The 72,089-nt window shown below is 41.1% G+C and overlaps 2 protein-coding genes and 1 pseudogene across 2 annotated transcripts; 2 read left to right on the top strand and 1 right to left on the bottom strand.

The window, feature by feature from the left end:
• Nucleotides 1-19,118: 19,118 nt before the first annotated feature.
• On the bottom strand, nt 19,119-37,055 carry LOC128453802 (intraflagellar transport protein 80 homolog; annotated as a pseudogene).
• A 7,672-nt stretch (nt 37,056-44,727) lies between these two features.
• Nucleotides 44,728-48,008, top strand: LOC128453754 (C-type lectin domain family 4 member E). The gene is made up of 7 exons (XM_053436830.1): nt 44,728-44,970; nt 45,264-45,329; nt 46,085-46,198; nt 46,424-46,483; nt 47,060-47,211; nt 47,288-47,410; nt 47,481-48,008. The coding sequence occupies exons 1-7, from the start codon at nt 44,910-44,912 to the stop codon at nt 47,664-47,666; spliced, it is 762 nt and encodes a 253-aa protein (XP_053292805.1). The 5' UTR covers nt 44,728-44,909; the 3' UTR covers nt 47,667-48,008.
• Nucleotides 48,009-61,592: 13,584 nt separating this feature from the next.
• Nucleotides 61,593-64,844, top strand: LOC128453755 (hepatic lectin). Its single transcript, XM_053436831.1, has 8 exons — nt 61,593-61,807; nt 62,098-62,163; nt 62,892-62,987; nt 63,218-63,277; nt 63,426-63,488; nt 64,074-64,225; nt 64,305-64,429; nt 64,507-64,844. Exons 1-8 carry the CDS (start codon nt 61,747-61,749, stop codon nt 64,670-64,672), a joined length of 789 nt encoding a protein of 262 aa, XP_053292806.1. The 5' UTR covers nt 61,593-61,746; the 3' UTR covers nt 64,673-64,844.
• Nucleotides 64,845-72,089: the final 7,245 nt, after the last annotated feature.

Consider the following 72,089-nt stretch of genomic DNA (forward strand, 5'->3'; position numbering starts at 1 on the left):
TTAAATGCCTATAAATCTTCTCAAGGAGACTGTCTTAGGAGAATGTGCAACTAAATTTACCAACAGCACCAGAGTTCTAGATTGTCCATATGCAGTTCCTCTCCTCTAGTGAGGACAGTCAGGCTTTGAACGTCTTAAGGGTCAAACTGCTGGAACACAAGCAGGTCTAGACCTATCCCTAAAACGGCTGTTGTGACCCAGATTGAGTCAGATATTTTTATCCTCATTCTGTGCCTATGCCACATTGTAGCCTAGTTACTGTTGCGGGTGGAAATCAAAGGAGAGGAGTCGTCGTTCTCAAGTTGAAATTAAGCAAGTTTATTCAGAGGTCACAGGTCAGGAAAACGCGGTGTCCAGCAATTGAACATGCATGGGTCTCTAGTTCTATGCAGAAGGCTACACAGGAAAAAAGACGCTTAAACAGAGTGCGCACATCCCAAGGTCTGCTCATTATCTGCTGTTGGTGTTCTACTTTGTGTGTGTGTGAATTGAAACAGGGAGCTGGGATGTGTGGTACAAAGTGTTGACTGTTCTGCAGAGTGTAATAAAGAGGTCAAAGGAATGTATGTGGTGTATTTCAATAAATGTTTATGTAATGTATCTGGTATATGTCAATAAATCCCTCTTTCCACACCTGATAGGTGTGGACAACACAGGGAAGGCAAAGGGCAGAAAAGGGCAAGGCAGATAAACAAACCCAACTAAAGCCATGAGCAAAAAACACAACACCACAAATAAAATCAAAAAGAAACCTATACTCACTAAAACCCAAAAATATAAACGTCAAAACATAGCTGTGATCAGAAGAATCACAGCCATCAAAACTTGTGTCGAGAAGAAGCTCCCTTTCCTCCTAAGTCCACAGTATCACTTGTAAGGGAAAATTCAACCGACCAGGTTTCCCACTACTCTGGCCTTGGCAAACAGGGAGTTTGCTACAGCGGACTGACCCAGAAGATAAGACACAGAGGAGGATTTCATATCTTTTTCTCACCACTTTAATGAAGCACCTCTCCTTTCTGTGGTCGTGCCCTGGGCCTGACCCTGTGTCTGAGTCAAAAAGAGGGGCTGTATACACTCAAAAAGGGCCAATTTGGGTCAAAACCGTGTCCAGAATAGGTTCATACATCACCATTTGGGACTATGTGACTAATCAGGGGTCAGAGCGACTGAGGGGACAGTCTGTAACGCAAGAGCAAAGGCATGGTCAATATCTGGTCAGTTGTCATCATCTGAGCAAAAATTATAAGAAACGCAGTCTCTTATGTCCCTTGTCTCCTCAGAGTGAGCTAGCAGAGGCAGTTGTAATGCACGTTCAGTGTCATTCTTTTGTATCGCAGAGTCTATGACACGGATGCAAAGGGCTGCGAACAGGGCTATGAACACTGCGACAGATAGTATGAAGGCCGCAACCAGTTTAGACCATTTGCCAAAGAATTTAGTCATAAAATCATCCCATGGTTCAAGCCAGAGTGTTCCTTCATTTCCACAGAGTGAGTGCAGTCTATGGAGTGGTTTAGATAATGTATCGTCTGGGGCTGTGCTGTTGGGGATGAATGTACAACATTGTGCACCTATCATAGCGCAAACATCTCCTTTCTTTTCGAACCATAGTAGATGAAATACAATCAGGAAAGCGATAAAGGTGGAAAACAGTACTGTCCCCCTAAACCCACATAACCCAGGGTGTCTGAAAGGATGCCAAGGTGTTTGCCTTGGTTCCATTTTTTTTTTCTTATTTTTTTATTAAAACACTTGCATGATACTGTGGATTTAGAGAGAAAATGTAACACAAGAGGCAAAATCAAACTCTAACACTGTGGACTCTGTTAAATGCTCAAAATGAATAGGAAAATAGAAAACATAAGGAAAAAATAAAACTCCGGTGTCGGTTCACAGGTTCCGCCGAGAGGATCTTTATCAGTGTGTGAGAGGGGGTGTGGTGTAGCTCTGAGAGGTTGCTAGCACTTCAGGCTGTATCAGTTATAGTGTGTCCCAAGTTCTGTGTGCTTGCTTGGGGAACTGGAGCGCTTAATGCCAAAACATAGCTGTGATTAAAAGAATCACAGCCAGCAAAACAAAATTAATAAAGTCAATAAAACAGCTTTTCAACAACCAAAGAGAAGAGCTTGATTTCCCTTCTCATCAAACCTGAGCAGTTCAATAACAGATCAGCTGTTATTGAACTTTCACTGGGCTCATTTCATCGGAGCAGCAACTTCACCAGACTAAAAACAAAAAACATTGTTATCTCATTCTCACAAGGCCACGGTCGCGGATGAAACTTTTGTATGGGTGTAAGTGGCTTAAATATAATACAAACAGAGAAAGAAAAGGAAAAACTTTGCACATAATCTGTACTTAGAGATGGGCTTTAAAAGGACACCTTAATGTGATGTAGTGAATCACTCATCCTTGAATTTATATTACGAATCCAATTAGTAACTTGTGGAGTATTAAAATGGTCTTTACTATTAGCCCTGCTGTGTCAGGTTAAAATAAAATAAGATATTAAATGATCTGATTTTATGTAGAAATTTGGAGGCCTAAACCGTTTCTCCTTTCCTCTAATGGATTGGATATATTTGAAAAATTTGAAACAACAAATTGCTACCAAACAGTGTAATTTTAACAATTTCTTTGGGAATTCTTTACTTCTGAATGAAGCAAATAAAAACAAACAGACATACAATCATACAACCACGTCTCTTTGTGATGTTTAACGTCAGTGGTAAGCTGTAAGGCTTCTGGCCCTCCCCCTTTTCATCCTGTGCTGTGCACGTCTTAATCTTGGGAGTAATTTTACGACCAGAAGAAGCACAGGACTCCATGGCAGTCCAGGAGTAACACAGGCACAACTTATACCCTCTCCATTTTTCAAATTAGTTCTTATTTCAGCCAATGGGCGGGAAGTTGAAGGTGCTGGGGTACAATGTGTCAGGTGGTGCCAAGGTGCGCCTGATTTACCTCTGACCTGGGCCGAGTGTGAAGTAATCTCCTTCACTTCGTACGGTCCAGTCCACCTGGGTTCTGGCCACTTTCTCTTGTGAACCTTAACTCTTACCCAGTCACCAACTTTTACCTTCGGTCCTGCAGCTTCCTCCGGATCAGTCGCCAGGGCCCTGGAGACCTGATTGGAGAGAGCTACAGTAACAGCAGTTAAAACCTTCATATAACTTGACATTTCAATGTACATCCAGGGGTGACACGTGACCTCCATCCCTGGGTGGACCACGCATAGTAACTCAGGTGTGTCTTACCGCCTGGGGATGACCTCATTGTCATCAACACCAATGGCAGGGCTTCAACCCATGTCATTTTAGTGTCTACACAAACCTTCGCAATTTTGAATTTCAACGTTTGATTGGCTCTTTCTACAAGGCCTTGTGACTGTGGATGATACACTGAGCCAAACTTGTGTTGTATGCCGAGGGCAGCCTCCACCTCTCTTAGGTGTGTGTTTTTTTTTTAAATGTGCGCCATTGTCTGAGCGAATGAACCGTGGAACCCCGTAACGGGGGATCAAGTCCTTCTGCAGCCACTTGATCACTGACTTTGCATCCTCCCGTCTGGGGGGGATGGCTTCAACCCATCTAGAAAACCTACTTACCATTACCAACATGTATCTCATTCCCTGCACTCTCCCGTCTGCACCCATGTCTGTATAGTCTATACTGATGTCTTGGAAACAGGCGGCAGGAACGGGATATGAACCTATGGGCGTTTGGAAAGGTCTTCTAGGATTGGGGTTCCCACAAATGGAACATTCGTCACAAAATAAATTGGAGATGCTCTCGAGATTAGGATGCCACCATAGGGCTGAAATTCTCTGGAAGGTTCTGAGTTTTCCTTCATGGGTGAGGCCATGTGCTTCCTTGAGCAAATGGCACAAAGTTCTGCCGAGGCAACGATGCGTCCATCATGGGACCTCCAGAGGCCTTCTTTAGACTTCAAGGCCCCCTTTTGTCTCCATGTGGACCATTCATACGGTCCAGCTTTTTCCTGACTTTGGATGAGCGTGTCTTCAGTGAGTTCAGGGAACTGAGCTGGGCTGGGGGATGCCATGACCATCTGAGGCGGCGTGTAACCGCCTGCCTCCTTGGCAGCTTGGTCCGCTGCATTATTTCCAGCACTGATTCTGGTTTGGTTGGTGTTGTGTCCTTTGCACTTCATGACAGCCAGGCGTCTGGGCAACAGAACTGCACTCAGGAGGCGTCTCATTGGAACTTGATGTCTGATCGGTTGATCACCGGTGGTCAGGAAGCCTCGTCTTATCCATGACGGGCCATCAAGCTGAACTGCACCATGTGCATATGCAGAGTCAGTGTAGACATTTACAATTTGTCCTTGCCCCAACTCTAGGGCTCTTGTGAGGGCTGTGACTTCAGCTAACTGAGCTGAAGCTGGCTGGGGAATGATTGCAGCTTCCAAGGTGGTGTGACTTCCATCTGGGTGTTGCTGCACTACAGCATAGGCGGCCACATTGCCATCTTCTCCTTTGTAGCAGCAACCGTCCTTGTACAGCCAGGCATCAGCATTCAGAATGGGGTCTGCACTCAGGTCTGGTCTGAGCTTGCTTTCCTTGATCGCAAGTTCTCCACACACATGGGGTGTCCCACTGGCAATGTTGGAGGCCATGTTGTTGATGCTTGGAAAAAAGGTTATGTGTGACTGAGTGCACTGGACCTGAAGTTTGGTCTTCCGGGCTGCACTGAAGGTGAACTCTTTGCTCTGGAGGAAAGCTGCAACTCCATGCGGGGTGTGAATCTGAGTTGGATGTCCCATGACGACATGGCTGGTTTTGTCAATGGCCTTCGCTACAGCTGCAACGTATCGGGCACACGAACTTTGTCCTGTCTCGACCGTGTCGAGTTTGGAGGAATGGTAAATGAGGACACATCGGTCTGTTGAACCCCTTTGGAATAGTACTGCATTCACAACACCACCCATCTCTGAAACATCAAGATGAAATGGCTTGGTGTAGTCTGGTGTGGCCAGTGCAGGACAAACCGTGATGTCTTGGTATGGGCAAGTGTTCTGGGAGTGTGGAGTACAGTCTCTCTTCTGCTTCTGTGACCCTCGGGTCTTCCATCCTGGACTCCTCTGGTTGTTTCCGCTCCAGTCATTGCAGCAATGTCCTCCTGTCAATTGCATGACTCCATGAAGCACTCCTCCCTCTACTACGCGCACTGGCGCCATCGTGTAGGCACTTGGTGGAAGTTCAGTTGGAGCCCTCTTTATCTCCCTCTTGTGGGGAGACAGAGGTATTACACCTGTGTTGACACCGTAAGGAGGGGGCATTTGGGGATATAGGGATGGCACAGCGGCCGGGGTTGGCACTGCAAGGGCGTTGGCTGTTTCCTGCAGTTGCTCCTTGTCCCCACTGGGAGTTTTGACATTCACTCCCAAGCCATCAGTCCCTTCTCCGAATTTCGGCATACCGAACACAACCCGCAAGCAAACATCCAGAGCCTGTGAGCCTATCTCCAATTCCAATTTAGCCATTTTAGTTGTAACATGGTGTTTGGTGAACAGAGTGCATTTAGCTGCTTTCTCTCCTGATTCCGCCTCGTCCACTGCTAAGAGCAGTGCGGCTCTCATATTTCCAATCACCTTCCGGGTTGGGGCTATGTTCCCTGGCAATATCCACCCTTTATTCCGCCACCCGATCAAAATCTTGCTCCACACTTCCTCCCTACCCTTCCACTCCTTAGGAGCGGTCATATTTCTCACTTGCGCTGTCACATATTCCCCAAAATCCTCAATTTTTTCAGTCAGTCCATGAAATTGTGTGTGTGTTGCTCCGTCAGTGAGAGGGAATGTGTGTGCGCTTTGCTATCAGTGTGTAGGAATGCTAACACACGGGCAGAGACCGCAAAAGGGCTGCTCCTCAGAAGTCTCCCCCACAGTCACTTTTTCTAATTTGATATCTCTTTCTACATATAATATTTGATAGTCCAATTGTTAGGCCCTTCCATTCCCTTTTTTGCGAGATTTGGAGGGCCTGTGAGTTAAATCCGTAGCGACATGCCCACACACAAACCCGTTGAGGCGCTGTGTTGTTTTTTTTCTTCAAAATATTTTTATTAGAAAGATACATTACAATACTTCCAATGAAAGAGATACAATTTCCTTTCCTTTTTTCTTTTAAACACATGGATATGCACACGGACACATAAACACATATGAATATAGAAGAAGATAATCAGATTGAATTAAATTAGTACAGAGTACCGTGTAAAAACAATGAACAACCCCCCCACCCACGTCCACACTCAGCACCTCATGATCAACTCACATATTACTTGTTATTGATGCAATAATAAAAGATACAACAGTAACAGGCACACATTCAGTTGGGAAGTACCCTCAAATTAGTGAAATAGGAAATAAAGGGTTGCCATTTGTGGAAAAATTTGACTGTACATCCTCTCAACGTATATTTAATTTTCTCAAGTTTTAAGAAAAACATTACGTCTTTGAGCCACTGGGAGATAGAAGGATATTTAGCAGATTTCCAGTGTAACAATAAGGAACGCCTTGCTAATAAGGATGTGAAAGCTATGATGTCCTTTTGTGTACGGTTAAGTACAAGTGAAGAGTCAGGAATCCCAAATATAGCAATCAGAGGACAAGGTTGGAGGTTTACTCCAAGAACAGTGGACATAATAGTAAAGTAACCCGCCCAGAAACCTTTCAGATCCGGACAAAGAAAAAACATGTGACTAAGGTGACAAGGAGAGCTATAACATTTATCACATTTGTCTTCCACTTCTGGATACAGTTCAGACAGTCTAGACTTAGAAAAGTGTGTCCTGTATAGGACCTTAAATTGAATAAGTCCAAGACGAGCACAAGAAGTGGTAGATCGTATCCTCTCTATGGCCTGCTCCCAGGACTCCTCATGTATTTGTATTCCCAGTCCCCTTTCCCATGTACACTTAAGTTTAGCATTAGAGTGGTCGCTAAAAGCTAAGATAATATCATACAGCTTTGAAATGATTCCTCTGTTATGAGGAACAAATGATAGCATGGTTTCCCACTGGTGTTCTGTAGGCAAAGAGGGGAAATTAGGAAAACACCTAGCCACAAAGTTGCGAGTTTGAAAATAGCGAAACAGGTGAGTAACAGGGAGGTCATAACGAGATGACAAATTTGCAAAACTATCAAAGACACCATTTACATATAAATATCTGAATTGTGTAATACCCTTGTTGTACCACACTGAAAATGTCGAGTCCAAAAGTGATGGAGGAAATAAATGGTTGTTATTTAAAGGACCTAGGGAAGACGCAGCTACAAATTTAAAGTACCGTCTAAATTGATACCAGATTTTGAGAGTGTTAAGAACCACTTGATTATCGGTATATAAAGACGGTCTTGTAGGTAAAGAGGAATAAAGTAGAGCAGGTATAGAAGACCCCCTACAGGATGATAATTCTAATTTACACCAAGAGGATCCAGGAGATTTTAACCAATAGCAAAGTTTATGAATGTGAGCAGCCCAATAGTAAGTTTGAAAATTAGGTAATGCAAGTCCTCCACTAAGTCTGCATCTCTGCAAAATAGATTTACGAACCCTAGGTGGTTTCCCACCCCAAATAAAAGAACGTATCATCTTATCCAGTGAGTCAAAAAAATGTTTTGGCAAAAAAAGAGGAAGCGACTGGAATAAAAATAGAAATTTTGGTAAAATATTCATTTTAACAACATTGATCTTGCCAATTAATGAAAGGGGGAGGTTACCCCATCTTTGAATATCTGATGAAATCTTTTCAGTGAGAGGAGTGAAATTAGCAGATGCAAGGCTGGATAAAGAGCAAGTTACATTAATACCTAGGTATTTAAACCCTGATGGACTAAGTTGAAAAGGTAAATCTGATTGTTGAATGTGACATGCTGCAGTATTAATGGGAAAACACTCACTTTTCCCCAGATTCAATTTATAACCTGAGAAGGTGCTGTAGTTCTCCAAAGTACTTAAAACAGCAGGGATAGAGTAGGATCAGTTATGTACAGTAACAAATCATCCGCATACAGTGATAATTTATGTTCGATTCCATTACGGATGATTCCTTTGAATAAAGGGGAAGATCTTAATGAAATAGACAGAGGCTCAATAGCGATGGCGAAAAGCAAAGGTGATAAAGGACAACCTTGGCGACATCCACGTTCGAGGGCAAAATAATCAGAATAAACATAATTGGTATGAACACTGGCCTTAGGGGATGAATAAAGAAGACGAATCCAAGAAATGAATTTATCACCAAATCCGAATTTCTTTAAAACTGCAAACAAGTACTCCCACTCTACCCTATCGAATGCCTTTTCAGCATCTAACGAAATCACAAGTTCAGGAAGTTTAGCAGAATGTGTTGAGTAAATTATGTTGAAAAGTGTACGGATATTAAAAAACAATTGACGTCCCTTTATAAAACCATTTTGCTCTTCGGATATAATATGAGGAAGCACATTCTCTAAGCGGGATGCAATTACTTTAGCCAACACCTTTACATCAGCATTAAGCAGAGATAATGGTCTGTAGGAACCACAGGAGGTTGGATCTTTGTCCTTTTTAAGAAGGAGCGCAATAGTGGCCTGAGTCAGGGTGGGTGGTAATGAACCGCTTTCTAAGGATTCATTGAATACGGATAAAAGTAAAGGTGCCAATTTACCAATAAATGTTTTGAAAAATTCAATCGGAAACCCGTCAGGGCCAGGGGCTTTGTTAGATTGCATAGCTTTAATTGCATTTAATACTTCCTCAAGGGAGAGTGGGGAGTCGAGATGCCTGGCAGTATTTGTATCAACGACGGGATTTGAAAGATTCTGAAGAAATTCATCCATTTTAGTATTGTCTGTAGGAAATTCAGATTTATATAATGAAGAATAAAATAATTTAAAATTAACATTAATTTCCAGGGGATCTGTAGTAATAGTGTCATCATTGTTTTTAATACTAGGTATCAAACGGGAGGTGGCCTGACGTCGTAACTGATGTGCCAGTAAACGACTTGCTTTGTCGCCATGTTCATAATATGAGCCACGACTGCATAGTAACAAACGCTCTGCCTCTTTAGTTGAAAGGAGTTCGAATTCTTCTTGCAAATCAACACGCTGCTTAAGCAGTTCTGGAGAAGGGTTCAGTGCATATCTTTGATCAAGATTACTAATCTCAGATGTAAGAACATTAAGCCTAGCATTTATCTTTTTATTAGAAAGAGCAGAGTAAGAAATAATTTGACCTCTCAGGTAACATTTAAGTGTCTCCCATAGCAATGAATATGAAGAGGAGTCATTTTGATTGAAAGATAAGAATTCATCAATAGAATTTGAAATGAGTTCGCAAAACTCTTTGTCTGCCAAAAGAAGAGAGTTAAATCTCCAAAGTGGAGGGCTACGTTTATAGTTATAGAATTGAATATCTAATAACAAAGGTGAATGGTCAGATATTACAATACCTAAATAGTCAGAAGAATTTACACATGAATTAAGCGTACTGTCAATAAAAAAATAATCAATCCTCGAATATGAATGGTGCACCTGGGAGAAGAAAGAGAATTTTTTAGTAGAGGGGTTACGAAATCTCCACGGATCAATAAGACCATTCTGTTTCATAAAATCAGAGAATGTTTTAGACATAGCGGATTGAGACAGATTACGAGGACTAGACCGATCCAAGCTTGGGTCAAAAACACAATTTAGATCCCCTCCGAAAATCAGCAGGTGTGTATTCAAATAGGGGATGTTACTCAACAATCTGTTAGCGAATTCGACATCATCGAAGTTTGGGGCATATACATTTACACAACAAAACCTTTCTCTGCATTAGGGTACCAGCAACCATGAGGTATCTGCCATTCCTATCAGCAATAACATCAGTGGATGAGAACTGAACTTTTTGTTTAATCAAAATCGCGACTCCTCTAGCTTTCGAATTAAAGTTTGAGTGGAAGACTTGACCCACCCAAGGGCAATGTAACCTATGGTGATCTTTGGTGCGAAGGTGAGTCTCCTGCAAAAATACTAAATCAGAATTTAAACGTTTTAAGTGTGCAAAAACCTTAGATCCCTTTACAGGATTACCCATACCTCTGATATTCCAACTGATAAATCTGAGAGGTGTGCCTGACCCAGCAATGCTGGGATCTATATTGCCATTAACCATTTAAAAAAAAAAAATGCAAATGTTCATTGAGAGCTGAGGTGGGACACCCTTTCCCCAACAAACCCCTTAACACAAACACACCCAAAGTCCCCATATAACTACAGAACAAAGGAGACAGCAGTGTTTCCCACAATAACCAAAAGCCGTACACCAATAGCGTTGCACAACTCGGAGACTACGCGAAACAAACCAAAATAAAAGAGAAAGAGAGAAGAAGTATCTCCCGCCGATTTCGACACTATTTAACAGTGTGTGCGCAATGATAACCCATTATATTGAAATTGGAGAAGCTCACTATACAACATATCGTTTCAGCTAAAGGTGAATGTTCCAAAAAACTCTGCACATAGATCAGATTGATACAACAAGGCACGTGAATATATAGATTAACAAATAACAGAAGGCCCTCAGCCCTGTACAGACAAATGCAGAAAGCATAAAACGAGGTATTGTTGATCTGATTTGAAGTACAAATATACCAAATACGGTGTAACCGTTATATAAAATAAAAATGCGTGCTATAAACAAACAATAGTGACACCAACCTAGTTAGTGCATATATCAGAGAACCACCTAATACTGCACAGGTGGCTTATTCAGTCTAGTGAGCACAAGCTTTGAACAATAAAAGGACACAGAACTGAAAAGGTATTAGAGCTCACTCAGAAATCAAGGTCTTGACATAGTTGCTGGCTACCGCCGCTGAAACGAAGTCCTTCTCAACCCCGTTTTATGTGATGCGAAGTCACACTGGATACATCAGACCATACCGAGCGCCGTCAATGCCACGGAGTTGGCGTCTGACCTCGTTGAATGCAGCCCGAGCCCGAGCTGTCTTGGCAGTGTGGTCAGGGAAGACCGAGATTGACAAGTCTCCGACTTTAATCTGTCGCAGCTCTCTAGCGCGGCGCAAAATGTCAACACAGTCACCGTGATAGTGAAGTCTGCACACAATGACTCGTGGACGATCTCCGGGCTTGGGTTTGGGTTGGAGGGTCCGGTGGGACCGGTCCAAAACTGGCTCCTTTGCCAGCCCGAACGCATCCTTCAGTAAGGCGGCTACAGCAGAGGTGATACAGGTGTCGGGACCCTCCGGTACACCCACTATTCTTATATTGTTACGCCGTGATCTGGACTCCAGGTCTTCACACTTATTCTCCAGCATGGCCACGTTAGCAGTGAGGGACTTGATAGTAGTTTTCATCTCGGCGATGTCATCGGAGCACTCAGTGAGCGCTAGCTCCATCCCCCCGACCGTACCTTTTAGCTCGGACATGGTAGCATCGGTAGCAGCTTTATCATTCGCCAGCTGTGTCTTCACTGCTTGCAGGTCGTGCTTGATAGTAGTCAACGCATCACCGAGAGCATCCTGGAGCTCCTTTTTAAAGATGTCAGCAATATCTTTCCTGAGCGAGGCCAGCAACTCGAGCCTGAGGGCCGTGGTGTCAAGGTCAGCGTGCGTCGAGGCAGCCACTGCAGGAGCCAACGGGTCACCCGAGGACGTGGTCGCGGCTTGTGGACCAGGCCGCAGTTGCGTTTGAATCGAATTGCGGGTTTTAGAGTTTTTTTCCGACATATTAGGAAGCTCAGAGTTAAACTTCCCAACAAAAAAGTACCGATGAGCAAAACAAGACCAAGTATGTGAACAAAAAGCGCAGATGAATTACATTTTTAAATCGAAATCGGCAGGAGCCTCCAAACTCACGTCCTACTCCATCAAAGCTCAGCAGCGCCCCCTCGCGCTGTGTTTTACAGTGTGTGTCGTCACGCCAACCCCCACATTAACCACCGTCGTGGAGCGATTTTACAACATGCGTCTGGCTGAATTTTAACTCCTTTTTTCTTCTTCAGCAACTCTTACACCAACTCATTTAGTCAGATTTTACAGTGTAAGCAGCCGGCACTTAATTCCTTCAGCAACTCTTACACCAACTCATTTAGTCAGATTTTACAGTGTAAGCAGCCGGTATCTCTTTTATTAAAATATAAAAAGACAATTTGCACAATACACAGCGTTTTCAGACCTTTGCAATTACTATTCTAAATTTAGCATAGGCAACTTGTACTCACCCTCAGTACTACTGATCAAAAATTTAGTTTTTTTCTATCACGACAATATGCAGATTTCAATTAAATAGGCTCTGCTTACCTTTTTAGTAGTACAGCTGTTTGATCAGGTTCCCGAGGAGAAACGAGCCACGCAGGGCGGTTCTTTCCCGTCCGAGAGACGACCTCCTCCCCGACTGGTTGTTTTTCCACTCCGCTCTTTCAATCGTCTAAAACCATCCTCTGCTACCATTTGTTGCGGGTGGAAATCAAAGGAGAGGAGTCGTCGTTCTCAAGTTGAAATTAAGCAAGTTTATTCAGAGGTCACAGGTCAGGAAAACGCGGTGTCCAGCAATTGAACATGCATGGGTCTCTAGTTCTATGCAGAAGGCTGCGCAGGAAGAAAGACGCTTAAACAGAGTGCGCACATAGATTATATATTGATATATTGGGCGTGACAGGGGTTCTTCTTGGATTGGTCGAAACTAGATGGAGGCTGCTGCATCTAGACGGGACAGTGCCTCATCCTCTTGGAATGTCGCGTGATGAAGATGTCGTACGTGCTCTCCGTTGTCGTGGTTACCAGAGGTGATAATGTTTCTGTGTCAGTGCAGTTGCGTTAGTGTGCTGTCTGGGAGAGATTGTGGGCCAAGGTCTACTCACTCTCTCTGTGCTAACTGAATCAGGGAGTTGGGATGTGTGCTATAAAGTGTTGACTATGCACCAACAGTGGAGTAAAAGGTATAAGGAATGTGTGCGAATATGTCAATATGTGTATGTGTTATGTACGTGGTGTATGTCAGACTCACTATCTCTGTGCGAACTGAAACAGGGAGTTGGGATGTGTATGTGTTCTGTATGTGGTGTATATCAATATTACAGAGTGGGACCATGCAGGCAGACAGCAAGCCATGGCCTTAAGGGTAACAGAGTAGGTATTGACAGATCACTCCGTAAACTTTAGCTATGACTTTGCTTGTATTGCAGCAACTAAATTGTCATTAAAAGATTGACAATAAAAAACATTGGATTATTCTAAACCTTCTGGAGTAGTGAGATACTTTCTGACTTTGATTTATATTTTAACACTTACGTTTCATTTACTTTATTTAAGTGTATAGTTATATGGAGACTTTAGGGTCTGATCATGTAAATTTGATGTTATTCAACAGCCTATGCTTAAGTGTAAGTGACACGCCTTTTAGATCGCTTTCACACCCTCACTGAATTCTGGATAATCTCAAGAGATATTCCCCGGATAGGCTGTATGTCCAATAGGTTCCAAGAAAGAGGCTCTGGACTCACTCAAGCCAGTCCCTTCAGAGAAATCAGCAGTTGGGAAAGTTCTCACAGGCAGAGGTTGGTAGAAAGATCTGGTCAAACACAATTAAATCAAATTGTATCAATATACCATAGATGTGTAAATTGTTATTATCTGTTATTCATCTGTTTGGATATCACATTCTACACTTATTATGGATGAATGGATAAATATGGGTCATTAAAGGTCTTTGAGGATATCCACATTGTAAAAATATCTATGAATATTGAGCAAACACTGTACAAAACATTCACATGTTTACTCTTTTCTGCAGTCCTTTAGAAGCGATGATCTTTTCTGGAGCTTGCACAGTTGTAACTCATGTTACGTCCACGTTGCCTAACATCTTGAGCCTCAAAACTTTGTTAATCATACAAATAATCCAAGTTCTTAAAAAAGTGCACACATTGTACTTGTTAAAGCTTGAGGATCAGGCCAGTCTCGTTGGTTGTTAATGCCTGATGGACAATGTGAGGTGTCTTTTTTTAGAAAAGATGTCATCCACTCCCTTCTTGCCATTTCAGGTTTATTGCACTTCAAATTGGAATGAAAGTTTTCTGAACAGAAAAACAAATATATCAGTCATATCTACTTTATGTATGAGTAAAACAGAGTAATGTATTATCTAAATACATATATATATATATATATATATATATACACAATATGGTTTAAAAAACCCAAGATGGAAATATATTGTGACGTATCGATGCATACGCTACTGTATTGATACATCATTGAATGATGTGACGGCAGTATGGAAAAAAGAAACATCACCTATGATGCAGTGGACAATAGGGCCAATAGGTGGATGCAAAGACATTAACAGCACACACTTTTCATTATTAAAAAATGCAGTTCCCCAGTTGTATGCAGATGTAAAGCAAAAAGTCACTGAAGCAATCTCTTCTGCAAACAGAGGGTGTTCTCCATCACTGGACACATATTTACACCTCAGAGAAGTGGAGGAAGATGTTTAGCATTAGACGCCAGCACAAGGCCACTTCTAAGTTTTTTAAAACATATTTAATAATTGTTTTTAATATTATTATTTTACGAAAGAACTGATATGTCAGGTGGACTTTCTAACAGCAAATATAAGTGCACTTCGATTAAAGTGAAACCAGTATATTATTGTTGCATCAAAAAACAAAAGCATAAGGGAGAAGCATTAGGACATAGTCATTATGCAAAGATCCTGCACCTGACAATCTTTTTTGACATTTTCTTTCTCCAAGTGAGACAGTGAAACACTGTGTAAGCCTAAGTAATTTTAGAAAGTAATGATTAATATTCTCATAGCAACAACATTTTTAGCATGAATGAACTGTGTATTCACAGCACCATATCCACTATGGTAGATACGCGAGTGACAGAGTTTTGGACTGTTCTGTCACTGCTTTGGGGTTTTCCCTCTCTTTTCACCTCTGTTTATGCACATGATCAAGTAAGATTGAACAGTTTTTCCATTTAGTGGGTTTTTGTTTGAACTTTTTCTGGAGATTGGACACCATCCTCCATTGATCTGGCAAGAGATCTGGATTGTTCCACCGTATAGTAGTTTCCTTTGAGGGGGTTACTGCTGGCTGTCGGGGAGTAGGTACATGACAGTCTTTCTTTTGAGTTGAGAATCAACAAGGGTGTGGTTGTGTTCCTAAAAAATGTAACGTATGTCCACAACCCGGTAGAGACCGGTACTTCATTTTCTGACAACAGTAGTGTGGATAAGAACAGTCTGGAGCTTTTTCTTATCAATATTCAAGAGCTAGGTCTTTCAGTTTTAGAGCAAGCCCTAACCCTAACCCTAACCCTAATTATTTTCAGATTGTTTATTAGTTCTCATCAAAACCCTGCCCTTGCGCTAAATTTTCCCTGTTTGGACATAAATAAGCCCTGCCTCTGCTCAAACTGTTTGCTCGCACTCAGATATATTGTTGCTCACCGGTATTTACTGCGCTCCAGCTTCAGCCCTTCTCCGCCCTCGGGAGTTCCCCAACCAATATAATGCCAGGTGTGGTGTTGACCAGTAGTCAACCAATGAATTGAACCCTGCCTCAGAGCATCCCTTGCGAGCTTTAACCGGGTTCATCCACTCCTCCACGGATTTATTATGGACTTCCCCTTGCTTCTGTGACTTTTGGAATAAAAAGACAGTTATTTTTTATACCAGCACACATACATTTTATTTTATAATAATAGCTACCACCCACTCCTTTTGAAAAAAAGTTTATTTATATTTTTGCTACAACGTTGTCCCTGGTATGCTAGAAGGGAAAACCTAAAATTTATGACTGAAGAGTCTAGCGGATCGCCAGCCAACATGGACCACCAAAGTCAAGGACCTCAAGTAAATTTTCTCTGTACCCCAGCTTCATCTCTGCCCTGTCAAAGGATATTTTCTAAAGCAGGCGAAATCAACCAAAAAGAAAAAGAAACTGCCTGAGGCACAGCAATGTGGAAAAGTTGTTATTTTTAAATAAAGATGAACAAAATGTCCCTATTTTACATGTTACATGTTGTCCCTAGTAACATAAGCAGTCACAAACCAAATAGCACATTCACATCACAACTCTGTCCCCAATTTGTTTCCACTTTACTTTTTGACCCTGCCATTGTATCATAAAGACAGACACCATATTAATAAGTTCATAATTTATGTATTGGCATCACAAACATCATTCATTCAATTCAAAGCTTCACACACCAAAGCCATGGTGTCATTTTAATCACTCTTCCTGTTTTCCATTTATTGTCCACTTGATGGCACAGTAGAGCCAATGAAGCACCATGAAGCTTCGCCCATGAGTGAACCAATTGGATGGAAAGCTTCAGTGCTTAATGAAGCTTCATCTCGCCATCACAAAAAAATACGTATTTGAAATTATGTCCCTAGTGGATACAAGGCTTTTCAGGATACATGTTTATTACTTAATGACCAAATCTATTTTCTTTTTAGATAACGCAGAAAAAACACATACAAGGGGACGTGGGGACTGGGAGCTTTGTATGTAATATAATGTCTGCAATGCTGATGGCTTGATGCATAGCAAGACATAATTGTTGTGATGATTTGTTGAGTAGTTATAGATATCTCTTAAGTGTATATAAGCTTTGACTGGTATTGTGAAAGTGTGGTGAAAATTGTTTTAAATTACAACTGTTCACTCTCTGTCATGCAAATTCATCTGGCTTTTAATTCCGTAACTGACATTTTACAACTTTCAACTAGTCTCAAAACCTGCAGGAGAGCTGCACTTTGTTTTATTCCATGTGTCTCAGCTGAAGTCTTCTTCATCTGTCTCTCTATAATTTCTAAATCTGTCATTTCTTTGTGTTAATGTGCTGCAGACTCTTGGTGATGAGGCAAAGGATGAAGATCCAGAGACAGATGACAGTGAGGTGTCCAGTCCTGTGCCTCCACATACCCTTTCCCTGATGTCGCCCAAAGCCATGGAGATCACTGGCCACATTCTCAACATTGAGAAGAAATATAGAAAAGGCCCAGGTTAGGCACAATGATTTTGTTTGATTCTCCCACCTGCTGTATATCATGTTTCAGACTCAACACGTTAGCAGTCTTTTTAGTCCAGTAAGTTATGATGTGGAGCTGCTGTTCGTAGTATATGGCTTTGTCTTGCACTCACACACGCTGCCAGCACATCTGAATTCGCGGGTTAATGGAAGGTTGGTTGCAATCCTCCCTCTCCTTACTCCTACTTTCACTTCTGTTATATGGATGTTATTTGGTTACTGTGTGTAGGAAAGATGTTATAACCCTGATATGCAAGTGATTATTGTCTTAAATCTGTCTCACAGGTGGTGCTAAGACAGCGACAGGAAACGCAGGAGAAGTTTATGGCGGAGTTGGTGAGTTCTATCTACTCTCTACTTGAAGTTTTTATTTTTATTTTGTATAACTATGCAAAGATAGACAAACTGTATATGGTAAGGGGTAAATAAATTCTACAATACAAATACAATTTAAGGTTTCAGCCATGCACACAATCACACAAGGCTTTGGGCTTTGAAGTTATTTTAATGTAGCATATATACAAAACTACATGAACTAAAGAATAATAATAAGTAATATTAATTAACAAAATATGTTCCCTGAACAATAAATAACAACAATAAGATTGGGTGTGTGTGTGTGTGTGTGTGTGTGAGTATATGAGTGTCAACTCCTGGTGTTCTACTTTGGCACCCACTGCAAGGGTCACATCTTCCCACTGTATTTAAACAAGAAGATTTTTTTATTTTACATTAGCAATGAATGGATTTCAAAACTTGACAAGGAAGAAGGGCAATGTACGGTGGCCCTGAGAGCTCAACGCGCTGCAACTTAGGAAAACGCATGCAAGTAGAAAAACACAAGGAAAATAAGAAAACATCTTCATCAATTTGACAACAAAACACCACACATTATGGACAACACAACACATTACAGAAACTGGAAAATGGACATATATATGACCACTGAATTTCCTTGTGTAAAAGTAGTCCTATTTCTTTATCAAATAAAACAAAGTCATATACAGTATGAAACAGTGCATCTTCTGCTCCTGAAAATATTTCATGATGAAAATCTTTTTTTTAACAAATTTAACATAAAAAAAGCTGAATTGTTTTTATTTTGAAACTGCCTCAGGAAGGATTGCAAACATTTTTGTTTGTGGGGTTCACTTATAGCCATCATTCTCTCCATCACATTTTAATGGTAGGTAATATGACGACCACACCTGATAAGTTAATCTTTTTGTGATTTGAATGATTGTGTGACAACTTCAGGCAGCTCATAGTATTTTCATTTTCTGGTATCTTGTTTTGCTGCTTTGCCATATACTAATTCATGTCGTTTCAGAAATCAGCCACTCCCTCTTGCTCTGCGTCCCCTTTTCCCAGGGATTCCAATTACCTGACCTGCTCAACCCCAGACTCACCTGCTTTCCATCAGTCAATCAGTCACTCAATATACAGCCGTGGACAAAAGTTTTGAGAATGGCACAAATATTCATTTTCAAAAAGTCTGCTGCCTAATTTTTTATGATGTCAATTTGCATATACTCCAGAATGTTATGAAGAGTGATCAGATGAATTGCAATTAATTGCAAAGTCCCTCTTTGCCACGAAAATGAACTTATCCCCCAAAAACCATTTCCACTGCATTTCAGCCGTGCCAAAGAAGGACCAGCTGACATCATGTCAGTGCTTCTCTTGTTAACACAGGTGAGAGTGTCGACAAGGACAAGGCTGGAGATTACTCTGTCATGCTGATTAAGACAAAATAGCAGACTGGAAGCTTTAAAAGGAGGGTCGTGCTTGAAATCATTGTTCTTCCTCTGTTAACCATGGTTACCTGCAAGGAAATGCATGCAGTCATAATTGTTTTGCACAAAAAGGGCTTCAGAGACCAGGATATTGCTGCTAGTAAAATTGCACCTTAATCTACATTTTATCTGATCATCAAGAACTTCAAGTAGAGCGGTTAAATTGTTGTGAAGAAGGCTTCAGGGCGTCCAACAAAGTCTAGCAAGCGCCAGGACCATCTCCTAAAGTTGATTCAGCTGCAGGATCGGGGCACCACTAGTGCAGTGGTTGCTCAGGAATGACAGCAGGCAGGTGTGACTGCATCTGCACGCACAGTGAGGCGAAGACGTTTGGAGGATGGCCTGGTGTCAAGAAGGGCAGCAAAGAAGACACTATTCTCCAGGAAGAGCATCAGAGACATACTGATATTCTGCCAAAGGTACAGGGATTGGACTGCTGTGGACTGTGGTAAAGTCATTTTCTCTGATGAATCCCTATACCGATTGTTTAGGGCATCTAGAAAAAAAGCTTGTCTGGAGAAGAAAAGGTGAGCGCTACCATCAGTCCTGTGTATTGCTCTGCGGATCAGTGGTGTGGGAAATATTAATGCATTTAAGCTCAACAACACTGCAAACTACAACCTCAATAATAAACATATAGTTAAATTAATACATCTCTTAGATTGTCAAAACGCACAATCTTAATCTTTGTAAACGCAGGATTTATGGCAGAGATGTTATTTGGATCACATTAGATTGTACAAGTGTTTCTAATAAAGAGGCAAGTGAGTTTATAAGACCAGTTTACTTGATTCAAAGCCAGACTGAGAGCCATTGGATGTTTTAATGCCTAATTCTACAATATTTGCCTGTATTTCCTTCCAACATCCATCCTCGACAGACCAACAGATTTGTAATGGTCTCCTCCTCGCCCCCCAAAAAGTCCTTTTTTTGCTCTTTTCCGTCATTTTGCTTGGCTAGCTTTGCCTCTCCCAGGGGCTAATGGTTGATTATAGTTTAAATAATATGTGGATTAAAAATCATATTTATAAATGAGGTCTGAGTAATAAAAAAATATACCTATTTATTAAGAAATATTTTTTTTCTCAAGAAAGGTTTGAACCATAATGAATAAACTCCATCAGTGAGAAGAGCTGACTGAAATAAGCTTTGGACTGCACAGGCTGGTCTTCTAACCACTAGTCCAGGTTTTGTTCCATTCTGTGTGTTTTAGTTAATACGTTTTAATTTAATTCATATTAAGCAAAAACTACTGAACGTAGTTCCCAAAAAAATGTTGAAATGGGCCAAGGAAGAACCTATTTAATTTTAGTACAGATCCAGGAATTTTTCTTTAACACTGCGAGATCGATAGAAAACCACACTATAATAAAGGTATGACTGCCTTACCCATGTATGCCACGTCCTTCCACTCCCGCTTCCTCTGCTCCACGATCGCTTTCAAATAATTTAACGGCTCTTCTCCCACCTGGATGATTTTGCAGCCTGTCCTCTCAGACAAATAGTTAACCAACTGGGTCACGGGTCCTCGCTGGACATCAACAGCACCACCTGGAGAAGCTAGACAGGGCTTAATGCGAGTGATAAGGGATAATATGAATTCATTCCATCAATCTTTTGCTTATGTGACATGGGGTTGGAGTAACAGCAGGTAGAGCAGGGTGTTCCAGACATCCCTCGGCCCAGCAACACTTTCCAGCACCTCCTGGGGGATCCCGAAGCGTTCCCAGGCCAGATGGGATATGTTATCCCTCAAGCAAGCCAGGGGTCTAGGACAAGGTTTCCTTCCAGTTGGGCATACCCATATTAGGTATCTAATTTGAAATGTAGATTGAATACACAGAGCCTATAAAAAGTTCACTGCTGCTGCCACGCAACACAATCTGGTCGTTGTCACAGCTACTCTGTCCACAGGGATACTAATGTGTAACACCGTTGATCTATATATTCTCAATAAGTTAGCAATTCCCAGATTGCTTCACTTACATTGCCAGGCATTGGTAGAAGGACATGAAGGTCATTTAAGATGTATTATTGAATCTGAACAACATGTAATAGTGTTTCTAATAGTGTTAGAAACCCTTTGCAACAAAAGTCCCAACATACATACACCTTATAACAGGAAACACACACCAACCTTCCACAATAAAGCAACTAAATAAAATAGCTTACATCAGGGGCGTTTCTAGGATTGAAAGAAATGGAGGGCTTAGCCACTAAGGACGTTAAATGTTTGCGCGCGCAGCCCGCGCCAATTTTTTTGGGGCTCATTTGGGGCTGCGGATTTACATTGTTTCAGACAGTTCTTAGATTGGTTCAATCAGAAAGAGAGTGATTTTTCTCTGTATCTTTGCTTGCAAGTTATTTCTTACATTTCAAATTTGCTTGTTCACACAATTGGTCACTCAAGACATTTTCTAACAAAATAGCTAGCTAGCTAGCTTAGTGTTAACATAGCTCATTACAATATTCCCTTTCATTTGCCTCAAGTAAACCTAAATTTAAGCAGGTAACAATCGTTAACAACGACAGATAGACACATTCTATAACTACCTGTACTTACAATTTCACTCCGTGCATCATTTACTATGAGCTAAACTCCTTGGCTGTAATCCTGCTGTCTTGATGAGAGACGTTACTTGGCAGAGTGAGAAAGCCAGCGCAGCAGCGATGCAGACTCCCCAAGGTTCTAGTGCCCGGTATTTTATTGTTAAGTATGATGAGAGGCTATTGGATTGTAATTTGAAGGGGGAGAAAGCACACTCACATATGCAACATGTTAGAGTTATAAATAACTTGTCCATGTATAAAACAATAGTTTAATTAAAAAAAAAAAAAGAGACCTTTTGGCAGTGATTCCTCAGATGTCGTTATGAAAATATTATGTAAAGCAATATAACTGAGGTTTAAAATGTTACAGTTCAACCATAAACTTTGTTATAAATAAACATTTTATCAGATTTGTCAGAATCAGTGAAAATCAACTTGGATCATGATAATTATCGAAATGAACATTTTCATCTCATAAAAGTTTTGGTCTACTTGTCCAGCTCTAGAAAAAAAAAAACCATTTAGGGCTGAAGCTAAAGATCATATTCAGATTTGATTACACTAATTATTTAACAGCTCACCTCTTCATGAATTGTTTTGTTTATTTTTAACCAACAATGTAAAACCCCAAAATACATACATTTGAAAATAATTAAAAAACAGAGAAAAGGTTTAAGATCCTGACTTTAACTCTTATTTTTCCTTCCTATTTTAACTAAAACACCTATTTTCTAGATCGCACGTGCTCAGTGATTCATTCGCATTATGAAATATCTTCAGGAGAAAACTGCAGCAACCTGACACAACTAGTTTTTAATAGTTGTAGTCAAATAAAACTCATGGACATGTTAAAATTATAATGGCAATACAATAAATTTAAATACACTATTATTGGCAGTTTTGATGAAGTCTGGAGCTGATGTATGGTTTAACATTTTGTATATTAAAAAAGTTTTAAAAAAGATAATGATTATTGTACCTGTGGAACATAGCGGCGTCTCCAGCAGCTGTCAGCGCCCAGCTGATGACTGGGACCCCGGCCAAGGTCTTGATCTTTTTGAGGTCGATCCCTTTACTTCCACCTCTAGCAAGGATCAACGCAGCGACGTGTCTCTCTACGCTGTGCCTGATCTGCTGCTTGCAAGCGGCCAGCGGGAGGTCCTGCACTTCGTTGGCGGAGGGAGGAATCTCTTCCTGGCTGCCATTTCGACTGTAACGGTTCAGTGACTCTGGAGGAAAAGAAGCTGCCCAGAGAGACAGGAGCGTCCCCTTCAAAATAAAATAAAAATTTCATGAAACTTGATAATCATCATGCTGCTGATTGGTATTTGGAATGTTCGCGTGAAAGTGTGGCATGTGATTTTAACTGCAGGCATTTCTTGAACCACTGACTTTTCTGAACTTTGCCCAATCTTGGCTGCTCAACTAAGAGTAGCGGGAGGTTCTGAGATGACAGCATGAACATCTCTCTTATAGTAGAAAATGACATCTGAAGTTTGTGGCCACATAAATAAGTTCTTTTCAACCGACTTCCGCAAGGAGCTAACCTGGACTTCCTCTCCCACAACCTCAAGGACCTGGCCTACATATGGAAGCTCAACATATGTTACAATCACAAACTGGCCACTCAAGTCTTAAAGACTGGCTTGTTCCCTTAGTGGCTCAGGAGTGCTTAAGAGATCTTCAGGTCTACTTTTACTGGCTGGTAACATAGGCATGTCTTCATTTCTGCATGTTTGCAGAAGCATAACACTTCCCTACGACTAATTTGTGCAGCTTGCGAAGACAAGGGCTGGTGTATATTTAAGGTGCCCCTTACAGCCGTCAATTTGCCTGGAATTTGTATTGGCTAGCATCTCATAAAAAGAACAGTCTGCAGCTTGCCTTCTTCTGTGTTCAGCTCCCTGTTTTCCAAGGACATACCACCAAAACATGCCCACAAGAATTTGTCCTTGGAAAAGCGGCAGAGGCACAGTGCATCCTCCCAGCTTGAAGATGTGATGTATTCTTGAAGCAAGTCTGGGTATGGCGGTACAGCACCGAGCAGTAAACTCACTCTTTTTGCGTACCGTTACCTTGGTTCCAACATAGCTCAGAATGTGGGGGCATCGGCTGAAATAACTACTTTCCTTCGTGTACAGTGTTTTTGGCAGCAGGTACTTGTAAGTGAAGACAACAACATTGTGAACAGATTTTCTTGGATTCCACACAGGATGATTAGCAGTTTCATTCCAGTGCTTGTACACAATTGTTACATGTTGGCTATCACTCTCTTCCCTTTATCAGTAGTAGAGTACTGGGACAGAGGGACTGTTGGAAGCATGGCGGTGGGCAGTCAACAAAGTGTGTTGGGGGTGTGTGTGTGCACAAGTAAAAAGTGTCTGTGAAGAAGAAAAAATAAAGCAAATTATAAACTGTACTTGGAGAGTCTAGTGGCTTCATTGACGAGGGACCCGCAGTAGACAGAGCTGCTGTTACATATAGTAATACTAATGCCTCCGCATGAGTTTCGGTTGAAAATACTGATGTGCTGATAGGCTTTGCCGAGTAGTTCTTCTTGTTTGTTCGGTTAATAGCGGGTGGCAAACAAGATCAAAGCACATTACTGGAAAACTTAACAAACCGAAACTTCCGTCAATCTCTTAGATCAAAGGTATATGATGAATGGTAAAATAAGAACCAGCAGCACACAGCATACAGGCACAGCAAACAGGCTGCATGCATATTAGTTTGGCTAACTGTACTTAGTTATTTGTCCAATTTAGAAAGATGTTTGAATACTGTTTACCTTCATTCATTTACATTCACTGTAAAAACGTATTTACTTTATTTATTGGATTGAAGTTGTTTGAAATATATTTGTATAACTTCTTGTTCTTTTTGCGTTTTAAAGGTTTTCAACCTGATGAACCGACCAGCAAGCAATTAACAAATAAGGCAAAATAAATGTTGAGCTGTGTTAGAAAGAGTTGTGTGTCCTTTGGGGTTCATGTACCAGGCCATTTCAAGTTGGGCAGAAGTTGAAGAGAAAAAACCTAGGAACTTGACAGTGGGCCATGACGGTAAAGTTCCGGGGAATTTATTTGTTGGGGCAGAAGTGCCTTTCTATACCGATAACAACCCGTTAAGCTATCTGCAACATCAAGTACAGTCATGCCGTAGCAACAGGAACACTGATGACCTTCTTTCTAATGTTTGGGTAGGAACCTCGGCTTCCTGTGGACTTTCTCCTGGGTTGAGTCCAGCATCCAGTACACAGCGAGGTACAGGACTAAGTGGTTGAACACCAAACCTGACTCAGAGTTGCTTTTGAGGGTGCTCATGAGCAGTTGTCGAATGCTGCTAGCAAAAGGAATGACTGGCATGATCAGCGGGTCCGAGATGCACCTTTTCCAGTGGACTAATTGGTGTACCTACGGGACCATGTCTTTCACCAGTATGGTTTAATGGTGACATGTTTTAATTATCTTTTTGTTGCCGGACAGGGGCTGTGGGCCTGAGGCAGCGGCCCAATCCCTGGTGGTGGCGTTTTCATATATATATGATATTTCATATCATTGCATGATCAGAGATTTAGATCTCTGTGACACATTGTTGTTAGTCCACTTCTTATTGTTCTGTTATCGTTGCTTTATTCATTTCTATTTGATTTATATATGTTGCTCCTCCCCCGTTTACCATTGATCTCTATAGAATTTTGAGATGATAACTCACTGCTCTAACAGAAGCACAGAGAACGTCTCAACTCTGGAATGGCATTGTTTTGGTTGTCTGATAGACTTAAGTCATGTTTACATATGAGAGCTGCTCCATCCAAAGTGGAAAAATGCTCTCGCCTAATCAGACTAGGTTTCCCCCCAAACTCAATTATTTATGAAGCCAATATTGTTTTCTTGACCTTGACAGCCAGCAGCAAAAGGACATAATGTTGATGTACTGTCATCACTGGTCAGCGTAGAGAGGTGAAACTACATAGTCCGACAATTGCATAGCTAGATATAACTTAAAATAATCTTTTTGTAACCTCTGACTGATTTAGTTGGATGTTGTTACTGCGGACGTAAATAACAATTTTACCTAATCTATGTTTATTCTTTAGCAGCAGCTTTTTATATATATATATATATATATACAGTTGCAATCAAAAATATTCAACCCCCTCACCTTAAAAGACATTATTGAGATATGGATGAAAGATAACGACAATAAATGACAAAAAAAACTCATTAAACAACAAAAGATATTTATTGATACATATTTCAGTTATTTTGACTGAAGTTGACTTAACTTTGAAGTTCTAATGAAAACTGTAACTCTTTTAACACATGTGCATGTGCAGTATTATTCAAGCCCCAGGTTCAGTACTTTGTGGCGCATCCTCTAGCTTTTATAACTTCTAACAAACTTTTTCGGTAAGTGCGGATAAGCTTCTCACACCTCTCGATCAGAATATTTGCCCATTTTTCACGTGCAAAAGCTTCTAGCTCAGCGATGTTTTTGCCTTCTGTGCTGCAACTGCCTTCTTTAAATCCCACAAAAGATTTTTTTTTTTTTCACTTTATTTATTGGTTTCAAAATTGAACATGAAATCTCATACATACAGACGTACAGTGCCTTGCATAAGTATTCACCCCCTTTGGACTTTTCTACATTTTGTCATGGTATAACCACAGATTAAAATTTATTTCATCGTGAGTTTATGTAATGGACCAACACAAAATAGTGCATCATTTGGAAGTGGGGGGAAATATTACATGGATTTCACAATTATTTACAAATAAAAATCTGAAAAGTGTTGAGTGCATATGTATTTACCCCCTTTACTGTGAAACCCCTAACAAAGATCTGGTGCGACCAATTGCATTCACAAGTCACATTTGCAAGTCACATAATTAGTAAATAGGGTCCACCTGTCTGCAATTTAATCTCAGTATAAATACACCTGTTCTGTGACGGACTCAGAGTTTGTTGGAGATCATTACTGAACAAACAGCATCATGAAGACCAAGGAGCTCACCAAACAGGTCAGGGATAAAGTTGTGGAGAAATATGAAGCAGGGTTAGGTTATAAAAAAATATCCAGAGCTTTGAACATCTCTCTGAGCACCATAAAATCCATCATAAGAAAATGGAAAGAATATGGCACAACCGCAAACCTACCAAGAGGAGGCCGTCCACCCAAACTGAAGAGTCGGACAAGGAGAAAATTAATCAGAGAAGCAACCAGGAGGCCCATGGTTACTCAGGAGGAGTTGCAGAGATCCACAGCTGAGGTGGGAGAATCTGTCCACAGGACAACTATTAGTCGTCTACTCCACAAATCTGGCCTTTATGGAAGAGTGGCAAGAAGAAAGCCATTGTTGAAAGGGATCCATAAAAAATCCCGTTTGGAGTTTGCCAGAAGCCATGTGGGAGACACAGCGAACATGTGGAAGAAGGTGCTCTGGTCAGATGAGACCAAAATTGAACTTTTTGGCCTCAATGCAAAACGCTATGTGTGGCGAAAACCCAACACTGCCCATCACCCTGAGCACACCATCCCAACAGTGAAACATGGTGGTGGTAGCATCATGCTGTGGGGATGCTTCTCTTCAGCAGGTACAGGGAAACTGGTCAGAATAGAGGGAAAGATGGATGGAGCCAAATACAGGGAAATCCTTGAAGAAAATCTGATGCAGTCTGCAAAAGACTTAAGACTGGGGCGGAGGTTCATCTTCCAGCAGGACAATGACCCTAAACATACAGCCAGAGCTACAAAGGAATGGTTTGGATTAAAGAATGTTAATGTCTTAAAATGGCCCAGTCAAAGCCCAGACCTCAATCCAATAGAGAATCTATGGCAAGACTTGAAGATTGCGGTTCACAGACGGTCTCCATCCAATCTGACTGAGCTTCATCTTTTTTGCCAAGAAGAATGGACAAACCTTTCCATCTCTAGATGTGCAAAGCTGGTAGAGACATACCCCAAAAGACTTGCAGCTGTAATTGCAGCGAAAGGGGGTTCTACCAAGTATTGACACAGGGGGGTGAATACTTATGCACCCAACAGATGTCAACTTTGTTGTTCTCATTATTGTTTGTGTCACAATAAAATTTATTTTGCACCTCCAAAGTACTATGCATGTTTTGTTGATCAAACGGGAAAAAGTTTATTTAAGTCTATTTGAATTCCAGTTAGTAACAGTACATATTGGGAAAAAGTCCAAGGGGGGTGAATACTTATGCAAGGCACTGTATATGAACAAATTCTCCCCCCCCCACCCCAGGGGACAAACAGAAAAGAAAAATTAAATAATAATAATTAAAAAAAAAAATATATATATATATATAGACATCATGTCATCAATAAAACAAAACAAACAAAACAAAAGGTGTGTGTGACAGAACATTCATGTGGTTTTCAGTAATGATAAATGACAATATATACTGTACATGACATATAGGACAAAACTTCACACTTGTTCAAGCAGGTATGTAATAAAAGGTTGCCATATCCTGCTGAAGTTATCATTAGGACGTCGCAGAGCCAGTCTGATCTTTTCTAGCTTCAAGAGTTGCAGCGTATCTCTAACCCAATGTTTATAGGAGGGCGGGGCAGCCTGTTTCCAATTAAGTAAAATTAGTCTTCTCGCTAAGAGGGTGACAAAAGCAATGCGATCAGATTGTGCCCTAGGAAGATGGTCATCCTCACATTGGATACCAAATATAGCCGTGAGCGGGTTCGGCTTTATTGGCCTTTTAAATATCTTGGATAGGGCATCAAATATAGAGGACCAGTAACCCGAGAGTCTCGGACAAGACCAGAACGTATGAGCTAATGTTGCAGGTGAAAAATTGCATCTGTTACATGAATCATCAATTGTTGGATACATCTTCGCGATTCTAGCTTTAGACAAGTGCAGTCTGTGTGCTACTTTGAATTGAATTAGGCCATGTCTGGCACAAATTGATGAGGAGTGTATCCTTGTAAATATATCTGACCATTCAGTATCTGTGATTTGTAAATTCAGATCAGCCTGCCATGCTTCTCTCAATGCATCAAGAGATGCCGTCTGTAAAGATGAGAGTTTCATATACATAGTGGATATTATACCTTTATTAGATGGAGCTGTTGGGAATTGAGTATCCATGGGCTGTTGTTCAGGGATTGCGGGAAATTATCTAGTTTGGTTACGAATCCAATCTCGGACCTGTAGAAATCTTAAAAAATGTGATTTTGGTAGATCAAATTTAGCTCTGAGCTGGTCAAATGAAGCAAAAATACCTGCTATGTACAGATCTTTAAATGAGACAATACCTTTCCCACGCCAGACTAAGAAAGAGTCATGCTCAAGTGAGGGGGGAAACTGATGATTTGCCACAATTGGGGCACAAAGCGAGCTAGCCTGCCAACCGAAGTGTTTTCGCACCTGAGCCCATATACGCAGAGAATGATAGACAAGGGGGGCAGTAGAAGCACGGCGTGGTGTGATAGGCATTGCTGAATACAACAAGGCTGGGAGGGATAATGGGAGGCTCGCATCAGCCTCCATTTGGACCCAGGCAGGGGCTTCGTTGTTAGCATGGGTTTGAAGCCAATAAGCCAAGGCTCTCAGGTTACTTGCCCAATAGTATAATTGGAAATGAGGCAAAGCCATCCCACCCATCGATTTGGGTCTTTGTAAAAATTCCTTACGGATACGAGGTGGTTTCTTATTCCAAATGAAGTCAGAGATGATCTTATTGAGGTGTGAAAAAAAAGATTTGTTGATAAAGATTGGTATAGTTTGGAACAGGTATAAGAATTTGGGTAATATGTTCATTTTTATTAGGTTAATTCCAGGACCATTTGTCGAAGGCCATCTTGGTGCGTTCTAAAAGAGGAGTAAAATTAAGTTTAAAGAGATCTGAGATTTTCCGAGTTACAACTATACCCAAGTATGTGAATTTGTCAGTAGTCACCTTAAAAGGATAGGAATTAAAAGAGAGTGATTGTGCAGCAGAGTTGACAGGAAAAAGCTAGCTTTTTGAAGCATTCATCTTATACCCAGAAAGCTCGGTAAAACGATCCGGTGTAGTCATTATAGTGTGCGATAAAGTATTCTGGGGATCGCTAATATATAACAATAAATCATCAGCATATAATGATAGCTTATGTTCTTTTCCACTCCTTAATATGCCGCGAATCTCGGGTGAGGAGCGCAGTGATGCTGCGAGAGGCTCGATAGCTATCGCGAATAAGAGGGGGGATAATGGGCATCCTTGTCTCGTGCCACGTTGCAACGGAAAATATTGGGAGTCCATATTATTAGTGCGTACTGACGACATTGGGGATTTATATAACAATTTTAACCATGATATGAATTTTGGACCAAATTTAAATCTCTCTAGACACTGAAAAAGGTAGCCCCATTCGACCCTCTCGAACGCCTTTTCAGCATCCAGAGAGACAATTACTTCGGGTAATAGCTGATTGGGATCCGTGTTCTGCATGATATTTAAAAGCCATGATCTTTAAAAAAAGAGGCGTTTTTTTATAAAACCAGTTTGATCTGGAGAGATAATCGAAGGTAGGGTAGCTTCTAGGCGGTGAGCCAAGACCTTGGCCAACAATTTGCAGTCCACGTTCAGGAGTGATATTGGACGGTAAGAGCCACAGATAAGGGGATCCTTACCCTTTTTCAATATAACTGAGATAGAAGCCTGAGAGAGTGTGGCTGGAAGTTGGCCCTCGACAAAGGATTCCTCAAAAAGAGTGAGTAAAAATGGCAGCAACTTATCTCCAAATCTTTTAAAGAATTCGACCGTGAAACCATCAGGTCCTGGAGCTTTAGCATTCTGCATACTGTAAAGAGCTGATCTAGTTTCCTCCAGAGACAGAGGAACTTCCAATTGCTCCATGAATGATTCACTTACTTGAGGCAAATCCATGCTCTGAAAAAACGACTCCAGCCTAGAAGGGTTGTGGATCACCTCAGAGGTGTAAAGGGAGCAATAAAATGCTTTAAACTCATTATTTATCTCCTGCTCGTCATTAGATATCTGACCATCATGTTTACGGATATTTGTGATCAGGGTAGAGGCTGTGAACTGTCTAATCTGTTGAGCAAGAGTCCTGCCTGCCTTATCTGAGTGTTCATACAGATTAGAGCGAGATTGAAGCAGTAGTTGCTCTGTATAATGAGTGGTCATCAAGTCGAACTCTGTCTGCAGAGCTGACCTCTCCTTTAAAAGTTCAGGGGTGGGAGCAGTTGAACATTTATAGTCCAGCTGATGAATTTGGTCTGTAAGATCTTTAAGGCGCTGTTTTCTATTCCTGCCCTCCCAGGAGGTGAATGAAATAATCTCTCCTCTGAAAAAAGCTTTAAGCGATTCCCAAAGAGTGGACTTGCTAATATCTGGTGTATCATTCATGGATAACAAAAAATCTATTTGTGTGTTTATATGGTTAACGAACCCTTCATTAGTCAGTGAAGCATTGCTAAAGCGCCACGGGCGCCGAGTTACTTTCTTAGGGAAGGATATTTGCAAAACTACAGGCCCATGATCAGAAACCACTATACTTTCATACCTGCAATCTCTGACTGAGGTCAGCAACTGGCTATCAATTAAAAAATAATCAATGCGCGAGTAGGAATGATGTACAGGGGAGAAAAATGAATAACGTCTTAGATCAGGGTACAGGAAACGCCAGGGATCAATCATATTGTATACTTGAAGGAAGGAAGTAATAATCTTCGCTGATCTTTTTATATTGTAGGGAGAGCTAGAGGAGCGGTCTAAAACTGGATGTAATATACAATTAAAGTCACCCCCTAGAATAAGCCTGTGTGTGTTTAAGTTGGGTAATGAGGATAAAAAAGTCTTCAGAAATTGTGCATCATCTCCGTTTGGCGCATATACGTTAGCCACAATTATAGGTATATTATACAGGGTACCTGTGACCACAACATATCTCCCTCTGTGGTCTGCAGTGACAGTCTGTACAATAAAAGGAGTATTCTTATTAACAAGAATTCCAGCTCCCCTAGACCTGCTTTGATAATTGGAGTGATATAATTGCCCCACCCATCCTTTGCATAATCTGTTATGATCAGAGGACGTGAGATGGGTTTCTTGAAGGAAAGCGATATTAACATCAAGACTTCGCAAATGGGATAAAACTCTATTACGTTTGATAATGTGATTAACTCCCTTGGTGTTCCAACTAATATAGTTCACAGTAATATCATCATTACTCCTGGTCAGCACTGAATTAACCATAATCAGAGGTAGACAAGAATTTGACTACTTTTAAAGCATCCACAGGTTATCACTGACACTGCCACACATCCATAATACAAAATAATAAATTAAACATACAGACAGAAAAAACGTTATGCCCCCTTCCCCAAATTACCTCTCCCCAAACAAGAGGTAAGAAGCCCCATACACACTTGGTACTCTTCCATTGAGTGAGGGGCTAGCTACATTTTGCGTCAAAGGCTTGACTGATTTCTTCTGAGTCTTACTCGCCATAATCCGCACAGGTGGTTCTACAAAATATGCGCTGCAGAGTTATGTCTCCAAAATGTTAAAATGTGTGTCCTACTCAAAGTAATAAGTTAAAATATACGGAGCGTGTCAGACTTGCGGCTACTCCATGTCAGGTGCAAACCGGAAGTCCCGCAAAAGATTTTTAATCAGATTTAAATCTGGTGACTGTGAATGCCACTCCAGGACGTTCCAGGATCTTTTTCTCAACCAAGCTCTGGTGGACTTAGAGGTGGGCTTTGGATCAGTGTCTTTCTGGAAAGTCCAATGATCACCAAGGTTTAATTTGTCAACAGAAGGCATCACATTCCTCTTAAAAATGGCCTGGTATTTCTGAGAATCCATGATGCCAGGTACACGATCAAGATTGCCAGTTCCTGCCAGAGAAAAAATGACCAACATCATCAATGATCAACCTCCAGGCTTGACCTTGGGGATGGTATTCTTATGGTTATAGCCTGGCTTTTCGCACGTCAGATATACCGCTGGTCCATTTTTCCAAATAGTTCTAGTTTGGTTTCATTAGTCCATAGAACTGTCACCCAAAACTCAGTCGTCTTATCCAAATTCCTCCTGGCATATTCTAGTCGACTTTTGATGTTCCTTGTCGTCAAGAGCTGAGTGCGTCTTGGAGTCCGACCACAAAGTCCTTGTTTATTCAGTGCACGTATTAAAGTTGCCACTGAAGCACTTGTACCAGCCTTCATCAGGTCATCCTGTAGGTGTCTTGCAGTCACATAGGGGTTTCTCTTAGTTGTTCTGACTAAGTTGCTGAGGGCCCTTGATGAAATGTTTGTCTTTCTTCCATGACCAGGCAGGTTTGAAGCTGCTCCATAAGTTTTAAACTTCTTTATAATGCTCCAAATGGTATCTCTTGGAATATACATTTTTGGGAAATCTTCTGATCTCTCAGCTTTTGTGGAAGCTCATTTGTCTTTCCCATGATTGCAACTCACCTTGAATACCCTTAATGGAGGGGTTTGTATATGCCTCACAGCTGAAGCAAATGAAGGATCATTATAGAGTGTCCAAAGGCTTAATTATGTTTCAACTCCACTTTAGGCCATAAAAACTGTCAGACAGCTTTAAAAACAACAATATTATATAGGGGTTGAATAATTGTGACATGGTTATCTTGAAAAAATATACTGTTACACACAAATACTACATCATGCATTTTCTGTGTGGATTTTATGTATCACTCAACTCATAAAGAAGTCATCCGAAGCAGAATCTCGCTCTTTGAAGGAACAAATTGAAAAATCCTTAAAATCTTTGGGGGGTTGAATATTTCTGATTGCAACTGTATATATTTCTATGTTGCACGTTCTGGCCATAGGAATGCATTAAACTGTCATCACCAAGTGTCGTCACCAGCGTTTCACCACAAAGCTGACATTTTTTTTAATTGGGACCCCAGTAACTAGAGTTGATTTCTCGGCGGCTATGTTGCTAAGTGGGAGAATTTGAAACATGAGCTAGTTGGTGGTGACCCGGGAGCTTCTGTTAAGGGCTACACTTCTTGTTTCTTGATTTCCATTTAGCTACCCTGGCTTCCCGGCTGCTTGTGTTTCAGGGTGTGTAGCCGTGCAATTGAAAAATTTGCAATGTTACTGCAGAAATATCACATCAAATAAGTAGCATACAGTAGTTAGTTGAAGGAATATAAATAAATATATGGAAGTATAGAAAAAATTTAGAAGAATATGAATGTATATACAGTGTAAGAAATATATTATGTGTCAGAATCTGTAAACTGGATTATTGCACAGACAGATCTATATAGTACAGTGAATATTGCACAGTTGAGAAGTGATAAAGTGACAGTCCATAATGGTGATGCATGTAGTTTTACTTGGAGAAAAACTGGTTGTACAGTCTCACTGCGGCAGGAAGGAACGATCTGTAATACCTCTCCTTCAGAGACTTAGTGTGACCTGCAGGGGGTGGGACTGATCCTCCTCTCTCCCACCAACTCCACTGGATCAAGGGGGTATCCCAGGACCGAGCCGGCCCTCGTAATCAGTATGTCTAGCTCCTTCCTGTCAGCAGTTGAAATGCTGCTGCCCCAGCAAACTATTCAAAAGTCTTTCGGAGTGCCCATTGCACTCCAAAAGACCTCAGTCTCTCTGGCCCTTCTTAAATAGTGCACTAGCATGATCAGTCCAGTCCAGTTAATTGTTCAGTTGAACACCCAGGTACTTATAAAAGGTCCCTAACTCAATGTCCATTCCCTGGATGTTCAACGGTGTCGGGGGGCAGAACCTGCATCTGCGGAAATCCTCCACTAGTTCTTTGGTTTTACCCAGATTGATCTGGAGGCAGTTCCGCTGGCACCAGTCCACAAAGTCCTGCATCAGTCTTCGGTATTCCTTGTCCTCCTCCTCAGTCGCAGAGTCATCAGAGAACTGCTGCAGGTGAAAGGAGGGTAAAGGCCGAATTATAGTCGGGTTGCACGCACGCACGCATGGACGCAAGACACGCAACACGCCCCTTTCGTGCCCTCTGCGGGCTTGCGTGCGTCGGCCAATTTTTCTAACTATACGACAAAACGACGCGAGCCTCACGCAGCCCGCAAGGCTTGTGATTGGTCTGCTTACTACATCCCGTCCAGAGTCTAGTTTCCGGTTTCATGCCCCACAATACGCGGAAATCACGGAAGATTTAGAAGAACGAATATGGACCAAATAGAAGAGCACTTGGCAGAAGAGATCCGAAAGTATGACCACTTGTATAACCCGTCACTGACTGGCCGATTTGTCCGCCAGAAATAGGCTATGAGGAGCCGGAGTGGCGATGTAAATAAACAGTCGACGAAGAAGAAGACGTCTCTTCTTTGTGTGTTTTGTCTTTGAAAAAAAACGTTACTCCGCCTAGGGTTCTGGCGGTGAATTGCGTTGCAACACTCGCAGCATGTTAGAGAAGTATAAACCAAAACGAGTCCATCGATGCAGCTGCGTGGCCTTCCGCGGTTGCAGTCGCAGGACTATAATTCAGCCTTTAGTTGTAGGTGAAGTCTGCAGTGTAGAGGGTGAAGAGAGGGTGAAGTCTGACATACAGTCCCGGGTCCTCACATACTGGGGTCTGTTGGTCAGGTTGTTAAATATCCAGGATGTGAGGTGCAGGTCCACTCCAGCGTGCTCGAATTTGTCTGGTTGAAAGCACCGGAGAAATCAAATCATACATATGCAGCATTACTGTTCTTTACTAGTGATGTGAGGCCATCTATTATTTACAAACACTTACAAACTTTTCTTTTTAAAACTCTCCACTGTCCTGTTTGCCCCTATCAGCTAGAATATGTCAATTGCGGTGACTGTGTCCTGTGTTGTTGTGGATAGCCATGTCTCCATGAACAGCATGAGGCTACACCGCCAGTAGTCCCTCTCAACACTGCTAACTCGTCCATCTTTTTGGGTTGAGATCTTTCTTTCCCCATGATGATGGAAGGGAGCTCAGTCTGTAGCGTCTCCTCCTTGCGCAATGCTGGGCCCGGCATGATTCCCCCTTCTCCTTCCCGTCGGATTTCTCCGCGGGGAGCACCACTATGTTACAGAGCGCTAACAGCTGATCCCTACTGTAAACAATAGGACATGGCTCCACAAAGTATCTCCGGGCTTGGTTGACAGTGTAAAAAACAGACGAAAGAACACTGCAAACATGATGCACTTGGTGTCCATAGTTCACAAAAGTTAGTGGAGCAAAAACATACAAAAGAGAGTAAAAATAACTGAAAAGGACAAGGTAAGGGAAAAAATGTGCCAAGAATGAGCGGGAATTGCTGGCTGGCCACTAGGGAGGTGCCTTATTAGCTGTAGTGGAGGAGAATTTAGCTTAATTAAGAAGGATGAAGTAGCGTTGCAGTCAATACGACACAACACCAAATCGGAAGAGATACAATATGCATCAGCATGTCAGTGATACCGATTTTTATTAAAAACTGTACAAATGTCATATATTCAATAAAATTTTTATTTCTATCTTGCTAAATAACACTATACTTCCGAAGGCACTTGGCATATACAGAGAGAGATAGAGAAGATAGAGAGAGATAAACCGAGAATAAAACAGCAATATAAATGTTGAGTGCCAATAACACTCCTATCAGAGGTATTTGCAGCTGTTTGTCTTTCTTTGGACAACTCCATCTCTACCCTTGTCTGAATTGTATTCCAGTTTATCTCAATCTTTCCAGCATACTTCAGGAATTTCACATTTGTCTCCTCTCCAAATTTCTGAAGGAACTTCTCCCTACAGGCCATCACAGTGTCCACATGGGTCTTATGTTTTCGAGCCAACTCCATGGCCCTCCCCCAGTTGAAAAGGTTAATGTTGACTTGTATGGCCATGTAGAAGAGTCCAGCTTGTAACAGAATTGCCTCAGCCTCCAAGATATGACCACTGAACAACAGCATGTGAGCCAATGATGACTCCTTAGATGGCTGGTTCTTTATCAATTGAATGTACTGCACCCTTGGTAACTATCCAATTGCAGCAAATGCAATTACTGCTGCGTTCAGCTCCCTGTTTTCCGAGGACATACCAGCCAGACATGCCCACAATGTTTTGTCCTTGGCAAGCGGCAGAGGCGCAGTGCATCCTCCCAGCATGAAGATGTGATGTAGTCTTGAAGCAAGGCTGGGTATGGAGGTATGGCACTGTAAAAGGGTGAACCATCTTCCTTGGCGTAACGTTACCTTGGTTCCAACATAGCTCAGAATGTGGGGGCCTCGGCTAAACTCACTGCTGTCCTTCGTGTACAGTGTTTTTGGCAGCAGGTCTTTGTGAGTGAATACAACACTCGGGTAGTACCACACTGTGAACTGATTGTCTTGTATTCCACACAGGATGTTAGCGTTATCATTCCATGCCATACTGTGAACCATGCTGCCAATTTTGCAGATTTTGTGCTTTAGTCCAGATGACAAAAAGAAGTCAGATAAAGGTCACAGTTCTTGTCTATGAAGGAAATCTTCCTCTTGGTGGATGGGCCACACTGGTCCAGAGCGATCTCCACCACCTCCAGCGTGTGGGCCAAGGGCTTCTTGTTGCCAAAGGCTTTCCCACTCAGGGCATCAAAGAGAATGATGACTTTTTCATCACTCTGGTCAGGCTTCCCACACCCTTTCATGTAATTCTGATGGGGTAGCAGTCTTTCAGTCCTCTAAATGACAGTTATTATTTGGCCAATTCTGTGTTGGCCGATTCATGTAGGCCGATTATTAAATTATTTAATCCCTCTGACTAAACAGATGTTAGTACTCTACTGTTTGATTATATGCACTACAGATCAATACCAGCATATACAGTACCTAACGATCCTCCATGATGCACCATATTCAAGTAGAGTTTGTAGGAATTGTTATATTTGTATCCGCCTGATTGAAGCAAGATTTCCACTACATGGCTTTTGTTTATGGTTTCAAGTTTTGCCTTTGTGAATGCGAACCTGACCAGTTGGAAAATTTAAACAATGTATCATCCTGAGAATGATTAGAACCAGGAACCACACTTTTTGGTGTAAACCCACCCTAATAATAATTCTGAGACATGGTAAATTGGCACAAAAACAGCAGTCATGAAGAGAAACCTCTTGTCTATAAAACCTCCAGGTAATGTTGCTCATTCTCCAAGTTCTCTCAATGAGTGCAAATTCTGCAAAGGCCATCAGTGGCGGCCTCGGTACAGAGGTTCTGCTTCATATAAAGTACAATTTAGATGAAACGCACATGAAAATATCACTCTAGAATTATTTTATATTCAATTTCTGCCAATCGATCTCTTTACTTAAATCTTACAGAGATAGTTCATAGAAAAATCAAAATTCACTCATAATCTACTCACCACTATGCCGCTGGAGGGTTGGGTGAAGTGTTTGAGTCCATAAAACACTCTGGGTTTCAGGGGTAAACAGCGTTGCAGCCAGATCCAATAGATCGAAGTAAATGTGGTCCACTTCTTCAAATGTAAAAAAACAACATAAAAAAACATAAAATGCCTCCATGCTACTGTGGTGTCATACAAGTGTCCCGAGACATTCAAATTCAACTCTAAACGACATCAGTAACATGATACGAACTTCCATTTTTCGGTGAACTACCCCTTTAAGTAATTGTTTCAGTATACTGCTAACATTTACCACTCAATTACAGCCGATCGATAATGTAGAGAAAACATTTGCAGCAACCCAGACACCTCACTACACACACTACACAAAAATATGTGTGGGAGGTGGCACCATTTCTAGTTACAATGTGTAATATGTTAATTTACCATCTACTATGAGAAGTGAATGTGGGTTGAGAAAGAACCATTATTGAATTATACACATTTTACCAGATAAATTGATTATAGGAGCCACTGTTTGACACATAATAACATCCAATGGAAAGATTACACATAAAATCATTAGTATTGTCAGTGTTTTGTTTATTTTCTGTTAGAAACTTCTGTTCTCTCTATCTTCTCCATTTTTCTTGATTTCAGATTGAATAGTCTGTTGTTCCTCAGCAGAGGGATTATGTCATTGTGAGGTCAGAGAGGGGTTTGCAATTTTCGTTTTTGTATAGTACTGCTGCCATCTTGTGGTATCTATTGAAAATAACAGGCAATTCTTTTTTTACTTATCATCACACTGAGCTGGATAAATTGCATGAGGGTTGCTCTCACAATATTTTTTTTAAACCACTGAATATAATCTTTTATAACATCTTTATTTCTGATTTTAAGTCACAGTACAAAATGAGGAGGGGAATGACTCGGGGGGGCCTGGTGCACTATTGAGCAAGAAGATAAGTACATAAGAGATGTCACAGTAACACCTTCTCTCCCAGTAGTCTTTCTCTATCCAGAGGCTAAAGGGTATAACCATCCACAAAGAGGACCTCACTGTCTAGTCGCTGAACCTGTAGTAGACAGCTCAGCAACCAGCAGCCAGCAGCCCACACTCAGACAAAACCCCAAAAAACTAGAGGGTTAGGGTTAGGGTTAGGCAAAAAAAAAACATGGTTGTCCATATCAAAAGCTCTCTCCTGATCACATGATATAGAGATTTAAACTTTCTCAAAATAGTGATAAAGTACCTCAGAGTAATGAGAAGCTTTCAGAACGGTGAGTTCTGTTCAAGCTGTGGAAATGAGGGTGACACTTAATGTTTAACTGTTTTAAAACATTAATAAAATATCTGAAAAGTGGAACTTTGTGCATTACAGATTCCCCAAAGTAAACATTTTATTCACATGGGTATTTATCTCCATGCAGATTCAGTGAGGACTTGTACAAAATGGTTTCACACAGACCTGAGTGCTGTATCTTTGTATCATGGAAGTATTTCAAGGGACTTTGGGGGATCCCAGGCAAAAGGGAGCTGGGGTGCTCTACATGGAACTTACCCCCTGCCCACTCTCCAAACAAAGTGTAAACACAAGCATTTGTGGAGTCTTAGAAGCGGAACACCCATTAACATACCTGTCTCTTTCAGCTCAAAGTGTAGACAGAGAGAGAGGTTCCTGAGCGGCACGTACCACAGCGGGACAGGGGGGTTCACAGATCCTCCCATTGTTCTGGCTCCCACTGTCCTCACACCTGCTTCCATTGTTGTATTGTGTGTCAATAGAAATGTTGTTGTTAAACTGTGCAGTTTAACACAATGATGAACCTCTCCCGATCTTGCCATGAAGGAGAAGTTGGTGCTGGTGCTGTGGAAAGTATGTTTTTTCACAAAAATGTTTTTTTTGCATGTAAAAGTAAATTTTCTTGCTTTGAACTTAATCAAATTTTGTGCAAAACAAATTGATTCAGGTAGAAAAACTTATATCATACATGTTGGTGAACTTCCAACATATAAAACCATGTGATCGATGCTGGCTGAAGATTAGCCTGAATTGCTAAGAGATGTTGTTTTATCTAAAACGGTGGCTGTGGGGTAAAGTGGGACAAATGCTGTGGGGTAAAGTGAGACAGTGTCACACTTTACCAACATGTGTTGTTATGGTAGTTTTAAAGTGGAAAAAGTAAGTGGACCACTTTACCCCGTAGCTGGGGTAAAGTGGGACACAAGACCACTTTTTTTAAAACAATCATATTTTCACTGCCCTTTGTCCTGAAGACATTCATCATTTCCATTGCTAGAAAACATCCTGAATTAATTGGAAATGTGTACATTTTACTGATATATCATTTTAGCTTGCCTAGAGGGGAGCAAATGTAAAAAGTTGTTCCTTCACTTATTCCCAGACACCAGCAGGATGTAGCATTCTGAAAGTTTTCTAGTGATGATTATCTGAAAATTACTAATGTGTGTGACGACCCTCTCGTTCTACCTGCCTGTGTGCCTTGCTCTGTGCTGGTGGGTGGAGCTTAGGCCACTTACCTGCCAATCTGGGTGGGCCTTCCCAGAAAGCATAAAAGACTGCTCTTCCGGGAGTGTCTCGCTCTCTCTCTCTCTCTCAGCAGGACCTGCTGCACCAGCCTGATCCTTGATCCTTTGTTTCAGTGAAATAAATAACTTTTGATCAACAGCTCTGTGTGTTGATCTCCCTTTTTGTTGCCAGCCTTGAGCCAGGTGGTAACATGTGGCATTACCAATTGGATTTCTATTTTTGAAATGCCTGGCTAACAAAAGACTGAACCTACTGTCTCCCACACTATAGCTTCCTGACTTCTACAAAGACCACTGGTGGGGGTGCTGCATTGTTTTAAAACTCTTTTAATTGTAAAGCCAAACCTAATTTTCTTTAAATGTTCAACTTTTAAAAGACATTGTCAGAATCCTTCTCCACTGTGCCAGTGCACAGTGGAGAAGGTACAGACCACCCAAGGCTCAAAATAACTTCACTAAAGAGTTTTCCAACCTAAACTGCTGATACGTTTTTAGCAGCAGATATGATTTTAGCATCACAATCTGCTGCTTTTTAAACTTACTAGTTAATTTATGTTGTGCAATAGTGCTTAAAAAGTGTTACCATAGTGGTTATCATAATAAAATATAAATATTAATATTTAAAATATTTGTCTCGCAGGGCACCAGCCTTCAAAGAAGGGAAAAGATAGCCAATTTATTGATTAAGATCAGTCTCATTTAGATCTACTTCACTTAGAAAGCTCAATATTTACTATTAAAGATGATATAATGAACAGTGAAGGTTATGGAGTTCTTAACAGTGTAACGGTTGGCAAAATTCACTTATGCAACATTAATGACAGAACATTTGTGAAAGAAAACATTTATTATGAACATAATAAAGTATAAAAACACAAATTACTAAACATCAAACTAGTAAGGAGGTGTATATGAATGTTTGTGTGAATGTAAATTAGGGGGCCTCTCCAAAATGGCTGGCCAAATTTCACACCTTTCTAGAATGCCTTCAAAATGGTGGTTTACCCCCTAAGATAAGAGCCCCCCCCCCCCCCCCCCCCCACACACCCTTTTTCTAGCCCAATTAGTATTGGGTCCTCATTTAAATCCCCTCATCTTCTGCCCACTCACCTCACTATCTTGTCAAATCTATGAACAATAAACCCAAAACACAACTACGACTCTAGGATTAATGTGACAAGTGTGTTAAGCAAGCGGAGTTGTCCGGTTGACCGTGGCTGGTTAGAGCACTAACGGCACTTGTGTACGGTCACATACGGTTGTAACGCCCTGTCATAACGGCGCTAGCGGGCTAACCACCATGCTAACTGCGGTGGTAACAGCGCAAAAACCCGCTGTCACGACTTTAATTCCACGGCCATCATGACAATGTTTCTCAAATACCGTTAAGCTGCCTCCGTGTAGCTTCAAGCTGTTGAAGAATTAGCAACGCAGTTTGGAAACAAGACCGGGGAACCACTGCGCTAAGAAACGATAACATAAGCATTTTGACTTGCTTGGTGTCACTTTATTTCAGCAAAAACTGTCCTTTCTATACGTCATCAACAGCCTTTGTCTGTTAGTTGCCATCGTTCACTGTGTGTGAGGAAAGCCGGACGTAAATAAACAAGCGTGGACTTCTTCTATATACCTCATGAGGTAGGCTTCTCTAAGCTGAGAAGAACTGACTCGTTTATCTCCTTTACTGATGAGATTTTCTTTTTCTAATCAGTTTATGAATATACTCAAACCAAGAAGCTTCAAGAGGAATGTGAGGCAAAACCTCTTTCAGGTAAACTTCTTCATTTTGTTTCTGAAGTTTTTAAGGTTTCATCTGCAGCAAGGCCACTTTCTCTTGAAATAGTTTCTTCACATTTCTGCTTCTTCTCTGTTAAGACGATTCTGATGAACGACTGATGAAAGTTACATTTTGTTTAACAGAAATACTCTTAACATTTGTCCCATTAGATGTTCAGTTAAATTAAAGCGTGATAACGAGAAGCATCAGACGTCTAAACTCCTGCCGGCATCATCAACCTTTTGAAAAAGGGTTTGTCACCTAAGTGCAATGAATTCTGGGATAGGTTGGGACAGGAAGGATCCACCCGTTGGAGCCTTTGTTTCTCTGGGTTAGACGGATGCATTTGTCGGCCCCATTTGAAGGAGCTTCTGATATGGGACAGTGTAGTCACTGCCCCTGGATTAAGACACAGCTATTGTCTGTAACTGCATTTGCAGAATAGCTGCCTTGCTAAAGCGCATTGTACCAGCACCCTCTCATACTCAAATTGTCATCAGTCTTTCAAAACTCTTCACAAGTCACTGCAGCTTCCAGATCTAAAGTAACCAGTGATTTCCTTTGCTGTTATCTCCCCAAAGATGAAACATGTCCAAGGTGCGAGGACGGCTTGGAGCCACATGGAGGAAAGTGCTACTTCTTCTCCTTGTTTACTTTAACCTGGAACAAGAGTAGAACACAATGCAAATCTATGAGAGGAGACCTGTTTGTGATAAACAGCAGAGAGGAGCAGGTATAAAACACTGCTGCAGGTCGATGTTCTCATATTTTATCACATCGTCACAGATAAATCACCTTCTCCTCTTCAGAGATTCCTGCAGACTAGAGTGAGTAAAAAAATTAACAAACCTGAGGACAAGTTCTGGATCGGACTGACAGACTCAACGAACGAGGGTGAATGGATTTGGGTGGACGACACACGACTGGAAAGAAGGTTTGTTATTGAGAAAACACTTTTTGTCATCGACGTCAGTTTGAAGGTTTTCATGGATCCGGTTCTGTGTTTCTCAGTTTGACGTTTTGACTTGAATGCGAACCAAACAACTTGAATGGGAAGAATCCTGGTGGACAGAACTGTGTGAGGATGGGGGAGAAAGATGGAGCCAAGGACCTGAAGACCTGGATCTATAAATCCTGCAAAGTGTCTAAAAAAAGTATTTGTGAGAATTGGATCAGATTGAGCTCGAGTCCTCAGCCACTTTCACAAAATGAGGCATGAAGCTTTGTAAATGAAGATCTTCTCCAGTCATAAACTATTTTGAATAATATCTAGAGTCTCTTATATTCTTCAGTTTCCTTGTGATTTTAAAGTGACTTCTACTCCTCCCTCATATAAAATCTATGAATATTAAAGATTATTTATAATATCTCCTTCTTTCCTGTTGAGTCTATTCTGAGTGTTTTTGTGAGAAACCAGAGATTGAGAACATCTCAACCTCCTCGGGAAAAAAGTTTACTGACATTTATTAATGTGGTGGTCTGCTGGTCGATTGAGAGAATACAAGTTTCTTCTGCATTGTCTTTTCTTTCCAGACCTGGAGTCAGTTCTTATTTAACCTCAATAGTTTCGCCTTAAAACATGAATGAAGAAATATGGTTTCACTGCAAGTGAGGCAGAGATCCAAGTCTTTCTCCATCCGGAGAGATGGGAGGGAAAATCAAACATAACTTTTCAAAACTTTAATCTTTTATTCCAAATAAAATGACGCAGATCTCAGGTCAGAACTGAAAGTGTTGACATTAAACTGACTGAAAGAAAACAAACAATAAAACATGAATGTGTAGCGACTGGAGAGAAGTTAACTGCGTCAGAACCGGATGTCTTGATGAAGATGTCTCTTCTTCACAGTTTCTATCAGAAAGAATGTCTTTAACAACTAGAACAAGAACATGTGGACGTGGTGTCATCTGTTGTCCGTTGGGCCGAAGCTCTGCGATCTTCTGTCCTGCAGCTCTCGGACTGGGAGGAATCGAGCGAGCATGGCCGGTTAAACCCCTCCCACCCGCATGGACGATACAGTGTCTGATTGGCTGTCACGATGTTCTGTCAACTGAGGCGCGTGTTGATTGGAAAAAACTCACTGGAAGTTACATAGTGTAACATCTCAACAAGGAGTCATTCCGGAAAGTTTAATATATAAAAAGGTTTCTTGGTTTTCTACGTGAGCGTAAACTTAATTCTGAAATTGTTTATTTTATAAGAATATTTATTTTGTTTTTTTAATTATAAATGATAAAGATTACTTCCTTTCTGATTTGAGGGGGAAAAAAGAGCAAACTAATGACATGAAATCTGAAAATTATCTTGTTAATTAAGAAAAACAGTAGAAATATTTATGAATTTATATATGAATTATGGGAAACAGAGCAGATTTATTTTTTCTCCAGCGGATTTAATATGTTTCCATAGTTTTCATTGTTTATATTGCTGAGCATAATCTGCTTAATTTAATTATCTTTGTGGACAAACTCTTTATAACCCAAAGGGAATACTTCATAGACATGCAGATAGTTGTATTAAACAATAATGGAAAATTTGTAGATACTCGAAGTTAAAAAAATTCATCACTTCCTTTGTGAAACATTCAAACTGAATAACATCACTCACATCTGAGACGTCACTGTTAGAAAAAGACAAATATCCGTTTGACCAAAACTTGAGGAAGTGAAATATCTTAATGATCTGGTTTGGAGGTACTAGACGTCTTCTTAGAGCCTTCAGCACATTTGAGTCTGACAGGAAAGATTAGAACAGTTTTCGAGCTGGTGTTTGACAAAACTAAATTTATTGCCAAATTTATCCTCACTGATTGTCCCACAGCAGGAAAATGGCTGAAACTGAAGTTCTTTATAATATTAAGTCCACAAGAGCGAGGGGAAACACAGATGGTGAGTTTTTAAGTATAATACTGAATACTGAGTGTACACATTGTTTCATATTGTTATTATTATGATTATTACCAATTTTATATGTTAAAACAGTGAGTTGTTCATTTGGTAATTGTTCATTTTCATCAGTCTTTGACTCGGTGGGTTTGACTTCCCTGTTTTTCTATTCAGTAAAACTTAAACGTTCCAGAAGTCTCCAGGATTCGTCCATTGTGTTTTTCTGTTTGACAGAAACATAAACACTTTTACCAGCAGAACATAAATGTACTTATTTGTATATTTTTGTGTTGCAGTGGCCACACCCTCTACGGATGAACATAGTTATTCCAACGTCAATTGCTCAGAAACTCAGCGACCTGGTGGGTGGTAAACTGCACGGAACTATTTTAACAATAGTGTCACACGTTTTTCAAAGGACAAATCAAAACAAAAAAGCATAGTCGATTGTCGTTTCTTTTATTTTTTGATTGTTGATTCTGAAGACATCGCTAATGACCTTAAGACCGTTTCAATATTTTCTAACTCTGTATTATAGGAAAAATAATCTGCGGATCAAATGATAAGGGACATAAGTTAGTTGCAGCCATATTGTTGTGTATATATACTAAAGTAAAAAATAACATTCCTTTCCTAAACCTTGAGATTCAATCACATAATAAAATGTGTTTTCTGCCTTTAAATGATTTTGACCCTCATGTAAATTGCATCAGTTTGAAGCCACTTCTGTGAATAAATGCTCAACGTTAGTTTGAGTAAAAAGGAAGTTCAATTCTATTTAAAAGATTGAGAGAAGGAGTAAGAACTGTCTGCATGTGTTTCCTGTACAAAAGTGAGAGAATAAGTCAAAGGTGTAATTAAAATGAGGAAGTGAACGTTACGAAAGGTCAGAGATATATTTATTGTCAACTCCAAAGAAACAGTCGAGCCTTCTACTTCCTGTCGGCTACACTCGCTCCTGGTTTTTACAAATTCATCTTTAATCTGTTAGGGTTGATTTCTGTTGGTCGTTTGTCGACTGTAAAAACAAAAGACATGAAAGTGGGACTTCATCATTAAAGACTGTTATGAATAATAGACATTTATCTCCATCACCTTCTCTTCTGCTGTTGAACAGGCTCCAAACAACCTGCAGCATCAAGCAGGCGATCGGGGGTCACATCGGAGCAAGTGGCCCTGCTGGTCATCAGTGTTCTCCTGGCAGCTACTGTCACAGCTCTTGGTGTAACCCGTGAGTTTGATTCCTAGAAGTACATTTTTCAGAACGAGTAATAAAATCTGTCCAAACATTTCTTGAATTTAAACCTTTTACTTTTAGATGTTTGTTTGTGTTGATGTTAAATCAACAAATGGAATTTAACAACAGTTAACTATTCTCCTGCTCGTCATCAAGAACTGAGTCGTTTATCAAATGAAGGTTTAACCTTTAATGATGAAATTGTCTTTTTCTTACCAGTTCATGAAAATACTCAAACCAAGAAGCTTCAAGAGGAATGTGAGGCAAAACATCTCCCAGGTAAACTTCTTCATTTTGTTTCTGAAATTTTAAGGTTTCATCCGCAGCAATGTCACTTTCTTCACATTTCTGCTTCTTCTCTGTTCAGACGATTCTGATGAACGACAGATGAAAGTTATATTTTGTTTAACAGGAATCCTCTTAACATTTGTCCCATTAGATGTTCAGTTAAATTAAAGCGTGATAACGAGAAGCATCGGACGTCTCAACGCCTGCCGGCTCCATCAACCTTTTGAAAAAGGGTTTGTCACCTAAGTGCAATGAATTCTGGGATAGGTTGAGACAGGAAGGATCCACCCGTTGGAGCCTTTGTTTCTCTGGGTTAGATGGATGCATTTGTCTGCCCCATTTGAAGGAGCCTCTGATATGGGACAGCGTAGTCACTGACCCTGGATTAAGACACAACTATAGACTTGAACTGCAGTTGCAGAATAGCTGTCTTGCTCAAGGGCAGTGTACCACCACCCTCTCAAACTCAAATATACATCAGTCTCTCAAAAGTCTTCACATTTAAAGTCAATGCAGTTTCCAGATCTAAAGTAACCAGTGATTTCCTTTGCTGTTATCTCTCCAAAGATGAAACATGTCCGAGGTGCGAGGTCGGCTTGGAGCCACATGGAGGAAAGTGCTACTTCTTCTCCTCGGTTAATTTAACCTGGAATCAGAGTAGAACAAAATGCACATCAATGAGGGGAGACCTGGTTGTGATAAACAACAGAGAGGAGCAGGTATAAAACACTGCTGCAGGTCGATGTTCTCATATTTTATCAGCTCATCACAGATAAATCACCTTCTCCTCTTCAGAGATTCCTGCAGTCTAGACTGATGATAAAAATGGACAATCCTGAGGACAAGTTCTGGATCGGACTGACAGACTCGAAGAACGAGGGTAAATGGCTTTGGGTGGACGATACACGACTGGATCCATGTGTTTGAAAACACATTTTGTCATCGACGTCAGTATGAAGGTTTTCATGGATCCGGTTCTGTGTTTCTCAGTTTGAAGTTTTGGCGTCACTACGAGCCAGACAACGGGAAAGGGCCGAATCCTTATGGACAGAACTATCCTGATGGAGAGGACTGTGTGAGGATGGGTGAGGAATACCTGCAGTCCTGGAGCGATACATCATGTGAATCACCTCATAAAAGTATTTGTGAGAAACCAGAAGAAGCATGTGGCTGAAATCCAGTTGGATCAGATTGAGCTTGAGTCCTCAGCCACTGTCACCAACTGAGGCATGAAGCTTTATTAATGAAGATCTTCTCCAGACATAAACAACTTCAAATAATATCTAGAGTCTCATATGTTCTTCACTTTCCTTGCTATTTTAAATTGACGTCTACTCCTCCCTCGTATAAGCTCTATAAATATTAAAAAATTATATATAATATCTCCTTCTTTCCTGTTGAGTCTATTCTGACTGTTTGTGTGAGAAACTAGAGATTGAGAACATCTCAACCTCCTCGGGAAAAAGGTTTATGACTTTTATTAATGTGGTGAGTCAATAAAAGTTGTTTTGAGTCATTTTCTCATAGTCTTCTATAGAAACAATCAGTGGAGTCGCCCCCTGCTGGTCGGTAGAGAAAATACAAGTTTCAGGCACTTTCTGCATTGGCTTCTCTTTCGAGACCTTGAGTCAGTTCTTATTTACACTCAATAAAACCTTAAAACATGAATGAAGAAAAAATACTTTTGCTGCCGGTGAGTCAGAGATCCAAGTCTTTCTCTATCTGGAGAGATGGGAAGGAAAATCAAATACAACTTTTCAAAACTTTCTTCTTTATTCAAAATTTTATTATGCAGATCTCAGGTCACAACTGAAAGTGTTGACATTCAACCTATTAAAAGGAAACAACAAATAAAATCCGTGTAACAGCCTCGGGCTGACAAAGCTGCAGAGAGTTTCAAACTGACGCTTCACGGCTCTTTATTCACAGAATTCACCAAGGCACTGTAAAAACAATGTAAAACTAGGAAGATAACACAAAAACAAGATAATCATTAAATAAAAGACAAATACCACTATTAAAATACCTAAACATCAGTGTGAAGGTCTCGCTAGCGCGGACGCTAGCTCTCCAACCAGCCTAAACACTCACAAAAACTCCACGGTGGTTATTTTCACGAACTTTATTGAGTTGGTGAAAAGACGATGCGTTAGCCCGCAGAAGAATGACACAACTTACGAGTGGAGCTGCCGTCTATAAACAACACAAACAACAACTTTGAATCATTTCCGGGGGAATTACACCTTAACCTCTGGCAATGTTATATCCCTGAACTGCCCCTAGGGGGCGCTGTTGCATAGCTAAACATAATTCACATATGAGGGACAGAACAATAAGTTAAACAAAGAAATTAACACGTGAGAGAAGTTTGACGGGTTAATTTGAAGTAACGCTGAAGCGTATTCAAAGGAACACGACTCACCCACTGTTTGTCATCGAAGATCGGCTAACCCCTTGAACTAAGCGACTCCCATCCCGCGCTAAAAACTAAAGCTGCTTCTTTCCTCATTCCGCTCGACAAGGGGTCATCCCATCCAATGCCTCTGCGATATAAGTCTTGCCGTATACACTTTCCACTTAGGGCAAATGGGGTGATGAACCATAGTATATTCATATACGGCACTTCAACAAGCTTCACACGGTGAGGATTTCTCATTTTGACTGGACGTGGGTCGTTTATTGTGGCTGTTGTGTGTATGCTGTGTATCCACACCGTTTAAGTACCTGTTTTTGGGGACATGTCTTGTTGTGTTGGTGTTTGAAGTGAAGATCCGTGCTAAACTTGATTTTATTTGCGAAGTGCACATCGCAGTTAAAAGGGGTGAATATTATAGAAAAGGTATAACAGTGAAAAAAGGAAAGAAATAAGTTAAAGACAGGACATAGTTTAGAATAGCTTAATTGTAAAGATTAGGTGTGTTAAATGAAATTATGCAGGATTAAGAAAATAGTACCTCTACTTTTTAACGGTAAGAGATGTTTGTATTAACCACTGTGTTACAATTTGCTAAGGCATAGCAGGAATTGAGTTAAAGAGAAAAATTGGGATAACCTGGATCCAGGGAACTTTTATAAATAAATAAATGTAAAGTGGTAAGGAACAGAGTAATAAAAGAGGAAAATAAGAGTAAGAAAATTATCAAAGAGCCGCAGAATCTGGATAGTGAAGCCCTCAGTGAAGGAGCTATGTATAATGGGCCGTAAAACCTCACCACAGGTCAGTTTAATAACTGGAGATGTAGAAATAAAAATTCTATTGCATGCTCCCGCTCTGACATATGTTGACGAACAGTGTCTGACGCAGCCCCTCATCGGATAATCTACATCTCAAAAGGTAGCAAAAATAAAGATAACAAGGGAAATAATGAAAAAGCGGCTGATAGCATGCTCGTGGTGTGAATGAGATCTTTGGCTGTGAAAATTGTGTGTGTGTCTGTGTCAGTGTTAATTATTGGTTTTTACCATGACTAAGATGAGACGAAAACGTAACGAAAACGGATCTTTGAAAATAAACACTATGACTAAATCTATTTTAACTTTCGTTGACGAGACGAGACGAAAATGTTGGTGGTTGACTAAGTCACATAATTTTTTAAAACATCATCGTATCCGGCCGTCATGAAGTATCAGGAGCGGGCGAGTGTGTGTGTGTGTCAGTGTGTGTGCGCCCCAGATAGCGCACCGGTCCCGAGGCTCCGCCCCTCGCCCCGCTCACTCGCTCAGAGACACAGTGAGATCAGAGCTCGTTCAGGTGAAGCAGCCGCTCAGTGACTGGCTGCTTGACTATAAAACTTTATTGCTTTGTTATCAATATGTTTTGTGGCTCCAGACAAATTTTATTTGGGGGAAGAGGGGGCAAAATTACTCTTTTCAAAGTAAAGGTTGCCGACCCCTGCTATAGACCTATGCTGGTAGGGATATCTAATGGACAACCTAAGTACTGCAAGCTAGACTATTATGCAGTTGTAGACACAACACAGGGTCCCTGGGCCTGAAAAGGGAAGAAAAGGCTACTAAATGTGACTAAAACTAGACTAAAATGTAATTCGTTTTTGTCAACTAAAACTAGACTTAAATGTAATTCGTTTTCGTCGACTAAAACTAGACTAAAACTAAGAAGGATAAAAATGACTAAATGTGACTAAAACTAATATGCATTTTCGTCAAAAGACTAAGACTAAGACTAAATCAAACACGTCTCCCAGACGTGTGTGTGTAACAGGAATCTCCCCCTCTCAAACAGTGGTCTGTGTGTGTTTGTGCGGGTCATTACTGTGTTTGAGATGTGTGAGACTAAAAATGCAAATGCAGTGTTTTTTGGATGTGTGTGTTTATTTTGTTGTCTCCCGGCCGGGATTGAATCAATATGACTGAATAAACATATGAGGGGACTTATGAAACAATGAACCTCTCTTATAAGAGGACGTAATAGCACAATGAGCTCTATTAAGGGGACTAATGAAATCATGAGTTGCTCTTATAGCAGACGTAATGAAACAATGAGCCTCATTAGGGGGACTTAATTAATATAACTACACCTTTCATTCTCTCAACTGGTTTGCAACTTTTTCCATGTGCTGTGAAAATGAGTGTGCGTTAATGTGAAGGGAGCTGACTCTCAGTGCTGTGGTGTGTGCGTCTGTGTGTCTGTGTCTCTCTACATGAATATCCCTTTGCACCCCTCCTGTTGGAGCAAAAGGGGATTTTCACTGTGATTTACATTTTGTTGTGGGTCACAGGGACAGACTCACACATTTTAAAGAACTCTCTCTCTCTCTCTTTTTCTCTCTCTTTTTTCTCTCTCGTGTAATAAATATAAGGTGTGGGGAGAAAGTTCTATGAACTCCTTTTAACAAATAATGGGAATTACATTATACACTTTAGAACAGACATCTAAATAGACTCTCAAACAAAGAAAAGAGAGCTGTTTAAAGTGATTAGGCAACTTTAACATTTGTTTAAATATTAAAGGAGCTTTGACTATTAAACAAGTCAGGGTTTAGAGTCACAAAGAGTTTAAAAAACAATTCTTGAATGGGTTTTAAGTTTAAGCTAAAAAGACAATTTGTTTATTTGTTTGTTTGTGGTAACGCGAGATTGTGCAGACAGTATTAGGAAATACAATTGCTTGTTTGATTCAGCTCGATTGAATATGTCTGTAATTCTAAATGAAAACTTTTACCGCTTGAACTCTATGCTTCATTTGGTTTTCATTAAACTCAACAATACTTAGTTAAGGGTTCACTTTGGGAACAAATTGGGTTTAATTTGACATTTTTGGACTTTAAATACTGGATAATGATAATTTTGCTTGAAGGAGAGATAGTCAGAATTCTATTTTAAGGTGATAACGTGAGGAAATTGTTTGCATTGATTAGAGACTGCCAATATGCTTTTATTAAGAGTGTCCATATCTACAATACTGGCTGGTATAAAATAATAATAACATATCTGTTTTTCCTCACTGGGAGTGACAAATATGCGGTGCACAGACCGCAGATGAAAGTCAAACCGTTAAACTGTCAAGTTATTAATACAGCCATGAATAAATAAAACAATATTGAGAACTTTAAACATATTATTAGAGTGAAATAAACTAAATTATACATTGATGATGCATGGTATGAAATTATAACTGGTGTTTAAATGAGAAATACATCTGTTGACCTGAGTGCTGGCAGATAACGTGTGCAGGTGTGATTCTCACACTTTTAATAATGGCCCAGAGCGAATTCAGAAGCAAAATCAGTGACTCGCCAGCCAATATCTGTCTCACACATTCTCTGATAATAAAAGTTAACGCATGGGATTAATCATGTTTAGAAAGGATGTTGGCTGAAATTTTACAGAACTGGTTAACAAAAGCGCATACCTGTGTCCACAACAACAGCAGTTTGATATATCCTACAGTATTATAGTTGATGCTGTGACGGTTCCCTGTATGTTGTGTCTTCTATTTGTTTCTAGGACTGGGGAGCAGAGACCTACTTAATTGGTCATTAGGAGTGATTGGCGTGCACCTGGGCCCGGGTGCCAACGCCCTATAAGAGTCTGCTTCCCCAGTCCTTCCCTCTCTGTTCTTTGCAGCTCCATAGCCATGCACACCTTTCAACACTTATGTTGAAACAACACACACCCATAATCCACTCATGCATACACATTCCACCATACGGACTTACTGACTTCCACATCCCATACTTTTATTATAAGTTGAGCACTTGGATTGGTTTGGTTTGATTAAATACTTATTTTGATTCGGAAACTGTTGTCTCCCGTCTTTTTTGTTGTGCAGCCTGGCGCCCCTAGGCCAGGTGCGTAACAAAGTGGGGGCTCGTCCGGTAAATTGTTTGTACAGTGAGTTTGGAGCGTCAATTTAGTCTCCCTCCTGTATTGGATTTGTGAATGGAGTGACGTTAGTTGGGAATCTTTCCGGGAGGTTCCGTCGTTCCATGGTTTGGTCAACAGTCCGGTGAGTAGACAAAGCAATGTTACAGGCTTGTTATTCGGACTTTGGGGAGATGCAGTTAATTGTTATGAGTTGAATTAATCTGTTTAAATTTGAGTTAATTTGATTAGGTTTGGTTATTTCAGTACAGTACGGTAGCTGTTTGGTTTATTTTGTGCGGTTGGAGAGTTGTTTATTTCTGGTAGTTGTGCAGCTAAGTAAACGTCATTTGGGACGTCAAAAGTTGCCTGGCTGGGTTTTTTTTTGTATTTGTTGATACGAGTGTCCCTGGTAGGTGCGTTTAGCTGGCTGGGTAAAATAGCTCGTTGGTTTAGGCCGGGGGGTGGCTAGGTGCGTCAGGTGCGGCAGTAGCGAGAAGTTCGTACTGAATATCTCGACTCGGGGGCACGGCTAAGGGGGGCATGCGGGTCGCCAGTTATTGGTTGCCTTTCCTCCCCTTTGGTATGAGCTAGGCCTTTGCGGTGGCCTTCAGTGCGTAGAAATCCCCCGCAACCGGCACACGAAGAGGGTGGAGTTAGCTGGGGTTTATATAGGCTAGGGGGACACTTGTATTGTATTTTGTTTGTTTTTTGTTTGGTTTGCCAGCTAGGAGGCTCTTAAAGCGCACAATACCCAGGATGGTGACAGTGGATGACGTTGTTCAGTCTCCCTCGGTGGAGCGCTTAAATCAATGCACCAAAGACCAGTTGCTGAACATTGCAGATCGTTTTGGATTGAAAATTGAAGCTAGTGATAGAAGGTTAAAGGAGACATTGTTGGAAGTCTTGAAAAGAGAGCTATGTGGTATAGCGGTTTCAACTGAGGAACGGGATAAGAAAGAGGAGGCGTCTCTTTCTCCCGCAGTAGGTGCCGCAATGGCGGTGCCTTCACCAGCAGCTATGTCAGGGTTGACGTTCGACCAACAAAAAGAATTAATCATTTTGCAAGCTAAAGTACAAACTGATCGGGACCACCAACAAAAAGAATTAATCATTTTGCAAGCTTTTGCAAGTTTGTAATTTGATTGTCAAATCAAATTACAAACTGATCAGGAACGACTTAGGCTAGATAGTGAGTATGCTATTGAAAAAATGAAACAGCAGACAGAACAGGCTAAGTTGCAGGTAGAGCAAAATAGATTGGACTTGATAGGGGATGGTAAGATTTCAGCGGCTGCACAAGTGTTTTCAGAACCTGCAGAACGGTCTGCAGGGGGGTTTGACATTAGTGGCAATCTACGTCTGGTGCCCAAGTTTTCCGAACGTGATCCTGAGGCATTCTTTGCCATGTTTGAGAGGGTGGCAGATGTGCGTAAATGGCCTGACTCGGCGCGCACATTGATGCTGCAGTGCGTCTTAACAGGCAGGGCGCAAGAGGTTTTTTCGGCTATGAATGCGGCTGACAGTCAAGAGTATGCCCGTGTTAAGGCGGTGGTACTGAAGTCATACGAGCTCGTTCCTGAGGCGTATAGGCAGCGGTTTCGATTTTGGAAGAAACATGACAGACAAAGTCATTTGGAATTTGCACGTGATTTGACGACGAGCTTTAACCGCTGGTGTAACGCCTCGGAGGTGGAAGATTTCGAAGGCTTACAAGATTTGATGATTTTGGAGCAGTTCAAAGATTCTGTTCCAGCTCGTGTGGCAACATATATCAGTGAGCAGAAAGCACGCAACGCAGCAGATGCGGCGGCGCTCGCAGATGACTTTGTCTTAACGCACCGTGGAGAGTTTAGAGCGGGCGGTGGCAATTATGTTGCTGCCAGTGAGTCGCATGGCCGATTTAATAAACCTCTGCCTGTTGATTCCAGAGCTAACGCCAACAACAGTAGGGATGTGCGTGACTCGGGGAACGTTTGCCATCACTGTAACAAATGGGGGCACTGGAAAAAAGATTGCTTCTTGTTAAATTCCCCTAAGGCGGGTCATTGGGAACCAAAAGGGGTTGCTACGGCAGCTCCAGTTCGTCCGGTGTCCACTGGTGTTACACCTATTTTCGGTTCAAATGAGGATACATCGGTTGTAGCTCTGAATTCTTACCGTCCATTTATCATGCAGGGGACTGTGTCTTTGGTGCAGGGTGGGGAAGAAGTACCGGTAACTATTTTGAGGGACACTGGGACTTTTGATTCATTCATTCAAGCTGGTGTTCTCCCTTTGACTAATGTTTCTGACACTGGTGATAAGGTTCCTATCCGGGGCATAGACATGAATATTTTGTTGGTTCCCTTGCATAATGTTGTCCTAAAATGTGAACTGTTCCAGGGAGAAGCAAAGCTCGCTGTGCGCCCAGCACTGCCTATTCCGGGTGTGACGCTGATCCTGGGCAACGACCTGGGGGGTGCTAAGGTCTGCGCTGGGGTCCCGCCGCCGCCGGCAGTGGTGACCTCTGTTCCCTTGGTAACAGAGGAAGCTGATGAATGTGAACATGACTTCCCAGAGGTTTTTACAACGGGTGCGGTGACCCGTGCAATGGCTAAGTTAAAAGAGAAATCTCATTTAAATGATTCAATTAAGACAAAAGTATCTGAAAAGTTTTCGATATCTCTTTCTGATTTTCCATTGTCCATAACCCGTTCAGATCTGGTTGCGGAACAGCAGGCTGATGCCTATCTGAGGGAGATATTTCCATTGGTACGGCCAGAGGAGGAGCTGTTTGACAGTGCTTGTGGGTATTTTCTGCAGGACTCATTGTTGGTGAGAAAATGGCTGTCACATAAAGGAAGGTTTGTGGGTGAACCAGTGTTCCAAATTGTGTTGCCAGAGAAACTTCGCCAGTCAGTGTTAAAGGTAGCGCATAATGAATCTGGACATGCTGGTGTGAGAAAAACTTACGATAGACTACTTAGGCATTTCTTTTGGCCTCGTATGAAGAGAGATGTGTCAGCATTTATTAAAACTTGTCATACATGCCAGTTAACTGACAAGCCTAATCAAAAGTTGAAACCAGCACCATTGTATCCCATTCCGGCCATTAGCCAGCCGTTTGAACATTTGATAATAGACTGTGTAGGTCCTCTACCTCCTTCAAAATCTGGAGCGGTGTATTTGTCTGGTCATCCGCTTGCCAAGAAGCATTTGAGCAGGCTAAAAAGCTCTTGTGTACTGCTCCGGTTCTTGCAGCTCCCCGCTTAGACAGGTCATTCACAGTCTACACTGATGCTAGTCATGTGGGGGCGGGGGCCGTTCTAATGCAAGAGGACAACCTGGGCATAGATAAACCTGTTAGCTTCTATTCTAAGAAATTCAACGCTTACCAGCTAAATTACTCTGTCATTGAAAAGGAAGCATTGGCTTTGATTTTAGCTCTGCAACATTTTGATGTTTATGTTGGCGGTAGTACTTTTTTACATTCTTTGCAGTGTCCAAACCAGAGATTGATAAGATGGTCACTGTTCCTGCAATCCTATGCCCTGGACATTCGTCATGTTAAAGGGGCGGAGAACGTGGTGGCCGATGCGCTGTCACGGGCTCCTCATGACTGAGGTCCGGTCTCCGTTGGTCCTTTTTGCCTCTGTCTGTCTTGCACCCCTTAAAGTGCTTCCGTGGTACTGGTTGCTGGGGTGGAGGCCTGTGACAGTGGGCAGGCGGCCATTGGAGTAGAGGTTGGGTATGATAGAGAGTAGATAGTATATATTTATCTAATGTTAAATGGGTTGCCGGTGATCCCTTTGGGACTCCGTCTTTATGGGGGGGGGTGTGACGGTTCCCTGTATGTTGTGTCTTCTATTTGTTTCTAGGACTGGGGAGCAGAGACCTACTTAATTGGTCATTAGGAGTGATTGGCGTGCACCTGGGCCCGGGTGCCAACGCCCTATAAGAGTCTGCTTCCCCAGTCCTTCCCTCTCTGTTCTTTGCAGCTCCATAGCCATGCACACCTTTCAACACTTATGTTGAAACAACACACACCCATAATCCACTCATGCATACACATTCCACCATACGGACTAACTGACTTCCACATCCCATACTTTTATTATAAGTTGAGCACTTGGATTGGTTTGGTTTGATTAAATACTTATTTTGATTCGGAAACTGTTGTCTCCCGTCTTTTTTGTTGTGCAGCCTGGCGCCCCTAGGCCAGGTGCGTAACAATGCATTTTGAATACATGTGACTTTATGTATTTTACTGTAGTGCATTCCCTTAAGTTGTCAATTAATGACAAAAGGTCGGAAATCTAATGGAAAAATTAACTAAGTATGGTTGAAACCTATGTCGTAGTTAAAAAGTAGGTTTTATGATCTGTATCTTCGTACATATACAAACTGTCCAAATAGTTTATGACTTGGACTGTTTTAATGGTCTGAGCTGTGTATGACCTGAACGCTGTTGAACCCTTTTTATTGCTTATTTTCCCATCCAAAGAACTGAATGGATTATAAGATAAGGGGTATTACATTATTTTGAGGATGTTTATATTACTAAGTTTCCTATTTGCTCCTTACGATAGCGTTTTGGAGATTGATTGAAGACTTATGGTAACTAATGCTTAAAATGAAGAATTTCTTTACATAAGTAAATGAAAAAATATAAGATTTGGACAATGGAACTGATCTGAGTAGTCCTAATATGCACTGCATGTGAAGGACCTATAATAATACAGCACTAAGACTGATAATAATATTGAATCGCCTATGATGCTGTTAAAAGGACCTAATGGGGTCATAAGATACTAAATCATTGCCTGTTTCTTTTCCGTTACGATGAGTGGGAATTGAGGTGGAGAGATGAGAAGGCAACTGGCCAGTGAATCACGGACTGAGGCTTGCTGACATCTGCATGTGCAGCTCCTGTCTCCAGTCTGATCAAGGCCGGTACAGTTTGATCCACAAACTCTTCAGCAAAAACCTGCATTTTACATATTTGTATGTGTTCTCACTTATAGTTATTATTGCTGATACACATTTTAACCTGATTTAATTTATAAGCTATTATAAGAATATTAATAGAGCACATTCATCTGTGTACATACACATGAAAGACTACATGCTGTAGTGAATTAAAACAAAACACAAAATACAAGGCTTTGCAAAGGACTGACCAGTTAATGCATGTAATTAATTAAGTAATTACTCCTGTTGATGTAGTACAAATAAAAAATATAATTCTTTAGTTAAAGGCATCTCAAACATTACAAAAATATAGGAAAATGGCATGAACGTTGGCCTGAAATTGACCGACCTTGGTAGGTAGAGGGGACTTTGAACCCAGATATAATTTAAATGATGCAAGTACTTTTGTCCACATACAAGGCAGAGCAAAAGGTGGGAGAACAACTTGCCATTGGAGATATTAGCCTAAGAGAATCTTGGCTAATCTCCTTTGAGTTCATGCTATGGGAGATATTCTACAGAAAGCTGGATCTAATCAATATGTGGGAACTGCTGTGAATGATTCAGAGCTGTTTTGTGCAAATAGAGCTCGAGTGTGTAGAGCGCTGAAAGAAACATTTCCGACAAATTTACATCCTGACAACATTTTTATTGAACCACTGGGTCAGGAAGAAAACCAGAGGGCCTATGTGTCAAAAGCTCATTAAGTGTGGAAACTTTCACAGGAAATGACCCTGATTTTCAATTTTGCGAGCCAAAATACAAAAGGGATTGCCCCTAACAGTGAGGAGCAAACTGGCAGAGGTGGTTGGTCTAGGACAGTGATTTTCAACCAGTGTGCCGCGGCACACTACAGTATGACGCCTTATGCTCAAACTTATATTCAGCTAATGGATCTTTCTAGCATAGTTACAAACCATAATGACATATTAATATTCTAAGGCATCTTGATTCAAATTCTCAGACTCTTAAAAAACTATTCCAGATGTTATTCGTTAGCTCTCTCCCCCATAGAATATTCTTTGACCTGTAGAGTGAAGACGCTTTGCACTACAAAATACTAAACATTTCATTATTTAGGCAGAGGGCCTGGTTGTGTGATGTCATGCTATCTCTAGTTTTGACAGAGATAGCATGTCAAAACTCGTCGTCTTGCAAGAGGCAAGTCAGACTTGCAAGAGACAAGTCAGATTTTCACTATTTGGCTGTGTGATGTCGCCGAGTCTCTAGAGCTCGTCCTGACCTTCTGAAACCTCTGTGTAATAAATTCTGTTATACTGCAAGTTCTGGGTCTGCGGTCTCCTTCGTCAATCACCAACTTTGACAAGACACTGCTGCTTGAATGACACAACAAACCCTAGTGGATCAAAAAGAGCAGCTACAGCTGATAATATACCTCGGCGAGTTGAGGGATGGTCTTTCAATATAATATTGAAGTTAACAGTGTTCTTTTCTATTGCCCACTGAATACCAAGTGCATGCTCCGTCGGAATAATGCCTATCTACAACTCAAAATGTTCAATGGGTGGTGCTCTTTTTGAGGGGCTCACACAGTCCAGGACCTCCTTTCGATTTGAGTTGAACTTGTGAAAGCGTTGTCCTCCATTATTGCACAAGTCCTGCGCCTCAACGACCAGTTTCTTAGCTTCCTGAACTGATGCAACACTGGCTAGCCTGTCGTCGACGTAAAAGCTTTTCTCTTTTATTTTATTAGCCTTTATCCTTTTCTTCAAACACTGAAGGCAAACAGTGGCTAGTTTCTTGTTTGGTAGCAAAGGTTGACTGATACTTTTGAGGGGGGGGGCATTTAAAAGTGTCTGTCCTCCCTCTGTTTGATGTGTTCTGAGATACATACTTGTCCTCATAGACCTTTTCATTGAAGTCTAACTCTGGGGCTTTCAAAACATCATTGACTGATGGGGCAGGAATTTATTTTACAGCGACCCTGTGAACGAAGCTCTGACTTTGTTGCCTGTCCAGATGAGGATTGGATGAGCCTATAATTCTTTAAGTGCTAAAGGATCAGTCGCACTGATTTTAGGCCATCTGGCGAGCTTGTCTCGAAAGGCCTTTTGAACAAGGAATGGGTTCCCATATCTCTCATATAGGACTTTCAAGGCGCCTGTATATGTGTCCTCCGAGTTCCTATAGAAGAACCCTTCAACTGCTTTGCGACTTCCCGACGAGGTACGTTTTCAGATAAAACATCTTCTCACTTGGTGAGAGGTTTCTGATCAATAAGGGTTGTGAAAGACATCTTCCAATCAAGGAATTTCATGGGATCTCCATTAAACAGTGCTGGCTCAGGCACGGGCAAGTGAGGTATGCTGAGTGCGCTTGCTATCGCTCGGGCCAGAGAGACGGTATCTTCAGATGTTGTTGCTCTCAGAGGTGCTCGTTGAGGTTGAAATGATGACGCATTTGAATTTTGCAGAGCTTCATATTTGGCCTCCTGGTGAGCAGCGACTGATTCATGGTTCATCCCATTTGGGCAGTCATCTTCAAACCTGTTATATTCTCCTACTCTAGGAGCTGCCACCTGGACTTCCTTCTCTGTTTTTAACTGCTGCAGGTTCGTTCATTCCTCTTCTAGCTTTGATTGTCTCTTTGTCCTTTTACGCTCCAATTCAGTCATTTCAGGTTTCCATTCACTTTCCAGTATTCTCTCGCTGACAATTTCCAGGACTCATAGGCCTTATAAAAAGTATTTTTGTGCAGCTCTTGGACATTCTCTGGTATTATTTTTTGCCGCAAGCTTGGTCTGTCTTGATGTGTAGGAACTGATTTACTTGTTGCTGCTGCATCGAGTGACATTTTGTTTTACTTGCGTTGCTGATTTGACTATCGAACTTTAATCTTTGGGTGTGTTGTGGCTGAGTGGTCGTCCTCCAACCTGAAGGTCGGCAGTTCGATCCCCAGTCTGACCCATCTGCATGCCGAAGTTTCCTTTGGCAAGATGCTTAGCCCTGAATGCCCCCCCCCCATAGAACAACAAAGTGCTAGGAACAGATGCAATGTGTGAATGTGTGTGTTAATGGTTGAATGTAAAATTGTACTGTAAAGCGCTTTTAGTGGTCATCAAGACTAGAAAAGTGCTATATAAATACAAAACCATACAAAACCATTTAGTATGCAGTATGTCATAATAGAACCTCTACAAGTAGTCGCTCTAATTTGGTAACTGCTATTTCTCTTGCCAGACATTTACAAAACAGTTGAATACTCAAAGAGTTTTAATAACAAAACAAATGCAACATAAATGTCATAAGCGTAAGCGTAAACTTAAATCTGAAATTGTTTTTTTATAAGAGTATTTTTTTGTTTTTTATTAAATATGAATGAAAAAGATTACCTTATTTCTAATTTTAGGAAAAACAGCTGAAAAACTAATGATATGAAATCCAAAAATAATCTTGTGAATTAAGAAAAACAATAGAATTATTTATGAATTCATTTATGAATTATGAAAAAGAGAGCAGATTTATTTAAGCTCCAGTGAATGGAATACGTTTCCATAATTTTCATTGTTTATATTGTTGAGCATTATCTGCTTAAATTTATTTTATTTGTGGACAAACTCCATATAAAATATATCATACAAAAATTATTGTTCAAAATGAAAAGTCTTCATGTCGAGATATACTTCAAATACTAAAATGTGAAAGTACATTGTATAAAAAAATACTGAGAAATTTGTACTTACTCAAAATAAACAACTTCCTCACTTCCTTTATGAAACATTCAAACTGAATAACAACACTCACGTCTGAGACGACACTGTTAGAAATGTGACAAATAGCCGTTTGACCAAAACATAAGGAAGTAAAATATGTTAATGATCTGGTCTTGAGGAACTAGACGTCTTCTTGGAGCCTTCAGCACATTTGAGTCTGACAGGAAAGATTAGAACAGCTGGTTTCTGACAAAACTAAATTTAATTCCAAATTTATCCTCACTGATTGTCCCACAGTAGGAAAATGGATGAAACTGAAGTTCTTTATAATATTAAGTCCACAAGAGCGGGGGGAAACACAGAAGGTGAGTTTTAAAGTATTATACTGAATTCTGAGTGAACACATTGTTTTATATTATTATTATTATTATTATTGATTTAAGATGTTAAAACAGTGAGTTGTTCATTTGTAAATTGTTCATTTTCATCTGTCTTTGACTCGGTGGACTTGATTTCCCTGTTTTTCCATTTTGCAAAACTGAAACTTTCAAGAAGTCTCCAGGATTCATCCCTTGTGTTTTTCTGTTTGACAGAAACATGAACACTTATACCAGCAGAACATAAATGTACATATATGTATATTCTTTTGTTGCAGTGGCCACACCCTGTACGGATGAACCCACTTATTCCAACGTCAATTACTCAGAAACTCAGCGACCTGGTGGGTGATAAACTGCACGGAACTATTTTAACAATCGTGTTTTTCAAAGGAAATGTAAAGACCAAAAGTGCTTGAAACCAGAAGAAATGAAAATCGATTTTCATTTCTTCTGGTTTTTGATTGTTGATTCGGGAAGACACCACTAATGACCTCAAGACCTTTTCAATATTTCTGACTTTGTATTATAGAAAAAAATAATATGCAGATCAAATGATAATGGACATAAGTTAGTTCCAGCCATATTGTTGTGTATACTAAAGTAAAAAATAACATTTCTGTCCTAAACCTTGAGTTCAATCACATAATAAAATGTGTTTTCTGCCTTTAAATGATTTTGACCCTCATGTACATTAAATCAGTTTGAAGCCAGTTATGTGAATAAATGCTCCTCTTTAGTTCGAGTAAAAAGGAAGTTCAATTCTATTTGAAAGATTAAGAGAAGGAGTAAAAACTGTCAGCTTTTTTTTCCTGTACAAAAGTGTGAGTATAAGTCAGTGGTGTGAAAAAAAACTAAACAAGAACTGACAGAGAAATATTTATAGTCAACACCAAAGAACCAGTCGAGCCTTCCTGTCGGCTACAATCCCTCTTTAATCTGTTAGGGTTCATTTCGTTGGTCGACTGCAAAAACAAAAGACATGAAAGTGGGAGTTCATCTTTAAAGACTGTTATGAATATTAGACATTTATCTTCATCATCTTTCTCTTCTGCTGTTAAACAACCTGCAGCATCAAGCAGGCGATCGGGGGTCACATCGGAGCGAGTGGCCCTGCTGGTCCTCAGTGCTCTCCTGGCAGCTGCCGTCATAGCTCTTGGTGTAACCCGTGAGTTTGAGTCCTAGAAGTACATTTTTCAGAACAAGTCATTAAATCTGTCCGAACACTTCTTGAAACTAAAACTTTTACTTGTAGATGTTTGTTTGTTTTGATGTTAAATCAACAAATGAAAATTAAATTACATTTCAAGTTAATGATTCTCCTGCTCGTCATCAAGAACTAAACTTTATCAAATGAAGGTTTAACCTTTACTGATGAGATTGTCTTTTTGTAATCAGTTTATGAAAATACTCAAACCAAGAAGCTTCTAGAGGAATGTGAGGCAAAACATCTCTCAGGTAAACTTTCCATTTTTTTCCTGAAGGTTTTAAGGTTTCATCCGCAGCAAGGTCACTTTATCGTAAAGTAGTTTCTTAACATTACTGCTTCTTCTCTGTTCTGATGATTCTGATGAACGACTGATAAAAGTTACATTTTATTTAACAGAAGACCTCAGTGGGACAGAACCATCCAAAGTGGAGCAGCCAAGTCAACCTCCTTCAGTAAGAGGTAAGTCACACATTAGCTTCTCCTGATGATGATTGAAGAAACAATAAAGGACTGACGGATACAGCCACTTCTCCTGTGTCTCAGTTCAGCGGCTGCATCCTTCAGAGGACGCGGTCGACCCGACCCATGAAGGAGACGTCCTGGTGGTTTGGGAACAGAAACGAGACATTATCATCTACAAAGGATTTCCATGCTCGTGGCTGCCCTTACCGCTGTTGCCTAGCAACAGAGCTGAACTTAGACTAGATGAGAACGTTTTTATGCCCTTTGTTTTATTTTAACATTTGTTCCATTAGATGTTCAGTGGTAACAAGAAGCATCGGACGTCTCAACGCCTGCCGGCTCCATTAACCTTTTGAAAAGGGGTTTGTCACCTGAGTGCAATGAATTCTGGGATAGGTTGGGACAGGAAGGATCCACCCGTTGGAGCCTTTGTTTCTCTGGGTTAGACGGATGCATTTGTCAGCCCCATTTGAAGGAGCCTCTGATATAGGACAGCGTAGTCACTGCCCTTCACATTTAAAGTCACTGCAGCTTCCAGATCTAAAGTAACCAGTGATTTCCTTTGCTGTTATCTCTCCAAAGATGAAATATGTCCGAGGTGCGAGGACAGCTGGGAGCCACATGGAGGAAAGTGCTACTTCTTCTCCTCGGTTAGGTTATCCTGGACTCAGAGTAGAACACAATGCAAATCAATGAGGGGAGACCTGGTTGTGATAAACAACAGAGAGGAGCAGGTATAAAACACTGCTGCAGGTCCATGTCCTAACCCTATTTTATCACATCGTCACCGATATATCACCTTCTTCTCTTCAGAAATTCCTGCAATCTAGACTGATGAAAAAAATGGACTATCCTGAGGAAAAGTTCTGGATCGGACTGACAGACTCAAAGAACGAGGATGTATGGCTTTGGGTGGACGACACACAACTGGATCCAAGGTTTGTTATTGAGAAAGCACTTTTTGTCATCGACGTCAGTATGAAGGTTTTCATGGATCCGGTTCTGTGTTTCACAGATTGACGTTTTGGCGTCACTACGAGCCAAACAACAGGAAAGGGGATAATCCCGATGGAGAGAACTGTGTGATAATGGGGGAGGAATACCTGATGTCCTGGATCGATAAATCCTGCAAATCGTCTCTTAAAAGTATTTGTGAGAAACCAGAAGAAGCATGTGGTTGAAATCCAGTTGGATCAGATTGAACTCGAGTCCTCAGTGACTTTCACAAACTGAGGCATGATGTTTTATTAATGAAGATCTTCTCCAGACATTAACAGCTTTGAATAATATCTAGTCTCATATGTTCATGTTTAGTTTCCATGTTATTGTATGCATATAAAAAATTTGATTTAATATCTCCTTTTTTCATGTTGAGTCTATTCTGAGTGTTTGTGTGAGAAACTAGAGATTGAGAACATTTCAACTTCTCGGGAAAAAAGTTTACTGACATTTATTAATATTGTGAGAAGTTATTTTGAGTCATTTTCTCATAGACTTCAATAGAAACAACAAGTGGAGTCGCCCTCTGCTGGTCGGTTGAGAGAATACAAGTTTCAGGCACTTCTGCATTGGCTTCTCTTTCCAGACCTTGGGTCAGTTCTTATTAACACTCAATAGTTTTCCATTAAAACATGAATGAAGAAATATGGTTTCGCTGCAGGTGAGGCAGAGATCCAAGTCTTTCTCTATCAGGAAAGATGGGAAGGAAAATCAAACATAACTTTTCAAAACTTTCTCCCTTATTCCAAATAAAATGACGCAGATCTCAGGTCACAAATGAAAGTGTTGACATTCAACCGACTGAAAGGAAACAAACAAAAAAACATGAATGTGCAGCGACTGGAGATAAATGAATTGCGTCAGAACCGGATGTCTTGATGAAGATGTCTCTTCTTCACAGTTTCTATCAGAAAGAATGTCTTTAACAACTAGAACAAGAACAAATGGACGTGGTGTCGTCTGTTGTCCGTGGGGCCGAAGCTCTGCTACCTTCTGTCCTGCAGCTCTCGGACTGGGAGGATTCGAATGAGCATGGCCTCCATGGTGTCGCCATCCATTGGGGAAGAGGAGAACCAGTGGGGGCTGCTGGGAACACAGCAGCGATCTGGCTCGAGAAAAAAAACGGCGTTTACATTTCAGACAGGTCGTTACATCTGAACTGCTCAGGCGTCCTCAACTGAGAGTGCGAGTCAGACACTCCCCACTTAGAGAGGTAGAACTCATAGAGTCTGACCGGTGTTGACATTTTAATCTGTGTTTCTCTGTGTGTGTGTCTGTGGAGATGGCAATGAAACTGAACTCGTGAAATCGTGAAGTTAGTGTGTGTGTTTTACACCGCTGTTCAGTCTCACACCTGTCTGATAAGAGGCTGGGAATAGCTGCTGCCTGTTGTGGGGACCGTAAATCTGTGGCATACAATACACTGTACTTAAACTTGTTCTCATTCCTAACTTTTTATATTAAAGCCTACCTGCCTTAGCTTTATTCAAACATCAAACATACATGAATGCACTGTGCTTATAAGAAACAGTGACCTACGCCTTAGATAGAATTCAGGCAGACGTTGTTTTGTCTGGAGAATACGCATGTTTACACACACAGATCATACAGCCGATAAAGCAGAACACAATATTCCTTACTCCAATAAACAATAACGCTGACCCACAAGGCATCAGCCTAGTCAAGGCTTGTTTGTAAAACACAAACCAAACTGTCATAATGTGACAGATTTGCCCAGCAACTGTCAAACGAGGGGCGAAACTGGGAGCGGCTCCTCATCATTCATGAATTCCATTGCCAAGAGGCTGGTTGCATTAGAGGCTTGATGCGCACCATCAAGGGAGAACCAAGTCTAAATCACGGCAACTCCCCCTTGTTATTGACCAATCAAGTTCTACCTACTGTTATAAGTATTACATCCTCCGTCAGTTCGGTCCGACTCTTGACTACCTTGTGCTACTAGACAACCGGGGCTTTGCGTTGGGTGCCCGTACCTTTTCTTTGCTTCTAAGTAAATGCTTGTTGAACCAAACCGAGACCGGCTCTTCTCATATCTCAGGATAAAAGAACACGACAGGTGTCGTCTGTTGTCCGTTGGGCCGAATATCTGCGATCTTCTGTCCTGCAGCTCTCGGACTGTGAGGATTCGAGCGAGCATGACCTCCATGGTGTCGCCATCCAGTGGGGAAGAGGAGAACCAGTGGGGGCTGCTGGGAACACAGCAGCGATCTGGCCCAAGGAAAAACTAGTCGCTGCGCTGCTTCACCGACTCAGAGCTGAAAGGAAGCAGAGAAAGCGATTACATTTCAATGTTGGCACCTGGTATTTGGGAACTACAGTTCGGCCTACATGTGTAGTCAAAATTCTTAAGCCACATGTTTCTCTGTTCTGGAGAAAACCAGAGCCTCCAGAACTCCATCTCCCAGGGTGCCTCAAAGTCACACAGAGGTGTGAAAACTGACCTGAAACACAGAGTCAACCACTATTGGTCACTCTGGGCCCCATGACCTGTGAGGTCACCAAGCCAATTCAAGGCCAGGTTTCCCCCTCTTCATTCTCTTTCCATGCAATCCCTCCGAGGGGAAAGGTCTTGCTGGTCTAACTGCTCTTCTTCAGTTCCTCAACGCAACCCACCTCTCTGTCTGCACAAGAGGTGCAGCTTTCCACTCACAGACCGAGGGAAACCTCCTCCAATCCAAGCTCTACCAACCTTCAAACAGCGTCGCGATTGCACATAATTTATACTTTATAAATTATTGGCACTTTCACCAATCTCTGCACCTTAGCACCGCACGTGCCCATAACTCGGTCACTTTATATATAGTTGTTTTTATATTGTAGTTTTATGTTCAGTGCACCAACGGACGACACCAAGGCAATTTCCTGTATGTGCAATCATAATTGGCAAATAAAATAATTCTTATTCTGATTCTGATCAGAATCAGCAACTGCATCGCACAACAGTAGACGACTACACAGAGCTTCGAACAGCAACTGAGCTGCATCACACAGCAGAACCACAATGGCAGGAGCCAGAAAACCAGCAAGATGACTTCACAGAAATTCTTTCCATGAACGGTTAACACAACTGGACTTAATAATTATACAGGCTAAGCCAGGGATTCTCAAACTTTCGCAAGCTGGTTAGGGGTAGTTGGGGCCCCCCCACCCATCCGCTGCCGGCCACTGCCGGCCACTGCCGCCCTCAACTACACCACCATATATAGATAGATAGATATCATATTGTTATTGATAGGCCTGACATGTCAAGGTAAGGCTATTGTTAGGCCCATACAGACAATTATTATTACTTTAACTATTTATTATTATTATTGTTATTATTATTATTATTGTTATGATCAGTAGTAGTAGGCCTGTTAATAGGCTATTAATATTAGCAGCCATGTGAGCCTGCATGCTTTCTTATTATAATAATCATAATTATTAACACCATAATTATATTATTATTATCATCATGATAATAATAAGTGTTATTATTGCTATCATTAGGATACTGTTATTATTATGGGCCTCTTGTGATCTTTAAAAACAATCTTGCAGGTCTGTCAATGTGAGACATGAGCCTGCTTTGCCTTGCAAAGGTCCTCAAATCTTGGGGCAATGTTTGACAAACATATCCTCAGGTCATCCTCGATCTGTGCACGGTTGCGAAATTTAGTTTTCAGCGCAGTCTGCCTCGCACAAATAAGTCGACGCAAAAAGGAGGATCATTTTTAAGGCTTGTCGCAAAGCTGAGGGTATTCCGGCATCAATGCTACCCAGAATGATGAAAGAGGGGAGGTGGTAAACAGATGTGTTAGTCTACTGTCACTCTTCAGCTCAATAAGCTGCTCTTGCATGTCTATTGATTGTCAGATGGAGCATGGACGATGACTGGACGCGAGCTACGAGGCCACGCTCACGCCCTGTCATCGACCATGCTCCATCTGTGCAGAGGCCAATTCACTTTCCCCAGCCCAAACCACTGTCTTGGATGAACGAGTCAAGGACATTAAAGATTGCCTCCCCTGTTGTACGGGTCTGAAGAGGCCGGCAAAACAGGATGTCCTCATACCTAACGTTAGTGAGAAGCTGGGCCTGTCCAGCGATGTCAGTGGATTCGTCCAGCTGCAGTGCATAGTAAGGACTGATTTGAATGTAGTGTATTAGTTGCTCTTTGATATCAATAGACATTTCTGATATTCGGCGTGTCAAATACATTTGACATAGTTATTGCGCTGAGTTTAGCAGCTGCACTCTCCTATCATTACTCTACACATGTGTTGCGCGGCCGGCAAAATCAGTGTTTCAGCAATTGTATGGGGTTTGCCAAGCTTAGCAATTCTATGAGCAACTACATACGATGCCTCCAGACACTGCTTGGAGACAGTGCTATGCTCGCAGATGGTGGATTGTTTTTGCTGGAGGCCATCACGTTTACGTTTAAAGAGGTCCACAGGCTTCTCTTTCAAGTCAGGGTGTTTGCTGTCGAGGTGCCTTTTTAATTGGCATGGCTTCATGCTGTAATTTGCCAGCACCTCGGCACACAAAACACACTGAGGACGTTGCTCAGTCGTGCCAGTGACGGTGAAACCAAACTGCAAAAATTTCTCGTCATATTTGCGAAGCTTTGGCTTCTTCGCAACTGGCGCATCGGTTGCCTGACTTTTACGAATCAGAAATTAAGAGTAAGGCTGTGCTAGGCAATGGTTCCTAACAAAACGAACAGTACACAATGTAGACAGGGACAGCACAGAATAGTATTCAAGTGCTGGTGTTTTATTTGTTGCAACACGGTGGATGATTGAAGATGTAAAGGTAGGTGTTAAGGAGAGAAGGACTAGCTGCAGTTGGAAGAAGTTAGCTAGCTAGAAAGCTAGCTCTTGGGGCTATGAGCTTTTCTAAAAATACTGTGGAGCAAATTACTCCTTAGATTCGGCTACGAATAGGCCTACCGCAAGTACAGGAAGTTATTACTAAGGAAGGAGTGAGTCTTTAAAAAGACTGTTTATAAAGCAATGAATATCTGAATAATAGAGGAAACAAGAGCAATCAAACAAACTCTGCAGGGTGTCGTCTCAGTGAGGGTGAGCGCTGACCATGCCTGCAGTTACTTTTATATTCGGAAGCGTACGTGCAACTCGCGTTCAAATGATAACACTTCTCTTTTGACTGGTGGATCAGGAACAAAACAGTATTTGATTTGTTTGTGTCAGTCCAGCCCCTTGCATTTGGCCACTGAGGGAGCCCTCACTAACCAGTGACAGGTCGTTGGTCGTTTTTTTCTTCTTTTTTTTTTACCTCTGACATTGCGCCAGAGAGTGTCCGCGCCCCTCCACTTTTAGAACCACTGGGCTAAGCAAAGACTGTTTATTCAATTCATTGTGATGTTTACATTACATTTCATTTAGCTGACGCTTTTATCCAAAGCGACTTTTTTATAAGTTTAATTTGTGTTGCTGTGATATTTTGGTTACAAGTTTTTTGAAAGTTAATGTTAGTTATGCTCTTCAGTCTTTCCTTGAATGCCTATTGAAACTCTCTAATTTGGCACCAACACAGACACCCGCTTATCTCAGCACCAAACTCTCTGACCCCCGCTACATGTCGTAAATATTCCAAAGGGGGGCGCCGTTATCTTCTGTGGCCAACCGCCATTTTGGAAGCACGCTGTCTCACACAGACACGCATACTCACATACATATATTTATTTAGTAAGTACCCCGTTAATATATTGTATATATACATTAATATATTCATAATAAATGTTTTTCTTTCTAAAATGTTGCTTCATTAATGCTACTTAAGTGAGTTTTGCAAACCTTCAACTTAGCTAGCTATATATATGGTAATTTTGGATAGTTATTAATTTAATTGTTAAATCAGAATTCGTGTTTTGTATATTCATATCAATATTTTATTATGGTAACCAAATTTATTGAAAGCCGAAAGGTACACATTTAATGCATTATAGCACAACAAGACAGGTCGTTACATTTGAGATGCTCATGTGTGCTCAACCTAAAGTGTGAGTCAGACACTCCCCACTTGGAGAGGTAGCACTCATAGAGTCTGACCGAGCAGTGGAGCGGTTCTCCGGGTTCTACATCATCTCCACCAAATCCTCCAAGTTATCTTTCTTACGGAACTCTGTCTGTGTCAGATAAACATGACAAAGCAAATCCAAGAGGAGGTAATGAGATGTGATCTTTGTTGAGACATGGTTTTTGTGAAACCAAGGTAGACAAAGCCTGATGCTCTTTTGTTCTGGAGAAGCCTCCTGAACTCAGTCTCCCAGGATGCAACAGGTTCCATTGTTCTGGAAAAAGCCAGAACACAGGGAACTCACTCTCCCAGGATCCCTCAACTTCACACAGAGGTGTGAAAAATCACAAGGGTCAGCTCCAATTGGTCAATATGGCCCATGACCTGTGATGTCACCGGGCCGATATAACCAAGGTCTGCCCCAATTCTTTCTTTTTCACCAACCTTCCCCGGAGGAAGGCGGCCAGCTCTCTTCTCCGCATCGCCAGCTTCATCTTCTCTTCCCACCCAACGAGAGGAGGTCAGAGGTGCAGCCTCAAACTCATCTCTTCAAGGAAACCTCCATGCATCTCAAGCGGGTGAGGCAGAGATCCAAACTGAGTCAGCGACCATCTTGCAAGCATGCTGAAGAAGGTGTGAACTTTTAAACCGCCATTTTGAGAGACCCCTCATTTACATACCCATCGTTGTTTAGCTAGTAGGGGAGAGCGGGGTAATGTGAGACATTTTTTACATTTGCTCCCCTCTAGGCAAGCTTAAATGATATATCAGTAAAATGTACACATTTCCCATTAATTCAGGATGTTTTCTAGCAATGGAAATTATCAGAATGTTTTCAGGACAGGGCAGTGAAAATATGATGTTTTTTAGAGAGTGGTCTTGTGTCTCACTTTACCCCAGCTTACGGGTAAAGTGAGACAGACCAGAGAAATCAAGGGGGTAAAGTCATCCACTTACTTTTTCCACTTTAAAACTACCATAAGAACACATTTTGTAATAGTTAAAATCCTGACAGCTAGATTGACAACCACACATTCCAAAACTAATATTGGACTAGTAACAGAATCATGGGGATTGGTCAATTAAGCACATTTATGATTATTAGGATTCATGTGATCTCTTGCACACCCTATCTTACCTGCACATTGTTTCTCTCTCCAATTGGCAGGGACAGGGATATTGTTTTTCTCTGCGTATTCAAATGCCAGTTCACGGCACTTAACTGGAGCAAGGCCAACGAACTGGTCAGCTAGTTGTTTCAAGTGTTTGGCAAGCTCCTCCTCCATCTCATCGGTAAATATATTTTCTTTACCTCAGCTACTGCACCCCAGGCTACTGATTTTACTTCCCCTTTCTCTTTTTTTTTTATGAATCTTTTGAGGGCTGTCTTGTCAATATTTCTATACCTTCCAGCTTTTCTTAAGGACTTCTTTCCTTGCATGACCTCAGCGGCTGCACTCTCCATCTCTGCGAGGGGTGTTTGGCCCAAGGTTGTCTTCCTGGTGTATAGTTTCTTGGCATGATGGCTTTTCTACAAGCTGTATGACATTAAAA

This window comes from Pleuronectes platessa, chromosome 12 (assembly GCF_947347685.1).
Source record: "Pleuronectes platessa chromosome 12, fPlePla1.1, whole genome shotgun sequence".
NCBI lineage: Eukaryota > Metazoa > Chordata > Actinopteri > Pleuronectiformes > Pleuronectidae > Pleuronectes > Pleuronectes platessa.

Coding starts and splice junctions, on each gene's coding strand:
- LOC128453754 (XM_053436830.1), top strand. CDS start 44,910: ATGGCTGAAACTGAAGTTCTTTATAATATTAAGTCCACAAGAGCGAGG. Junction 46,199..46,423: donor CACAGCTCTTGGTGTAACCC/GTGAGTTTGATT, acceptor TTTTCTTACCAG/TTCATGAAAATACTCAAACC. Junction 47,411..47,480: donor ACGATACACGACTGGATCCA/TGTGTTTGAAAA, acceptor TCTGTGTTTCTC/AGTTTGAAGTTTTGGCGTCA.
- LOC128453755 (XM_053436831.1), top strand. CDS start 61,747: ATGGATGAAACTGAAGTTCTTTATAATATTAAGTCCACAAGAGCGGGG. Junction 61,808..62,097: donor AGCGGGGGGAAACACAGAAG/GTGAGTTTTAAA, acceptor CTTTTGTTGCAG/TGGCCACACCCTGTACGGAT. Junction 62,164..62,891: donor CTCAGAAACTCAGCGACCTG/GTGGGTGATAAA, acceptor AACAACCTGCAG/CATCAAGCAGGCGATCGGGG.